The following is a 72,089-nucleotide window of genomic DNA, read 5'->3' on the forward strand; positions in this document are numbered from 1 at the left end:
ATATGGTGCCATGCGTTGGCCATGAAGTATTGAAAGGTTACTTGGGCATGGAGAGAGGCTGAAGTATGGCCAAGAACAACGCATGCAGCGGTCAAATGTTTTGAGAAGTTAGAACAACGCATGTGGCAGCCTCAAGTTGTGCATCCAAGGGCGCTGGACGTTGGATGCGATGGATAGAGGCATCCAGCGATGGAGACAAGCGCGATGGATGCGTTGGACACAACAGTATGCGGTCGATGGTTTGCGGCCGAAGGGTTGCGTTGGTAGCATGCAGCGATTGATGGCATGCAGTGATGGAGGTATGCGTCGATGGTATACGGTAACACGCATTGGTGTCACACGATGATGCTATGCGGCAACGCTATGCGTTGATGACATGTGGCGGTGCTATGCGTTGATGACATGGGACGGTGTTATGCATTGTGCGACCGAAGGTATGCGATGATACGAGGGCATGCGATACAAGGGTATGCGGTGATGCGATCTATGGTATGCGACCGATGGTATGCGCATATGCGGCTGAAGGAATGCGTTGGTAGTATGCGATGGCATGCAGCAATGGATGCTATGGATACAATGTATGCGGAAGTGGCATGCGGTGATGATGCACGATGGATGCGATTGCATGTGGTGATGGATTCGATGGATGCGGCAGCCTTGCTAAGGTATAAGCTATGCGACGTAATGAGCTAAGGTGGACGCATAGTGATTTGTCCTTGCGTTGTTAAGGTTTGCGGTAAAAAGGTTAATAAGGTGGGTTGTGTTGGTCATAAGAGATGTGTTAGCAAGAACCTAGGCGATGGTGAGCTATGCCTTGAGGTGTTGAGTTGAGAACCAACTCGACCCAAAGGTTGCTATGCGTTAGTAATGTGCTATGCGTTGGACATCTGAAGGCACATGGACGCATAGGACAAGCTAGTAGTATGCGTTGAAGGAGTGTTGGTCATTATCCTAGTTGAACGCATATGAAGTTGAATGAACGCATATGAAAGATGAACGCATATGAAGGATGGACGCATTCAAGGACGCCATCCGGACATGTGGCTTGTTGGGAAGAAATCTTAAGCCTTAAGCAAATGAAGTGGATGCATAAAAAGACATGCAAAAATGAGGGCTATGCATTGGTAAAAGGGGATCAAGACACCTTGGGTTGCGCTGATGCAAGATTGCGGTAATAGTGTAAGGAAGAGACACTTGGACATGCGGCCAAGTAGAAGGTGTCAGCCTTAGAGCAATCTTGGACACCTATAAATAGGGCCAAGGACTTTATATGAGAACTCAAATTCTCTTCAAAGAACATAAAGAATAGTGTATTGGGAGGGTAACCTAAATAGGTCTTAAGAAACTTAAATGCGTTGGTCAAGAGGTTCCAAGAGGGGAGATGCTGTCGGATAGAAAGAACAGGAAGTAGCATCAACTTGGGATAAAGAGTTCTCCCAAAATAATCATGTGTTTGGACTAATTCTAAATCCACTTGAAAGCTAGAAGAGTCTAGTTTTCATGGTGGGGCTGCCGGAGAAGAATCTCCAAGGAATCGGGCTGGACAATGAGGAAAATACAGAAGGGTCGAGCTGTCGTGTAAGATGGACCAATCTTGATGTTTTGAAGATTCCGGCCAAAACACGAAGATTTCAAAGCTAATATTTTAGAGTAAGCTTCAAGAGACATTTTAGAACATGTTTTTAGAAGGAAGTATCTTAAAATAAGTTCTGGAACTATGAGTAATCTAAGTTGATAATTGAATCTGGAATTTAGGGTTTAAAAGGGAAACCAAGGAAACATAAGGAACTTCGGAAAGGAAAGTTCCTAACCAACCAAGGTGAGTGGTTATTGTGTTATTGTATTATTGATGAAATTTCTATATATAGGTAAATATATATAGGGGATAATGTTAAATTGGCATGATCAGGGATATATGTTTATCTTGTTACTATGCTTGTTAAGATATTGTTTGTATGTTTGTTTTGGAAATTGAAATTGTACCTGGGATATATAGTTAGCTTGCTTGAAAAGGTATTTGGCGGGAAAATATAATCGGCTTCGATCGACGAAAAATGATAGTCGATGACGACCGATGGGAAATATAGTCAAGTTACCTAAGCATAGCTAGCGGGAAAATAATCGATGTGCACATTGGCGGGATAATAGGGTGCAGGGAAAGTTTCCACAGGAATAGTTGTTACCTTAGTATATGTGTGAAAGTGTTGGGGAAAATGTAGGATCATGCCAGGAATAACCAGTAGTAAAGCTGGGGATGTTTACATTATGTGATAACCAGCGGTCAAGTTGGGGTTGATTGTTTTAACCAGCAATTGAGTTGGGGATAATCTAACGAACTGACTAGAAAAATAATATTGAACTTGTAGCAATGTTCTTGTTGATTATGTATTGATTTCCAAAAAGTATACTATTAAAATAAAACTTATGTTTGTGTAAAGCTTCCACACATTGAGCTTTGTAGCTCACATTTTTCATGTTTTCATGTTTTATATCCCCCCCCCCCCCCCCCCCCCCGGTAGCGAAAGGTGAGGAGTTCCAGGGTGCTGCTAAGGTCAAGGTCTGTCACAAGCCACAGTTACACTTCCGGAGGGTTTTACAGTTGTTGTTGTTGTAAACTTTGTAGTTAAGTCTTGGAGTATAAACATACATTGTTGTAATAAAATGGGCCTACTTAATTACTTGTTGTCTATCTTCTTGACTTAATCAGTTGGTTGTTGAATTTGTTCATTGGTATCGAAGCTATTTCTGCAAGAGTTATTAGGCAGTAAGTGTCAACAAAAGGGTTGATAACTGCTGCAGTCACATCCTTTCCTAGGCTCAGAGAGTAATTTGGGACGGGGTGTGACAAATTTATGTGATATAATTGGTGTGATGTATTAGATACATTAAATGGAGAAATTAATATAAATATGATTTATATCAAGTACCATAAAATAGAAAAAGAACTATGGTTTTTATGTTTCATATGAAAAAATATTAAAACTATAGGTTATAAATATAATATGATAAGGGTTATTATATTTATTTATAATATATTAATTATATGATAATTAATTCTTTTTCTCTAATATATGTTGTCCATTCGTTGGGTTCGTGATCTTGTTGTGTTCGAGATTGTTGTTTGATCGTGTTGTGTTGCGGTCATAGTGTTCGAGCGTTCGTGTGTTGCTGTCTTAAAGACTAAACGAGCGTTCGTGATCGAGGGAGTTTGATGCATCAGTCTTCAAAGGTATGTATTTGTTATCCCTTGATCTTATTGTAAAGCATCCTGTAATTCCGTATTGTGCATGACCTGTAAGATTCTGTTTTGTGACTGTAATTGTTATTGTTCAATTTCGAATGGAATTTGGAACAATCATTCCACTGCTCATGGAAATCCTCATGTTCGATTTCCTTCAGCTTAAACATTCATTATGAAGGCGAGCAATTGAGTATCCAAGGGAAGAACCCCATATCCAATTATAGCGTCGATTGCTTCTTCGACGCCTTCCTCTTTGTTACCTCAATGGGCGCTTTGTCCTTATCTTTTCTTTTCTCATTAGGGCCAGCAGATATCCTGCTTCCCTCACCTCTTTCTTTTGTCAACGCGGTCCCCTCTTTCATCTTTCTGTTTTTAGATTTCTTAGACTGCTTTTTCCTTGCAGCCTACCTCTTTTTTTTCTTTTTTTTTTCTTAATCACCACCCTTTCTGGCGATGTGGCAATCCTCTTTCTTATTGGCTTCTTTGCCGCATCGTTGCTCTCCTCCATCTCTTTTTCAAATTCGATAGTGGTTCTATCTACACTATTCATTTCCTTTGGTTCATGGGGCCTACATCTCGTCGCATCCACAACTTCTTCTAATTTCTCATTGCGTACTTCTCTGTCAAACTTTGTCGTCGCGATGACACCTTGAGCTTCCTTTCTCAGATCCTGAAAGCTTTCCTTTATCTGCTTTGATTTTTCAACTACATGAGTCGTTAACCACTCCATAGAGGATGCGGGGAGTCGTACTTCGTCTTCAATCACCATTTTAGCATATTACGCCTTCATTGTAGCAGTGTTTCCTCTTCGATCTCTTCTTCCTCATCAAGATCTATTCTAGATACAGTCGTCATGCTCATCCTTATTTCATCCTCTCTTTGCCATATCGTCATCTTACCCAGCTGGTTTACAATGCCTTCATTGTCCAAGCTTTCTAATGGCCACATCAAGATTTCGTCAAACACCTCCCTTTCATCTCTTCTCCGCGCCTCAATGTTGTCCATCAGTTCGCTAGTTCAAGACTGATTTGGACGCATCCTCAACTCAGGTCTGTTGGGGTGGACTTTCTTCTCGTGTGGTCTGTTGATAGCCACACTGGTTTTAGTTTTCCTTTCTAATGGAGATGACGATCGTGAAAGTGTTGGGGTCTGAGGGAAGAACATGGTCAGCGGCGCCAGGAGAGTTGGGTCGATAAAATTGGGTCTCCGAGTAGATGAAGGGGCATTTTGGTGGTAGAGATTTGCTTCCGACGGTGTGATTTCCACTAGACGTAATGTGCCTGTTGGTATCATGACTACGATTTTGATGGGACTGATGCGGTAGCGATCTTGGTGGTGGTTTTTCGGCTATCCATGAGTCGGGTTTGTAAGGAAAGGTAAGAAACAAGGAAAACCAGGGTATCGAAATGATCGTCGGAAAATTCACACAAGGAGGGCTTGGTGGATGGGTTTAAAAATGGGAAAATGAAAGAGTGAAGAAGAAGGGTCTATTTATAGGTGTTAGTGGGTAGGCACGGAATTGAGGCATGACACCAACGTCATAATGGCACATTTAATGAAAGGCAGACGTGACATTGCGTCAGGCGGTGTGCGTGACTAGTGTCTTTTCAAATCCTGCCAATGGTTACAATTCCACTTGGTACCCTCGCATGGGTTGAGTGTATTGGATGCATTCAAATATTTTTCGACACATCTTATACTTAACGCAACACTCTTTCGATTTTTCGAGAATCTAAATTTCATACAATCCATATTTCAACCAATCATCACAAAACTTCAAGCAATATCCAAAAAGAGAGGAAAAAAAACAAAAGAATCATAGAATTAAGAAAGCAATAAAGACAAAAAGTTAGGATGTGTCTCTATTGAGATGTCATCATTTCACCGCAGGGACCACCTACATGTTCTTCACTCGGGTTTTCCCAAATCAATGGAAACTTCATTACGATCAACCTTGCCTCCATAATAGGGCTTAATGTGTTGCCCATTTACTTTAAATATATTAGTTCCATCGCCATTGACTAACTCCACAGTACCATGCGGAAATATTTCTTTGATTGTGAATGGGCCAATTCAACACGATTGCAATTTACCTGAAAATAATGCAATCGTGAGTTAAACAGGAGAACCTTTTTACCAAAAAATAAAGTTTTCTTAAAAATGTGTTGGTCATGTCAACGTTTAGTTCTTTCTTTATAAATTTTTGCATTCTCATAGGCCTGAAGCCTCCATTTGTCAAGTTCATTTAATTGTAATTTCCTTATCTCGCCATGGACTTACAAGTCCAAGATTAACTTCTTTGTGGTCCAATGAGCTTTGTGTTCCAACTCTAAGGGTAGATGGCACAAATACCAATGCATATGGAGACATCTCAAGAGGTGTCTTATATGCGGTGTGATAAGCCCATAAAGCTTCATCGAATTTCATCGCCAGTATTTTTTAGTGGTGTTTACCACCTTCTCCAAGATGGACTTGATCTCTCGATTTGAAACTTCAGCTTGCCCATTGGTCTGCGGATGGTACACCATTGCAATCCTATGGTGAACATTATATTTAATTAACAACTTACAAATGATGCGGTTAATAAAATGTGTACCTTCATCATTAATGACCACCCTTGAGGTGCCAAACTACATAAAGATGTGCTCTTGAAGAAATTTGGTTACTGTTGTCATATCATTCTTAGCACAAGAAATAGCCTCAACCCATTTAGATACATAGTCAACAACTACCAAGATATAGTTGTGGCCACATGATGGAGGAAACAGGCCCATGAAATCTATGTCCCAAACATTAAACAATTCAACTTCTAAAATCGTTGTTAGAGGCATCTCATTTCTCCTTGAAATATTACCTGTCTATTGGCAGCTATAGCATCATACTACAAAGCCTCTAGCATCTCTGAACAAGGTGGGCTAATAATACCCACATTGAAAGACTTTGCATGTTGTTCAATCTCTGTAGACACGACTGCCAAAAGGTGACTCATGGCACTTAAAAGTATGTGTTGATATGCGGTTTTAGGGACACATTTTCTGAAGATATGATCAGAATTGATGGGGGTCATCCCGATAGTAGAACTTAATTCGTGCATAAGTTTCTTCTTTTATTGCACATTGTAACCTCTGGGAATTGTTTACATGCCAAAAAAATTGACAATGCCAGCATACCACGGTAGAAAGTCATCAATTTTCAACACGGCTTCATCAGGAAAGCATGCGTTGATGTCAAGTTGCATGTGATTAATTTCTAAATTTTCAATGTGGGATAGGTGGTCGGCCACCTTATTCTCAGTTTCCTTTCTGTCAACAATCTTTGTATCAAATTCTTGTAATAACAAAATCCATCGAATCAATCTAGTTTTTGCATCCTTCTTTGTCATCAAGTATTTAATTGCAGAACGGTTTGTATGGATGATGATTTTCGATCACAATAGATAGGCTCATAATTTTTCTACTACAAAGACCATGGGCAACAATTCCTTTTCAGTAGTTGTATAATTAACTTGTGCTTCATTTAATGTCTTACTAGCATATGTGATTGGATGCAGAATCTTTTCCTTGTGCTAAACTAGTGCAGCGCCCATCGCATAGTCACTGACGTCACACATCAGTTCAAAAGGAAGCAACCAGTTCAGTGCGATCAAAACGGGTACAGTGACTAATGTTTGTTTCAGCTTCTCAAACGCTTGCGAACAATGTTCGTAAAAAATAAAGGGACTATTGACTTCAAGTAGCATACTCAATGGTCGCACGATTTTTGAGAAATCCTTAACGAATCTGTGTTAAAAGCCCACGTGGCCTAGGAAACTTCTTAAGGTTTTAACGTTCGTTGGAGGGGGTAGTCTTTCGATAGCATCAATCTTGGCTTTTATCCACCTCCAAGCCAACTTTGGATACCTTGTATCCTACCACAATTCATTCATTCACCATAAAATGGTAATTTTCCCAGTTTAATACAAGATTGGTATCCTTGCATCTTTGTAGAACTTGCTCAAGGTTGACTAAGCATGAATTGTATGATTTTCCAAACATCTTAGAAATCATCCATGAATATCTCCATAGTCCTCCAATCAATCAAAAACGATTACCATCATAAAACAACGGAAAGTACCCGATGCATTACATAGCCCAAAAGACATGTGCTGAAAAGCGAGTGTCTCATAAGGGCATGTAAATGTGATTTTTTCTTGATCCTCAAGGGCAATCATTATCTGATTGTTTCTTAAGTATCCATCTAAGAAGCAAAAAAAATCATTTCCAGCGATCTGATCAATCAATGGTAATGGTAAATGGTCCTTCTTGGTTGCTGTATTTAACTTCCTATAATCCATACATATTTTCCACCAAGTGATAGGTCGAGTGGGTATCAATTCGTTATTTTGATTTGGGATTACAGTGATACCTCCCTTTTTTGGAACGCACTGGACATGACTTACCAAATTACTATCAGAAATAAGGTAGATTCTGCCCGCACCCAGCCATTTAAGATTTCCTTTTTCACTACTTCTTTCATCGCAGGGTTGAGTCTGCGTTGATGTTCAATTGAACTCTCTTTCCCCTTTTCTAGTTTGATATTATGCATTCAATATGAAGGGTTGATCCCCTTTATGTTTGTAATGGTCCATCCAATGGCTCGGATATATTTCTTCAAGACTTTTAACAGAGATTCCTCATTTTCAAGGATTAAGGTGTCTGAAATAATGACATGTAACGTTTCTCCCTCACCGAGGAAGGTATACTTGAGATATGAGGGTAGCATTTTCATTTCCAACACGGAAGGTTGCTCCAGCGAAGGCTTGACTTTGTTTTCTTGGTCCCCATGTTCAATGGTTCAAAGTTCTTCTTTACAACTTTTGTCGCATAGCATATATGCGGGAGCTGTTGGTCTGTTTTTCCTTCATCATCTTCATCTTCTTGGTCTATGTTGTAAAGCCAATCATTCTCTATGTAAATCGCATGACATACATCTACATCATCGGGGAATTTTAACACCTTGAGGATGTTGAATTTGATTTCTTGCTCGTTCACTCTCATTGTGATTTCCCCTTTACGCACATCTATTTGTGTGTGTCCATTGGATACAAATGGTCTACCCAAAATGATGGTCACATCACAGTCTGCTTCGTAATCAAGAATTATGAATTCTACAGGCAGGATAAATTTACCACTTTTACCAATACATCTTCAATTATCCCTTTTAGTCGCACAAGAGAACGATCAACCATATGAAGCGTTACTGAGGTTGGTCGCACTTCACCAATTCCTGACTTCTTAAAAATGGATAGGGGTATAAGAGTTATGCTAGCCCCCCAATCGCATACAGCTTGCCCTATTTCACACCTCCTATGGAGCAAAGAATGGTGAAACTTTCAAGATCCCTCATCTTTGTTGGGATCTATTCTTGTATTATCGCACTGCATTTCTAAGTGAGTGCTACCATTTCAAACGATTCAAACCTTCTTTTTCTACAAAGTATATCCTTTAAGAACTTTACATTCGCAAGCATCTGTTTTAATGCCTCAACCAAAGGGATATTGATGTGCAATTGTTTTAATACCACCAAGAAGCGTCGGAATTGATTTCCATTATTTCTTCTTCTCAATCTTTGCGGCTACGGCGATAACCGCATCTCCATTGATGCCTATGAAGTCGAAGCCTTCTTGGATAATTCTCCATGTTCGTTCTCGTGCTCTTTTAATGTCTAGTTTGTTGTTGTTGGTTGTTGTGTTTGCTGCAAGGTGGATTGTTGGTCAGAAACGTCTTCATTATCTTCTTTTATTGGTCTGGCAGGTGAGCTCTTTCTTTAGAATTTTCATTCAATGGCTTTCCACTGCGCAATGTCACCACATGACATTGCTCTTTTCCTAAGTTGCCCGCATGACGCGATGCTTTTGTATTACTTGGCAAAGTGCCTTGCGGTCTATTCTTTAATTCTTCTGCAAGTTGTTCCATTTGGTGCTCTAAATCTCTGATCGAAGATGTTTGTTCTTGTAACAAGGCATTGTTCTTATGTATATATTCCTTCAATAGGTTCTCTAGTGGTGATGATGAAGAAGATGGTTGTTGTGACGGACTAGGCACTTGATCATGTCTTTGTTGTCCTTCAAGGAACCCAGGGGGTTCACCTTTATTCATACCATGGTTAGCCATGCTGATTTACATTAGGTTGTTGATTACCTCCCCAAGAAAAATTTGGGTGATTCCCTAAACCAGCATTGTAAGTGTTAGAGAATGGATTATTCTTAATAAAGCATACCGAGTGAGAGTTATGTGGGCACATATAAATGGTATGTGGTCCACCACATGTTACACAACTTAAATATAGTACATGACTCATGGAGCCCATTTGGTTACCATTCTCTCCGCCACCTTTGTTCATAGTCATTACCTGTAGCAGTTTTGACATTACAGTCACTTGCATTTGCAATGTCACAACAGTGTCATTATCTGATTTCGAAATATTTCCTCTTCTAGAACTTCACCGTGATCCGAATCCACTATCCTCTCAATCTTCATGATTTTGAGAGATTTGGTCCAATATAGCTTTAGCTTCAGTATATCTTCTACAGTAGGCCTTCTTTTGTTGCCAAATCAGTCGTAGTTTGTGATGCTTCATTGAGGCCATCATAAAAAAATTTCATTTGCACGTAGTCAGGCAAACCATTATGTGGGAAATTTTTTACCAACTTCTTAAATCTTTTCTAAGCATCACTCAATGTTTCCTGATCCTCCTGTTGAAAATTTTTTATTTCTCGCCGCCTCTTGCATTCTCAGTTGGCAGGAAAAAATTCTTCATAAACTTAGCTACCATTTGCTCCCACGAAGTGATTTCTACTGGTTTCAATTTGCATGCCCATTGCTTAGCTTTATCATTTAATGAGAATAGAAATAAAAACAGTCTAATCTCTTTTGCAGTAATGTTTGAAATCACAAATGTATTGCAAATTCCAAGGAATCTTTTTAGGTGTGCATGTGGATCTTCTCCAATGTACCTTCGAACTGCCTTGTCGTTTGAATCATTTAAAGCATCACCGATTTTATTTCAAACCTAGATCCTTCAGCTAACAGTCGCAAAATTCCTTATGAGAAATCATACAAATTAGGTGATGCATAGTCTCAAATAAGTTTGTTGCAGTGATTTTCTAAAAGTATGAGGTTTGCCATTGTCAATGCGTTGTTGGTTGCGTTCGGTGCTGCTAGATTATTGAGTACATTAGGAACCAAGGGGTTGAGTTTTTCATTCATTGCTTAAGCTCTATTTCTTTAACGCCTTTTTCTATTGTTTCTTATCCGACGATGGTTAAGGGACCCAAATTGAAAGGAACCTTGAGCGGAAGCGGATCGTCCCAAACACCATTCTTTAAAGAAATTAATTTTTATAGAAAAGAAAGAAGAAGATATGCATTTACATAAATTACAGCATGCTAAGTTAAAAGAAAACTTAGGGTATCAGAAACCCTTACCTTTGAAGACTTTCTTCAAGTATCTTTCAATCAAATCCGAACACTACCACGATGACTTCCTCAGTATTCTCAGGCAAAGAACCCTGGAATGGTGGGCTCTGACTATTTTAGAATGAGGCTATAAAATTTTAGTAGAGAGGAGGAAGAGTTGAGATTGTTCACTAACAACCCAAAAACTCACAAAACACCTTCTGTCTTTCTCACAGCCTGCATCTCTCTAAGAATGAGACTCTCTCCTCTCTTTCAAAAACCAAAATACAGCAACCATCTACTTACGTGGTTGGAGAGAAAAGAGGAGGAGGAAGTTGTAACTCCCTCCCTCATTTAAATTAAAATAACAATTAATATATATATATATGATAACTAACTTATCATATAATATATATATTATATGTTATATCAAATATAACATATAATCTATAGTTTTAATATTGTATCATATACAATATAACCTATAGATTCTTCTCTCTCATATAACTTTTAATATAAATCACATTTATATCAAATTTAACAATTATGAATCCAGTTCATATAATTAATATTTGAATCATATTTAAATATTTATTTCTTCTCACTAAACCTATAATGTATCAAATACATTATAATAATTGTAGGATTGTATCGACAGCAGTGAAAGCACAAGGATCATCTAAACATTCAAATTCACTAATTTTAGCAAAATATAAAGCCTACTTTTGAAGAAAAAATGAGTTTCAAGATATACCTCTTGTAGAACTTCTTCAAAGCTCCATTTCCAGCTGCTATCTTCTCCATATCTTGTTGTAGACCACCTCAAGATCTTCCCCACTATTTTCTTGGTACTCTAGATTGAGTTGTGGGACTCAAAACAAGCTTGAATCAAGGGATGAAGGAGAAAAGCTCACTGCAGGAACCTTGTTGAAGAACCATTCTTCAAACCAGTTTTTCTCTTAAAAACTCTATGGATTGCATGCCCGATTTTTACTCCAATCTCTTCATTATATTGCAGATCAACATGAAAAGAGAAGAGCTGCATGAGTTGCAGCTCATGCTTGAAGAAGACAAAGCAAATATATTGCTTCATGTCTGAGCTACTTAGGTGATGGATAATGGAAAAATCCATTTTTTCATTTTGTGTTTTTGTTTTCCAATTTTTCAATTTTATCTAAAAATTAAATTTTGATTTAAAAAAATCTATTTGATTTTAAAAATGAAAAATTAATTAATTTCATAAATTAATTATTAAATAAAACTTAATTAATTTAATATTTTTAACACATATCCATCTTTATATATTTAAATCATATTTAAATATATAAATTCTTCTATTCTATTTAATTCTAAAATTAAACATAATTATATCTCATATAGTTATTAATTCCCTTAATTCTAATTTGAATGTTTCAAATTAACTTATCACGCTATTCTAGAGCTAGTCCATTACGAGCTAGTAGGGGGACCTCGCGGACCTACAGATCATGGGCTCCAACGATCCGAGATTAATTGGCTAAACTCATTAGACCAAATTAATCTCCATTCGTTAACTAATGGGTCATTCTACTAAAGCCCATAGTTTCACTCCTCTCACTGTAGATATATTATGTCCACATGATTTAACCATAATCAGCAAGTTGACCTTTCACAGGTTGTTCGTAATAACGGCTAGGTCAAATATATGTTTTACCCCCGAGATTACGTCTTATTCCTCAATCCCTACTGATCCTCTAATGAACAACTAGTTTGTGATCCAATCACCAAATCAAACTCTCTCAACCTAGTGAGAGGATGGGGCCCCTTGTTCAAGACCTGGATTCAGTACTTGAGAGAACAACTTTTCTCATATCCCTAAATCGGGTAGGTGTGAACTCTGTCTTGCACCCTATGTCCCCAGCTATCTATCCAGTCTTACCCCTGAAATGGGAGTCTTATTGAACCGGCGTTGTTGAGCCAACCCTCAACTATGCAAATCTAAGGGCAATCCTGAATAAACAGAAGTTCATAGTTAGCTCAGGATTAAGATCGAATTACCTAGGTCATCTAGGTGAAATAGTTAGTCTTAAACAGTAAACAACGTTATAAAGTAAGAGTGACTTATTTCTTGGTCCTGATCTTATGCAAACTCATTGCATAGGACGCCCCCACACTTTATGTTACATGTACAAATTAGGATCACATCGTATGTAGAACTTTACAACTCTTTGTAACAACTACAGAGTAGGCCGCATCCAATGATGTTACCAAAATAAGATACCCAACCTCATTCATGTACCATAGATCATTTTGACTATTTACTCGAACCCGATCCACTCTTATGTCTCCACATAAAGTTCAAGTACTCATACAATGGTCATGGGTCTTAGTTTATTGGATTTAGACTTTCATACAATTTATGAGATCAATAACAAGTATATTGATAATAGAAAATGTTTATCATTTTACAAACTGCGAGTTTTTAGGACATAAAACCCAACAATAATTATATCACATATAATTAAAATAACTTAATTATATCATATATAATTAAATCCCTCTATTAATTTGAACAATTCAAATTAATCCAAAAACTTATTCTCATTTAATCCTATTGAGCTACCAAGGGAACCTTATGGACCTGTAGCTTGAAGGTTCAACGGTACATGAACAATTAATCAAACTCTTTAATTAAATTATTCACTATCCATTAACAGTCGGGCAATCCACTAAAGACCGACAGCAGTACTCTTCGCATTACAAATATATTTCTGTATCCATTGGATATAACCAATCAACAGTACGATGACCTATCACAAATTGCTTGTAAGTATAGCTAGGCCAAAATTATCGTTTTTCCCTTATAGTTACATCTAACTCTTTAAGTACCACTGATCCCTCTAATGAACAATAAATCATTGTCCAACTAGGACTAAACTCCTCTCGGGCCAAGAGAGGGTGTGGCGCCACATTGTTCAAGCCCCAAAATTAGCCCTTAAAGGAGCAATTTATCTACTTACCCCGACCTTGGGGAAGGAGTAAATTCCTTCTTGTGTAGTTGTGTTCCCAGCTCCCCAATCAGACGAATCCCCAAAATGGTAGGCTTGCTGAGTCGACGATCTGGTCACTCTCACCCATATAAATCAAAGGACTGTCCTCATAGGCAGGAGTTCATAACTCATTCAGGATTCAGGTCATGTTACCTATGTTGAGATTGGTGTTCTAATTCTCCCGGAGTCTCGTTTCTTGTAATATATACACATTTGTTATGAATAAAATAAGAGTTATTTTATCTGGCATTTACTCATATCCAATAAACAAAGCTCCACGGTTATAGTATGTAAACTTAAGCATGTATATGAGATATATAAGTGGATCATGCCTTAAGTGATAACCTAAGTAGGTCTGTAGTATAAGGATTAAGGAGGGGTACCTGATCCTAGTGACACTACGGATACGGCCCGCTTTGTAGAGGTTTGTAAGTGTTGTGAACTACTACAAATGGTAGATCCTAACCATTCATGTGGAGACATGCAAGCGGGGGTGTCCTATACAAAGAGTTTGTATAAGACCGGACCACGAGATGATTCGTCTCTGTATATAATGTCGTTGATACTGAAGACTTACATCTCACCTAAACGACCATAGGTGACATGACCTCAATCCCGAGTGTTTTGGGAACTCCTGCCTTTAAGGGCGGTCCTTTGATTAGTATGGGTGAGAGTGGCCAGATTTTCAACTCAACATGCCTACCTTTTTGGGGACTTGTCTGATTTGGGAGCTAAGAACTCAGTTACACAAGATGGAATTCACTCCTTCCCCGAAGCAGGGGTAAGTAGATAGATTGCTCCCTTAAGGCTGATTCTAAGGCTTGAACATAGTGGCCACAACTTCTCTTTGGAAGAGATGACTCAGTCATAGTAGGACTATGACTTATGTTTATTAGAGGGATCAGTGGTACTTAAGGAGTTAGATGTAACTATAAGGGCATAACGGTTATTAGTTGTACTTATGAGCGATTTGTGAATGGTTATCGCATTGTTGATTGGTTAAGATGGACACATAATATATTTGTAGTAAGGAGAGTTCAATTGTCGGTCTTTAGTGGAGTGCATGGCAATTAATGGATGGTGGATCTCGTGACCAAAGAATTTAGTCAGTTATTCACGTACTGTTGAAGCTTCGAGCTACATGTTCATAAGGTCCCCTTGGTAGCTCAATGGATTCAAGTTAAGGATCAGTTCTTGGTGTTGATTTGAAATTTTCAAATTGACAAGAGGTAATTCGATTATATTTGATAGGATCGGTATGATGTATGAGATACATCTAGTGGAGGATTAATGTAAATTAAATTTACATTAAGGACCATGAAATAGAAAAAGAGCTATGGTTTATATGTTTCATGAGATGAAATATTAAAACTATAGGTTATAAATATAATATGGTAAGTTAGTTATCATATATATTTATAATAATATTAATTATCGGATAATTATATCTTTTTCTCTAATAACCAATTGAGTGGGAGGTTATTGGTGGTTTCATGGTAACCGTGAGATAAAAAGAAAAATGTTTTCCTAAATTTAGTAGTTGAAAGAGAGTTTCCATTCTCGAAAAAATCTCACGATTGTTGTCAAGTAAATTAGATTTGCTAAACGACAGCATTAGAGAGACTAGACGATCGTGGAGTGTTTCTATACGATAGATCACTCAGCTGGCCGATTAGCTAAACGATCACGGAGCTTTTGTTAAACGATCGTACAGCTTCTTCTAAACGATTGGGCATCGTCTATACGATAGACCTTATCATCTCCCACTTGCTCAATCATTTACATGATTGTTGTTTCTCCCGTCTTATCCTCTAACCAAGTCCACACAGAGCCCACACTTCTGGATTCTCACACTGAGAATACCAAGGTAGCCATTGTAGTGGTGTCATACGCAAGTCGACATTGTCGAGGTTTTTGGAGGTCGTTCGTTGTGTTCATGGTCTTTGAGTTCGTTGTGTTCGTGGTTGCTGTGATCATGCAGTGTAGTGGTCGTAGTGTTCGAGCATTTGTGATTTTCGTCTTTCTATGAATGAGTGTTCTTAATCAAGGGTGTTGAAGATGAGTCTTCAAAGGTATGGTAATTCTATCCCTTGATCTATAGAAAATCATGTTGTAATTTTGTTTTATGCATGACCGCTTTGTTTTCGTTTTGTGATTGTAATTGTTGTTGTTCAAATACGATTGAAATTTGGAACGATCCTTCTGCTGCTCATGGAAATCCTTAGTTTTGATTTCCTTCAACCTATGATCATCCTGGTGAAATGTAAGTCTCTATTATGAACGGCGTTATATAATGAGACTAAACATGAATATCTCTGCTCACATGTCTATACATAAATGATCAAGATCAGATCATTTGTAGCAGTCTTGAACATTTCTGTGTTATGAAAGGCGTTAGTTGCTAACGGTCTTAGCACATAAAGATTATTTTCCAGTTTTGCAGAACAAATATCGACACCATTTTTGGAAATGAACACTTTATTGACAATGAAGTTGATACAGTATGAATGTTCAAGCAAATACTTTACAGAAACAAGATTCCTTTTTAAATCAGGAACTACATAAACATATTTTAAAATAAGAAATTTGTTATGTAAAGTCAACCGGAGACCTCCCATTGCCACAATCGAGACGACGTGCCCAACTCTAATCTAACATTGCCATCTCACCAGCATCTAGTTGCCACCAGGAACTAATTCCCTGAAATGAAGAACAAACGTGGTTAGTGGCCCCAGAGTCTATAATCCAGGCAGAATCATCATTCTCCACTAAGCAGGTTTCCAATATAAGTAAATCATAGTTACCTTACTTGGTTTTCTTCTTTTCTTCCAAGTATTTGGGGCAATTTCTCTTCCAATGCCCATCTTGGTTGCAATGAAAACATATTTTCTTTGCAGCCTTGGTCGGTTTTCTACCCCTTTGAGCAGCAACTATAGGGTTAGCTTTTCCCTTTTCACCCTTCTTCTTCTACTACTTTTTGGTGTCGAAAGAAGAAGGTACAGACTTAGTTTTAGAGGTCGAACCTCCATGGAACTTCTTAGAAGATTAAGCAACACTTACTTCACCCTTCTGTTCCTTGCTTTTCATCAAGGATTGGAAGGTCCGTATCTCATGAGCAGGGTGGTCAGGTTGTAATCAATCCTCTTCAAAATAGCATTACTACGGAAATGAAGGAAACTTTCGGATAAATATTTTAAAATGAAGCTAACCTGACTGGCTTCATCGATGTTTGACACATTCATCTCCGCCACGTTGAAATGGACCATCATGTTAAGAACATGCTCTTGAAAAAATACCCATTCTTGCATACGAGCATTGAAGATGTGTTTTAGAGTGTCATGCCTGAGCTGTGCGGACGGTTGTCCGAACATTCCCCTCAAGGACTCCATGATCTCACGAGCTGTGAGCATGGGCTCATGCTTCTTGGCCAAGACTTTGTTAAGACTTGCCAAGATATATGCTCGAGTCTTATTGTTTGCCCGTGTTCAACGCTCATAAGCTTTCCAAACATTATTCAATCCCCGAAATCAGCTCTTAAAGGAGCAATTTATCTACTTACCCCGATCTCGGGGAAGGAGTGAATTCATTTTTGTGTAGCTGTGTTCCCAGCTCCCCAATCAGACGAATCCTCAAAATGATAGGCTTGTTGAGTCGGTAATTTGGCCACTCTGATCCATACAAATCAAAGGACCACCCTCACAGACAGGAGTTCACAACTCACTCAGGATTCAGGTCATGTTACCCATGGTCATCTTGGTGAAATGTAAGTCTCTATTATGAACTGCATTATATAATAAGACTAAACATTTCGTGGTTTGGTCTTATACAAACTGCTTTGTATAGATCATCCCTGGTCACATGTCTATACATGAATAATCAGGATCGGATCATTTGTAGCATTTTATAACAATTTACAATACCTACAAAGCGGGTCATACTCGTCGTGTTACCAAGATAAGGTATCCAGCCTTATCCATCTACGACAGACCATTTAGGTTATCACTTAAACATGATCCACCCGTATGTCTCTACATACATATTTAAGCTACAAGATAACCTTAGATGTTTGTTTAGTGGTTTGTGGTTAATGCAACAAAAAGTGGAATACAATATTCTTATTTTATTAAATAAATAATGAGTTTGTTCAGATCATTTACAAATTATAGAAACCTACAAGATTTAGGGCATCAACCCCAACAGATGGAATGTCTGCTCAATTTCAAGGTCATATAATAGCTCAGACGATGTGCCTTCGCTCATACAATGTGTTACACTCCTTGGACATGGATGCAATACGCCCCAAATCGAGTTCTTGCAAAAATCAAAAGCAAAAAAATTTAGCACATTTTAAGTTTCTAATGTCCCCGGCAACAGTGTCAAAAACTTGTCATCTAGATTGATGCAATGAAACATCTTATGTCATGCTCTTCTATATGAATATCTCTTAATCTAGATGCAATATTTTCTCTAATTAAATCCAAGTATAAATCTAACTAGAGTATGCTTCGGTATGATCCGAGTATCAAACTTAGGGACATGCGTTTAAAATGTGCGGTAAGGTTTCTGTTCAATCTTGACGCAGTATTTTGATTATAAAGTAGGCGATGGAAACGTATGTATCTAACTATCCTATTTAATCTAGGCGATGGGATGGATGAAATGGATGTGATGATAATTGTAAATCAAAATAAAGCATTGAGCGACGAGAACGGATGAAATAACAATAGATGAATAGGGTTAAGAAAGATTCACCAACATTTTCCTAAGAAACGTGTAGGTTATGCGTTCATGCCAGAAACTTATAATTAACGAACTTCACCTCTCGGTTTTTTATGCCATACTACCCTATCTCTAGGATGTATGCGATTAGTTTTGATTGCGAAAGACTATCTTTACCTCCAAAGTTACTTCTTTTCTTGTTAAATGGTTCTACAATTGCGTCCTTTCTCAAGGCGTTGATTGTTTTGTACTTAGATCAATCTCTCGATTTAATCTTAACAATTAAGCACATGTTAGAACAAGATGAACGTCTATTTATGCATTAGTGAAAATGTTAACTAATCTCCCTCAACCTGTGGATAATTTAGCTACTCATGCTTGTGGAAGAAGACAGAGATGTATGAGATATGGTTCAACCACTGCACTTAATACAAATATAAAGGAACGAAAGATGCAAAAAATAAAAGAGAAGTGAAGAAATCAAGCCTTAGGTGACAATCTTGCTCTCTATAGCTCTTAGTGGTGACTGCTTTATGCCAATTGCAATGATCTGGAGGAACTTCCTCTTCTTTCTCGGTCAATTATTGAGTTCTCACAAGAAAAGCTTGGAGGAACAGTGGCTATGGAGGGTTAGGACGGAGTTTTGATAGAACTTCCCTTCTCTCGATGGATGAAGTTGTTTTCAACTTCTTGGATCGACTATTTGTAGGCGTCAAAAATTGAGGTCATCGTCTCTTCCTAATAATGGTCTGACGCCTCGCATTAAATTTCATGCCCTATTATGCCGCTTACTACGCATCAGATATCCACTGGCTATGCAATGAACCTATCACATCGGTCACCAACTTGCTCTGTTGACTTGGCTTCCACAGCCCATGCATTTGTCGTGTTTTGCTTCATCACGTAGTATTATGCGTTGCAATGAACTGATGCATTTTCAGCTGCAGCTTGTTTCGCTTTCTTTTTCATTCATCCTATGTCCAAAAGTGACATATTTCTTACTTTTTTCAATGATTGTTAGTTTTGTAATCTCATGATCCCAAAGTATAATTATTTGTGTGGATTCTTGGTCAAGCTGACGCATTTTCCTTTGATTTTTCTTAATTGTTCTCAATAAAAAAAAAAAAAAAAGCAGAGAACTTATATTTCTACAAGTTATCAATTAGCTTGGGATGCAACAAAGCCAATTGTTAAAATATGTGTAGTAAACCACTCAAACCAAGCACGACGTGCTTGTTTCAAGCCATATAATGACTAGGAAAATCTTTACTAACAAACCCCTAAGACTGCTGCATATACACTTCTTCTTGCAACTCTCTATGTTAAAATGAATTTTTAACAAGATCTTACCGAAATATAGCAACTAAAGAAAGAACAATCTGAATAGTTGCTTTCTTTACAACAGGGTTAAACATTTCAAAATAATCAACACTTTCTTCTTAGCTACAAGCCTAGTCTTATATTGAGGAACACTCCCATTCAGATTTCTCCTAATACGATATACCCACTTACAACCAATTGCATATTTATTTGGAGGCAAAGGAGTAAGAGACCATGTACCATAGCTTGCTGCCACTCATAAACTTTAGAAGCCTGTGTGAAACTAGTAGGTTCCTCAGAGACATCAACTGAAGAAGACTTCTTAGCAACAAATACTTTCTTTTTAACAATCCCAGATTTTGCCCTATTCTGCATAGGGTGAAGATTAGTCACAATGGAAGAATTTGACACATCTAAAGTCACCTCAGGTTGTGAAATATGTTGAGAAATAGGCTGAGAAATAGGTTCTGAAGAAGCAATAGGAGAAGTAGAGTTAGGTAAAGATGAGGAAGAAGATAGAGAAGGTTGAATTTGAATTTGAATGAAGGGAAAACTGTGAGTAATCAAAAGGATAGAGAGATGTTATGAGAAGAAAAGAAGCAGAACTTAGGTTCAATGAAGTCAAAGGTAAGTATTGAGAGGAAGATTGAGAAAAAGAAGTAGCTGTTCATAAAAAACAGCATGACGAGATACATGGAATTTATCATGAGTAGGATCATAGCACAAGTAACCCTTATAACCAAGTGCTTAGCCAAGAAACACAGAGTAGTATGAGGTTGAAGTTTAATAGAATTATAGATCTAAGTAATGGGTAACAAGCACACCCGAAAGTGTACGAAGAAAGTAATAATCGGGTTTGGAAGAGAAAAGAATCTCGAAAGGAGATTTATGACCAAAGTAACTTTATGAAAATTAAAGGACTATTTCAATTATTTACGGAGAAAATTTAGATTTGAAATTCTAATTTTATTTCACAAAAATAATTTAGATAGATATATTCTTTTAAATTTTTTTCTTTTTATTTAACCTGAACTAAATATTAGTTATAGATAAAATATGACTTTAAAAAAATCATTTATTTAACATGAAGTAGATATTAGTTCGAGATAAAATGTGATTTTAAAAAAAAAAAATCATTCACCTTATTTAACGTGAAATAGATGTTAGTTAGAGATAAAATGAGATTTTTTAAAGAATGTATACATTTTTTATTTTATTTAACATGAAGTAGATATTAGTTAGAGATAAAATGTGATATATATATATAGATTTATTTATTTATTTATTTATTGTGACTTTTTAAAAAATATTTTTCTCTTTATTTAATGTGAAATAGTTATTAGTTCAAGATAAAATGTGATCTATTTTTTTATCTGTGATGCTAAAAAATAGAGATAAAATATGATCTCTTTTTTTTTTTTAATGTGAATTAGAGATAAAATGTGATTTCCTTTTAAAAATAAAAAAAATTTTAATTTGAGTTAGAGATAAATTTTGATTTTCTTTTATTTTTTTCTTTTTACGTGTGATGCTAAAAAAAAACATGGATAAAATGTTATCTCTTTTAACATGTGAAGGCCAAAACTAGGGGAAAATTTTATTTTTCAAAAATATTTTTTCTTTTACATATCATGTTGAAAACGGGGACAAGGTTTATTTAATGATTTAAATATCAAATTAACCTATGGTCATAATCTAGAAGGGGCAAAAGGGAAAATAAAAACTTTCTCTCTCATAGCCCCTTTTAGATAGATTCACACAAATATATACGGAGATTAGTAATTCAAATGTGAAAAGGATCGTCGTTGAAGGGGCGAAATATATTGAAAATTCATATGTAATCTAAATTATTCTCTCTAATAATAAATTGTTCCCTCTGCCTGTGGACATAGCTAACTCATTGTTAATAAACCACGTAAATCTCTGTGTCGATTCTTATTACTTTACATTTTTTGTTCATCTTTGATTGTCAATTTCTTAACTATTTGACACTCAACAAGTCCTACAACTTGCCATAAAAAAATATTGTGTAACACAATACTATCAAATTTTTGTAGTGGTATCAAATCAAAATATTTGGTATGTAAAATACAAATAGTTGAATGTGAGCTACAATTGGACGTTTTGTGCTTGTTGGTGTAAAACTAATGAATTGTTTGAGATTATAAGACTTGAATCGGAACATTCGTGTTTGTACTTAGAATTGACACATGGATCATTTACAACTTGATTCAAACTCTACAAGTAGTAAAAATCAAAATATTATTCAAGTTGATCATTGTGTTTATGTAGCTTTACTACAAAAACAACTAAAAAGAAATGTGGGTTTTGAGCCAACTATAGGTGTGTGTGGCAAGCGAATAGAAGGGAGAAATTGTATTGGTTGAGTGTTATTGTTTACTACAATCCTATTACACGAGTTGTATGGGACTTGACTACGTCTAATGTGCTAGGCAGTCCTACTTTTGATCGAGTTTTCTGATTATTTGGTCTTTCAATAAAAGGTTTCAAATATTCTTGACTTCAAATAGATGGAACTCATCTTTATGGTAAGTATAAAGAAGAATTGTTGATAATTACATCCATTGACTCAAATACTAATATATTTTTCCTTGCTTTTGCTATTATTGAGGAAGAAAGTACTTCTAGTTGGTAGTGGCTTTCATGTGGCTTGTGGGTATGTGTTACCCAACGAGATGGCATATGCTTAATTTCAGATAGGCATGGAAGCATTCTAGTTGTTGTGAACAATGAGAAAACTAGTTTGAGTGAAATCAATACCAAAATCACAAGTATCTCAAATGCATGAAATAATTAAAGTGAACAAACCCTGAGTTTCTTGAATTTTTCTGTAATATAAATTTTAAAAAAAAATGGACACGTCACATGGCAGTGGGTATTATTATAGGTGGATGACAGTCAACACTGCTAAATGTAGTAATCGATTTTTTAAAGGAGCTAGAATGCTACTAACCACATCTTTGGTTGGGTTAACTATGCATGATTCTATATTTTGAGTTGCGTAGAGAAGAATGTAAACCGTTTGATCATGCTCACATATAAACTTAATATGCTTTGAAGATGATTAAAAGATTAAAAAGAAAAAAAAAAAACTTGCTTCACATACTAAAGTAGACTCAAAATTTCAAAGTCGAATCAAGAATAAGTATGGTTTCTCCTTACAAATGTCAACAAAATAAGTGATTGTGAGCTTGAAAAATGGTGGATGTACTTGGAACAAGTGGCAGTGCTTTAAAATTTTGTATTGTCATATAATTGTAGTTTGTAACTACATGCTTATGACATATATTTACCTTATGTTGAGGAATCTTGGCAAATGTCCAAGTGCCAACGATGCTACGAATCTCCTTTTCATCCTATACAACATAAAGACTATTGGCCAAAGGTAACCTTTGAGGTACTTCATCCAAACGAGAATTTACTAAAGGAACATAGATGGCCAAAAAGGTTTGTGAATTCATAATGAGATTGATTGGTGTGAAACTGGTACAAAAATTTACTGTGGATTATGTAAAAGAGAATGACATAACAAGTATACATGTCCAACTCATTCGTTAGGTGCTTCATCTTTAAGTCATGGATAAATTAGGTCTATTTTTATTCTTACATTTTGACATATATGTCGATTTAATTTGTAAATACTTAAGAATATTCATGGGTATGGTGTTCCTTCGAGCAAATCGTGCACTAACCTTGAAATAGTGAGTCCATTAATACTATTTCAAGTACGGGCTCTTGATTATTTTCTTACTATAATCACATGAGTTAAAAACTCCCAATCATTATATTAGATGTCCATTTAGTGCTCGATATTTTTTTCTTTACATATTTATTTTAAAACGTCATAAATTTTAATGTTTTAATTATATTATATGCATGTGTAGATGGAGCGGTATGTTAGCCTCACCTGAACGATTAACAAATATGTTAATCGAATATCGAATATCATTTGATCAACTTATACATAATCAGGTAAGGGCAAATATCTTTCATATAAAAATAAACAGTATTATTCATTTCATATAGAAACAAATATTATTGTTAACTTTTAGGGTTTCAATTATCTATTTACAAAATTTCAGATCAATTGACACCTAATATTATAACATTGATACCTAATTATTGTCATAATGATCACAAAAAAATTGGTTGAATGTGCTCTTATATGCTTTCAAACCGTAGAGTACCAATACCATCAATTAGATTGGGTGTTAAAGACAATTCCACATGTGATAAACAATGTCATCATTATGCAATACAAACATGCAACTACACTAGATTCACTTGAGAGGTAAAGATGATTAAGACTAGAGACAACATCATGCAAATTACATACCACTGTTGCATACACATCGTGATCATTGTTCGTAAGGCAATATAGTATATGGGTCAATTGTGTTAGATGACTTATTTATTTTCATATGACTCAATCACAAGAAGGTATATCACCCTAATGGCGCTTACTACTAAGAACTTTCTAATATAATTTTTTTTCTATTATATACATCTATACTACATTATATTATGTAAATTTTCTCCTTCATGCAGAATAACTTTGTTCAAGATGTGCAACAATACTCAATGTAACACAACTTACCTAATTTAGATTCTATGTGTGACAATGTGTGGTAAATGTAATGGATATCTTTCAACTAACTAAAAGACTTAATGTTGTTGACATGAAAAGAAGACGTACTCATTGTAAACACCAACGGCAACAAGTCGAAGATATTTCAAAGTCACATTTTGACCAAGAACCACTTATTAGTTAATGATCTTATTCCAACTTTTTCTAAGCACTCAATAATAATTTAAACAGAAATATCATCAAGTTATAGTCATCAACAAGAGTATTATGCACATGAAAAATTCCCATCCATTGTAACTGAATAAGATATTGATAATACAATTCACCATCTACAATACTTTAAAGTATATGTACATCATCATGGACAATGTTAGAGAAGACGACCATTGTGTGGCACATGAATTTTGCTAATAGATTTTATGTTCGTCTACCTTTATTTTAACACTATTCAGTTAAACATTTTTCATATTATATGTCCATAATTTTATTATTACGAAAAATGTTACATGTTTTATTGTTATAAAAGCAACATAAACAAGAAAAAGCAATCTAAGAAATACGATAAAAAAAAACATATATATAATAGGATAGAGAGAGATCAGTCAAAGTAATGTACATTGTACACAAATTCTAACACGAGCCATAAAGACGTAGAAGTCATCTATACGTTAATGTGGAGGATTGAACTCATATACCATGTACATGAGTTCTTTCTACTTATGTCATCACTATGTAAAATTACTACTTTAACCCAAATGCATCCTTCTTTCTTCTTTGTTTCATAGTTTTTTTCTGTTTATTCTTCTTCCCTTTTTTGGTATTTCCTTTTCCATAGGTTTCTTCGTTTCTTCTTCTGACTTTTCTCTTTCTTTTTTTTCCTTTCCTTTTTCCGAGCACAGAGCATAAAGTATCCAGTAAACTTCTAAATCGAGCATAAAACATCGATTAGCAAACATTGAGCATAAAACGTATAGCACATCAAACCTCAAGTGGACTTCTATCTATAAATCACAGAATGTGAATAGTTCTCAAGATCAAATTGGTAAACTCATAACGTGCTAAAGCAAGCGAGCAGAATGCCATTTTTCCTTTTTCATTTGGGCAGAGGTCATCCACACATACCACCCCTATTAAAATTAGTTTTTTCCCATATATTTATCGTTGGTTTTTAAGAGTACATTATTGTTAAACTTCGTTCTGAATTGTTCAAATAGTTGATCCTAAAAAGATGAAAGCACATTTTTAACCCACATTACATTTTACTTCATTACAAATACTTGAATTTACCATATTTGCAACAGTTTTTTTTCCATGTTCTGAGGTCCAAATTTCCAAGCAGTTCAATATAAAAATTCTATTAAAGATAAATCCGTGTTGAAGTAAATTCGTCAGTAATAAAGTCAAACGTGAATCCCTCTAAAAATGTAGCTTCGATTCAAAAGACCCATTTTAAGTCGAATTTCCACAAATTTGATATTTTCTGCAGCGAATACAATAAGATCAAGAAGCTTGTGTATTCAACAAAAACTAAAGCAAGGGAAGAATAAAACAAGCACTCCATATGAAATTGTTTATCACACGATAGAAGGAAACTATAGCCCAGAAATTCCATTAAAAGAAGTTTGATATAGCAAAAAGGAATTGAATTCAAAAATAAAAATTGAAGAAAAGCAAAGCACAAGAGCAAGGGCATTGAAAGAAATATTATACCTATAAAAGAGGCCATCCACAATTGAATACAAGAAAGATGTAAACCCAGTAGAGAGAATCTGTATCGATGAAAATATAAGACTTTCCCTAAAAGAACATTGTAAAAGCAAAAGTTACCCTCAACCAAACGAACAAAAGGCAAAAGGGAATAATTTCTGCACAACCCGCGCCAAGGCCTAATCGTATACGTTACACCTATAGGATGAATCATCATTAGATAGAAAATGGTTCGTCCCTCAAACTGTTTTGCAATCTAACAGTGCAATACAATATCAATCTGGCTCGTGGATCCTGCGACTAAATCGCGCACCTCCCTATGATGTGTTCTAACCTAAAATCAGCCAACTAAATAGTAAATACTTACTCCACATTCAATCTATAGGAATTTCCCATCATCAGCAGTCAAACTACCACCGTGCCATGAGCGTCTTTTTTCTAGAAAATCACTTCCATCTGTGGGGGGAAAAATTCTGCAGAACTGGAAAAACTAATTAGCAAAAAATATCCGTATTGGCTCACATGCACAGATTTGGGGGACTGCAAATCATATGCCCACTTCAACCTCATCAAAGTCCATGAGCTTTTGCTTCTGCACAGAAACTAGACACATTTACGAGTCCACCATCTCATCTTGAATCTCATTCGGAGCAATAAGCCCTGGAATAGAAAGCATCCGTTGCCGATCTCTTTCCCTCTGAGCAGCTGCCTCTTCAGCATAAAGATCTTTGTTGTCCTGCAAACAGAATCGAATACCTAATTAAGCATCATATTCGCTTCTTACTTTCCACAAGCTGGATCTGATACCACCTTTTGATAGAACTCCCTATTGGAAAAGATTTAACGGATAGGGCTTAAGGAGATCACAGAGACCCTTGTATCTCCCCACCTATTGACTACTTTAGAACCAAAAGCATGATATGTGACTCTCAAGTGTTCCTATGAACTTCCTTTAATTCCTGCCCAAGTCACTAAACAGAATCAATGCTTCCTCCCCACATATGTTAGCTCTGATGAGTTCGATTCCTATTATATATACATATATGGTTCTTCCTCCCTCATAATAAGCCAAGTTGATAGGGACTGTACAACACTTGGGTTGGCAGTTGGCACACTCATGGTTTTTTGATAACTAAGAACACTCATCATAAATGATAACAATTCATTTACAGCAACAATGAAGGACATGGTACAGCGTTAAAAGGCTAACCTGTGCTGAAAATTCTTTGGATTGCACCAGAAAGTCTCGAATGTGATTCTTAAACACGGAGAGGTCATTTCTCGAGTCAAACAGTCCATTCACAAATTGAGTGACCTGAAAACAACCATTAAAATTGATTTGAATAGAATGTGCAGAAAACTTAAAACAATGAAGACAAGAGAAGGGACCAAAAATGAATGGGCAAAAGCTCATACTTCTGCTGCAGTCATGTTGGGGAATGAAGAACTCAGCAGCTTGATGGTGTACTCCCGAACAAAGGCCACGTTATTTGGATATGGATAAGTTACAGTTGCAGCATCCCATAAAGGTTCTGTTAATACACCAGACTCCGCCTGACATAAAAAAAATGTTAACCCCATATTTTTCCCACAAAAGACAACCATGAACATATACTTCATAAAAAAAAAAAAAAAAATTGATAAGAATATTTTATACAAAATTAATGAATAAATAAAGGAATAAAACAACAACCGTGTAATGTAACCTAATAAATGGACAACGTAGATATTTTAGTTAAAAGATACCATTAACCGAATGATTTCATCATATAAGCTGGGGCATAAACGAACAACATTACCAAGCAAAACAAGTGTTGGAGGACCAAGACATGCAACTTAAATCCCGGCTTATGAAATGTGTCCGTCAAGACTGCAAATATTTCTTGCTCTATGGTCAAGAAATATGTTCGATAAAATTGATTGCAAAACTCGGAAGCCTGCAATACCAAGAGGGAAAAGAAAAAAAGAAAGGAGAACATCAGACAATATTTATCAGGATATGTAAAAATGGAATCCATCAAAACACCCCACCTGAAAATTTTTTAGCATCTCTAACAGTAGATTGAGCCCAGTTTCAGCAATATTCCTCTCTGTATGCCGAAATGCCCATATAATTGAATCCATAACAAGCTTTAATTGCTGATGAGAAGACCCCACGTCCCAAAATAATAGTGAATTGCATCCAACGAAAGAGGAGTAAGAAAATGTAATAACTGAAAATGTAAACAAAATCAATAAAAGGGAAAATGTTTGTCTAAAACCTGACTTGACAGCCGAATCAGGGCAGGAAAACAATATGTAGCAATGGCACGTAGTAGTGAAAAGAACTTGAGGCGATGCTCTGGATAATCTTCAAAATTTTTAGTAATCATCTGCGAAGGCACACAATCAGAGGACGCTTCTCAAAAACAAATAATGGATCACGTAAAAAATATAACACACAAAGCCAAATTTTAAGCATAGAGGAGAAAATAAAAAGGAGAAGCCCATTGGACTGAACCACTGAAGCAAAAGTAAAGAAGTCAGTAGGCCTTGCAAACATGCAACGATCTCTTTATACAAATCCTCACCTCCAACGTGCATTGGAAGACTGCTTCAAATATACGAGGCACATCCTCAATCATTGTATTCTTATACCTTTAGGAAAAAAGTTGCAAAAACAAATTATGAAAATTGCAAATTGGTATAACTATAATTTAATAAAGCAACACTAAAATCAAAAGTATACTCTAATTCAATTAGTAAATAATATCAATAAATAATGAAGCAAAAAGCATTTATTCCTCGCATAGATTTGATGTTAAATATAGTGGAAAATACATTGACTATTGCAGAAGATCAACATACTTATTTATAATTGTAGCAAAAAGAGACAAGACTTCTGATTCACGAGCATCTGGGAGATTCCTAGCGTAATCAAGAAGAACGGGTTCCATCATTGGGGGCACAAACTGCTTGCCAATTTGAGGTTGATCTTCAGCCTTGTCCAAAAATGTTTCGATAAGCTTTAGAGTTTCCCTCTTCACTGATCTGTTTCATCAGTTGTTTCTCTTTCATCACAAGATTTAAGTATTAAAGTACCAAAGCAGAATATTTAACAAGAAGCGCCATCATAAAATTTTACCGTAGAAGTTTAACATAGGACGTTTTAGATGCATAGGGCCCTCCTTCAGCAATGCTACTTGATATAAGCTCACTATACATTCTGTAGGCACATTCCATAACCACAGAAACCACTTATGATAAGGAAGACAGATATGTGCATTTAAGTATCTTGCAATTTCAAGAGGACACTATGGGATGTGTAGAAAATATCAATACCTGTACACATTGAGCATATCCAAAAAGATCAAAGATATCTGAGGTAAGAAATACGTTCCAAGAGAACTGGCAACGCTTGTATTTGTCTGCATGTAAGAATATCAATAAACCAATTTATTGAGCACCAAGTAGTATAACAAGAATTGCATCAAGAGCCACAGCTTCTACTCACTCAATTAACTTTGATAAGTTTAGATAGGAAATGTATATAATTAGGTAAGGAATGAAGGATTTAAGAAGAAATACAAACATCAAACGTATGGATGTATGTCCACAGTACTATACAGTTTAGGAGGGGGAATGGCCGACAGCCAATCTTTAGAAAAACAAATAGATTTGAAAAGGCACTATAGACACTTAGTGCATTAAAGATCTAAATTCTTGTTACGGCTCAAATGAAATTCAAAAGTTCAATCATACCTGTAGTATATTGAGCACTGTTCTTATTATATCTTGATCTTTTAGGAAATCCACACTTTGGCGTGCCTGACCAATAATTTCAGCCCATTTCTGTATGGCGAGTAGCCACATAAAGCATGCAAACAAATTATCACCAATAATGGTCAAGACAAATTCACTACAAAAAGAATCTGGTTTGTTGAAAGAAAAAACAAAAACAACAAAGAAAAAAGAAACCTGGTTTGGGAGCTCCATCAACCTCTGAAGGTATTCGTCTCTCTTCTGTGGATCAGGTTCGGCTTGAATCATATTACCAACCTGGATAAGCAGTGAGTGATCACATTATAAAATGTCTAGTTCAACCAGATCTTAAACAGGGATATTCTATAGACACATACAGATTCATAAAAGGTATGAATTTGATGAGGCTCAAGATCAGCTACTGTTGTCGGAAGACTGGTAAGAAGTTCAGAGACGAATGGCTCACTTTCTCCAACCTGAAAATTAGAAGAAAAACATATAACAATAAACAAATAAAAAGGCATAAATCAAATAATCTTTTCTTTTTAAACACGTGAGTTGGTGGCACAAAATGAGAGTGAAATACCTGTACAATAACAAACTTTCGCTTGCACTTTTGAACAATTTTCAAGAATGTGTCACAAGCCATATCCTGAAATATATGTAAAATTAGAATTAGAGAAGAAGCTTATTAAATTAATTTAGTAATAAATACTTAAAAAACAGATCATAAAAGTAATGTGCTAAGAAAACAGCCTCAAAAGATCTCCATGTGCATGTTTGCAATTATTACTTTCACTAGTTGTAATACTTGTTCACGACCATAATTATGTCCTCAAATACTATAAGAAAAGCAACAATAACCTGCACTCCTGGATGTGTTTCGTGCATGAACTCGAACAACTTGTTCACAACAGTTTTCAAGAACTTCCAGTGAGCCCTTAAAAATCTTGGATACTGACCAACTACATACCTGCCAGGGGAACATTTTATGTGAATAGGTAGTCTCTAAAGACATTTGAAGTTTGGAAATGGACAGATTAATCCTTAGCCTTTGCAGTACCTTTTTTTTTAGCATACTCATCATAATATCACAATATTCCCATAAAATCAAAACTATTGCCAAAAAGTCGAGTGTGAAACATACAATTAAAAATAAAAATAAAATAAAATTATGTGCATTCCCGTTTGAAACATGTGAGCCAAGTACAGCCCAGAAAAGGAGTAGCTCCATCGAGTTACGGGATAATCCTTACATGATGTTACTTGCAATAACAGCTTTATTATCCTTTCCTTTGGTGATTTCACATAAATTCAGTAAATCACGTATGACCATCACCAAGAATCTGTTTTCCTGAAAAAGTCCAAAAATGAAAAGAGTCAGAATACCAGAAATTCAGAGTCGACATTAAAAGAACCTAAGACCAAATTCACCAAAGTAATGCAGAAAAAAGACCTGATCTTCCATCATGGAACCAGAGATAGACCCAATTGCCCAGCATAGTGTGTTTAAGTTGTTCCATGACCAATCTTCACCACTTAGTTGTCTACTTAATTTCTTTAGCATCTGTCTCAAAACAATATATTTTAATATACTTTAATTAATGTAGACAGAGAGAGGAAGAGTCTAGTCATTAGAATGCAGTATCTTACAAGTTACAAGTTATAACTTAAAGTTAAAAAGCAGTAACAAAACTCTGCAAAAAGGAGCTCCCATAACATTTTAATATAAATCAACACAACGTTGGAAGAAAGGAAACAACATAAAGCCAGACTCAAAATTCAAAAAATAAAAAATAAATTGCATCCATTTTCATATAAGGGGAAAATCAGGCATGGACTAGGAATGTTTCTATGTCAACAGGTAAAGGCTTGTATACAAGAAAATAAACTGTGCATTTAGCAAAAAAGTAATATCGTTACCTGCTTTTCGGTGTCATCATGATCAAGGTGCGACAAATATATTAATGTCTCTCGCATGCTCTGCAACATTAACCCAATTAACCAAAGACATGGAAAAGAAATGCATATACTGCTTGTCTTAAAACAGCACAACCAATCTATAAAATGCATAACACCACATAAAAATGAAAATCGTATATTGAAAAACATTACTACTACAAATCATAAGCTCAAGGAGACAAATATTTCATTAGCCAGAGTAGCAATGGAATTTTATTAAGATCTACTACTACAAATCTATAACTCGACAGCCTTAGGGAAAGTGAACATTCATAAGGGAACCATCAACAGAGAACCACATTCTAGTACCAAATCCTGAAGTACAATGTTAAACAAAAGCTGCCAAATTGAAGAACAGCAACCCAGAAGAACAGGGCAATGAGCAACTCACTAAGAAGCCAAAAATGAGTTCAAAACCTTCATCAAGAAAGGGTTATCCACAGTTGTAAGTGATTAAGGTTCATTCTTGCCCATACCTCAGTGGATCACTGACTAAAACTTCACTCAGCCCCGCCCCACCATCTCTCTCTCTCCCCCCCCTCCACCACCACAAAATGAAAAATAGCAAATAACTAGTTCAGATTGACAACCTTATACTGAACAAGGACGTCATTGTCCTTCATGGTTTCTCGAACAATGTTACCGTTCTCATCCTCAACAATGAGAACCTCTTCAGGTTTAGCCATGCGGCATATCATAAGCATCCTCAACTTTGACATAGGACCAGCGTAAAGCTGCCTCCTCTGCATGAGTTGTGAACCAAGGCCATCAACCACACCAGAAAGCAAAGGCACCTGATCATCATATTGGATGGAGGGAGTCAGAGAACCCAAATGTAAGAAACACTGAGACATATTTCTGCAAATATACCATCGACGAAATCATTGTTGAACTTGAAATTCACAAAGCTGGAAACGGTACAAAAATGTTCCCATATAACATGAATGCACAAATTTTTCAAAAAAGAAAAGGACAGACATGAAAATCATTTCTATTGGAAAGAAATAAAACTATATGTAAAAACTATAAAGACATCAAGTACAAAAATGCAATACGTATATCTGCATGGTTTGATAATAAAATTTATCATTCCAGGTATATTCAATATTTTTCCAGCCAGACTTATTTTATATCCAAAAATCCACCTTCTTAAATCCTAACTGAGGTAGATTACCAATTGAACGAAGAAACTTATATGGCACAAATCTCAAGGACACAAATATACCCTCAACCAGAGTAGCAACTGTCAACCATTAGACAAACAGCATGACAACCATACCTGTAATCCCATCATGTTGGCAGACACAGCAGGATTGTCCATGTTATGGTGTGCCTCAAACAGTTCTAGGACCAAGGAGTTCCAATAGTCCAAGCATACCTGTTTATTCACACAACAAGAGCAGGGTATCCACAAGTGAGGAAATTAGTATATTATGTTTGCATAACCAGCATACATGATTATTTTCATGAATGCGGGGTTATTAAGATTAAAAATATATATATATATATATATATATATATATATATTAATAATAAACAACTCACCTTAAAAACCTCATTGTCGTCAACATACGATATGTTAATAAGATATTCAAGACCCATTAGCAATGCAGCTATACTCTCCTGAGTGGATTCCAGAACTCGAATATGCGACTACACAAATAAAAAGAAATATGATCATAATAAAATGGTGAAAAGCATAAGTTCCCACAAACTTTAATATAATAAGTACAAATGACAAAAAAAGGAGTTGAACTCCTATCCTAATAATATAAGATTATCAATCAGGAATGCAACATTAGTTAATAACACTCTGATGTACAGATCCCATACCACCCTAACAGTACAATACTTTTTTTTCAAGGCAGGATAAATCTGTGCTTTGTGACACACTTCAAATTAAGTTTTCCTATAGTAAACTTTTAGTGATTTAAAATTTCCTCCTTCATTTTCCAGGAACTAGTCATTTTTATATTTATCTATTTCAGTAGCCCTACTTGGTTGATATGTCCTTGTTTTTGTACAGTCCATCCTCTTTGTTCTTTCATCCAACTTACCAATTTCTAAATATGAAAAGACAATATACAAATTGGCAAGAACATCCTGTGTTAATCACAACCAAGTTCTTGCGTTCACTTTCTCAAATCATTTCATCAAGAGAAAGGGAATTTACCTTGTAAAATGAAGTGAAAAATAGTGCCAAGTTCTGAATAAAAGCCTGGTCAAATAACATAGAAGCCAAATTTAGTTGCCTTCGTCAAAAAAAAAAAGTATTAATCAATCTATTCAAGAAACTACTAATGACACCTGTTCCTCGCTTGATCCATGAGCATAGGCCTCTGGGATGTTTGTACTAGGTGGGAGAATAGTCTGATTTAAAGAAGCATCAGCCAGACGTTGAAAAATAAAAGAAATAAAAAGACAAAAGGACGAATTACTAAAAAAAAAATTATCAATGAACCAATCTTTCATTGAGAAGACCAAAGAGACACAACTACAGTTGCTCATTACATAGAAGATCCAAGAGACAAATCTTAACAAACCTGTAATCGCCCCATGAATACAGTATACATCTCAATGTACTGCCTATTGTAGTAGTCCCCAAAATTAAGAGCTGCCACCTAAAAGTTGCCCATGCGCACCCATGCACACAGAAAGAACAAAGGATGAGAATTCTCAAGAGTTTAAGATAGCACATTTCTTTTAGTATATTGAACAATGTACCTCCGTTAGACATTGGAGAGTCAGATTACGATATGATGGGACCGGGAAAAACTTCAGTAATGTTTCAAGCTGCAACAACAAAAAATGCAAGGTGGATAATTGTTTAAAGTGGATCTCCATCCAAAACTCGTCACGTGATTGGGTCAATACTTACCAATGGGGATTCAAATATATATCCCAATGGAATCCATGAAAGGAAAGCATGTAATGTTGATAGCGTTGCTCGGATGAGCTCAGTCCTTTGAGATACTGATAGCACAAATAAGCATAACTCATGGATGAGTTGAAACTCGCTGTTGGTATACAGAAAAGAGATTAAATTAAAACTTATGTTAACATCGTAAAATCACAATTTAAGTGCATTTCAAAATTTCATAAACAGTCATAATAACTTAAGCCAAGAATTGAAGCCCACACCATTGGAACAAAGCTCATGATTAAACAACAAAATACTTTTGGCATACCCACTTAACAAGTTTCATTCATTAAGTAATAATAATAATAAAATGTACAATACATGAAGATACATAACAAATTTTACAAACTAAAGTGAACAGCAAAGCAACACTTGACAAGCGGTTCAACATATTAAGAAAATACAAACAGTTTACCTGTTCAAAGATTGTTTAAGCTCCTTGATTTTTTGTTGCGTCATCTCTCCTCTAGAGAAATCAAAGACCTCTTCACTCAAGAGCTGAAAAATTATAAAAGTAAAAGGAAAAAGACTGTCATCCATGTAAAATGCAACAACATATAGTTAAATAAACAAAAGTTCAGAGATCTACTTTTAAAATTGCCATGCAATTCTCACAAATTGTTTCGCTAGTTCTAGCTGCTGAAACAAGATCTGGAATGAAGCTTCTCCATTTAGCTGGCCATTCATGCTTTAATATCTGATGTCAAATAAAAATATCGTTGCATGGGGAAAGCTCAGGTAAGAATTAGGTATATTGAATCCAAATATAATCTCAAAAAGTGCACCAAAAACAGTGTTCAAACTCATCATTCATCAACCCCTACACACAAGGGCCATGTCACAGAAGCATGCCACAAATTTCCTTTTTTAAAATGAAACAAACTTGCCATCATCAAGGAAGTATAAAGGAGGAGAGAACACTAAAATCCAAAGATACACAGAAAAACTACTTTAATTGCCATAAATACAAAAGGAACAATAGCTTCAAAAAAATATATAAATAAATAAAGCAGGCATCAACAGGACTTCACTAATTTGATGATCACCCAATGATCGTCCTGTCCCACTATCTACTTTTATCCTCAAAAGTTTTTCTCTGGTTTCTTTGAGCAGGATTTCATATGGTAACTAATAGAGATGGTTGTACAAGGCACAAGAGCAGAAAATTCTAAGCCTTTCTTTGAAGAAGCATCCATAAGAAGGTAGGTCCACATCCACACAATCATGATTATAGTCGTGGAATTGGTAAGGTATACCAAAAGTATTAGAGTTTAGCAATCTACTACAGGTATGAGATAAAATGAAGAAAAATACCCTATAGGTACATAATAAAAAATGAAGAAAAGGTATTCACTGCCTTGTAGGAAACAGCTGTAAATAATATACCTAGGGAAGAGAAGAAGAGCAATGGATGTGGATTAATGGAATCAAGCCAACAGTTTGACAGCCATTAAGACCACCAGAGAGAAATAATTTAAAAAAATAAATAAATGAAACACCCTAAATTATTCCTCTACAGAAAACTTGATTCGGGAACAGTGAGGGGGAAAGACTTCAAGCATGCAAAAAGAGAAAATATTTTACACATATAAAGGAATGCATCCAAAGATCCTTAAAGAGAGAAAAAGAAACCTTTAAAGCTTTCTAAGATAAAACTAGGAAATACCTGAACCAAGATGATGTTAAGCTTGTTGACATACAGTCTTTCCATTCGAAAGGAAGCTTCATTGCTTGAAAGCTATACAGGATCAATTGAATTGTAGAACAAAACAATATTCCTCAGCATGAATTGACAAGAAATATAAAATATTCAATAACAAACAACCAAAAAGAGAGAGGACTACATAGTTCACACCTGTACAATCACATCAGATATGTAATTCTTCATTCCATCTCTTTGCTCAACCGGTAATGCATTCCATCTATATTTGATTACACCTTCTAGAACCTGCGACATGGGAACTGAGCTTATTATTTCATATCATCAATGAAATTATTTCTTATCCACAAAAATATAATTGAGCAAATTATAAAAGAATGTAAACATCCTAGTTTTCTGTTGAGAATAGTTGAATTAACAATCCCATCTTTGGCAAATGATGAATACTTTAAAGGAAAAAAAAATTAACAGTCCCATCTTTGAAGGGAGGTGGGAAAGATAAGAGACCATTAATAGGTGACAGATTAAAAGGTGCAAGAGAAGGGGTTAAGAAAAGGTGCAAGAGGAGGGGTTAAGACATCAGAGAAATTAACTGATAATTATAGCAAAACACCAAAGCAATAAACTTGAACCCGTGCAATTACTTTTCAGATAATGAATCGCCACAAAGGTGTTTCCAAACTCTTTACATTAGAAACTGAATTTTATTCCACAAAGAGAGATACAAAAAGAAGCAAGAAGAAGCCATCCCCTCAAAACCAACAGACCAAGGATAAGCACTCCAATTGCCATAAGCAGACTTTGTTATTCTATTCGAAAATCAATGTCTGGCATGAGAACAGCAACTTTGTAAACTTCGTAATTTTCTATATTACTTCGTCAGACTAAATATTTATACGAGCAACATACCTGCAAGGCAAAGAACTTCGTGTTTAAGTTCTTTGTATTTTGCAAAATGTGCACAACCTGCAGCCACATGTCTGCATTATTTTGTAGGTCCCTTAAAATTTGATCTGCAGCACTTCTCTGAACCGACATAACGTTAACGAGAAAAATTAGAAGGTAGATATTTTAAACAAAAAAGGTAAACTATCAGTAAGTACATTAAATGACATGACACAGTTCAGTGATATTGCCAAACAGTGTAAGTTGCACACTCTGAATAGATAGTCTTTACCAGGCGGGCTCCCATTAAGAGAGTGCATTGCATGGTTAATAAGTAAACGCAGATAATCATCAACTAACCAGAACGCATGCATTTTCCAACTCCAAAGTACAATGCAACAATTAAGGCAAAAACCAGGACCATGACATGTAATCTGGTTATGAAACGTACAACACAAAACGGAAATTTCAACGGCCAGGCATAAGCAACAAACGAGCATTTTCGCAGCTTGAGCCCGAAGGGGAAAGGAGTAAGGCAAAGGATGTGTCACTCTTATAAACTCTCAGTCATCTAGTACATACAACGACTAAAACCCTAAATTGCTACCCTAAAACCACAGACACTAAAACCCTAAATTCCCGAAACTTCTTCACCAATATTCCAATAGAAATTTCAAAATAATGCCCTCAAACACCACCACATTCAAATAACACGAACGAACGAACGAACAAACAAACAAACAAAAAAAACCCAACTCCCCATTCTATGGTGCAGTCGAACTAGGCTAGAAATAAAATGCCCTACCTTCAGCAAGTGAAGGAGAGAGAGAGAGAGGGGGGGAAATAAAGAAACAAGGGTAACTCACCTCTTCCTTAGATCCAGTACCATAGAAGGCCGCAACAGTTGCATCAAGCAAAGGAACATCAATCGGTTGGCTCAAATCCCTGAGCTTCTCTGCTGCCATGGTTAAAGATCAAGCTCGGAAGCTCGAAACAGAGAGGAAGTCGGACCAAAGGGCTCCGAGCGGGTACTGTACGGAGTTGGGAAACCCTAGAGAGAGAGAGAATGGGAGTGAAAGAAAGCTATGGAGAAAGGAAAGGGAGGGGAAAATAAGGGAATAGAGAGAGGAGAGAGAAAGGAGGAAGAAGAGGATTATACGTAGAGAAGACTGAGGAGATATATGAAATGAAATCTTTCTTTAGAGGGAGAGGGAAAACGAAGGACTGCTTAAAAACGAAGCAGAGTGTGTGAAAGGGTTTATCGATTCATACACCTCACTTCCAAACTCTCGTTTTTTTTTTTTTTTTCTCCCTTTTTTTCTTTCTTTTTTCTTTTTTCTTTCTTCTTTCTTCTTTTTTTTTTTTTTAGGAATTATATTTTTTTTATGTCATCATTTGTGAGGTGTGTTTGGAATGCTTCTTCGGGTATTTAATTTAAAAAATAAGTCATTTTAAAAAAATTGAAGTATTTAACAACTACTCAAAATAGTATTTTAAACGATTTTGTCATAAGTGTTATAAAAATTTTAAAAAAACTTTTTCTCGAGTCATTCCAAACAAACCTTTAATTTACATATTTTCAATGAAACCTTAAATTTAGTTCATATTGCTAACGAATCATTTTTTGTCAAGGGCTTTTTATTATCTATTAAGGACTTGTTTTGATTGGCTCGATAAGGAAGTGTTTTTAAAAAAAAAAACTCATTTTTATTTTAAAACTTTTGATCAAAAATGTTTAAAATACACTTCAAAAATTATTTTGAGTAGTTGTCAGCCACTCTAATTATTTTTTAAACTAAACACTTTTAAATTTATTTCAAATTTACCATAATGTTTTTACATTAAATTTTAGAAATAAATTTGCTTATTATATGTATTTTTCATGAAACTTATGATCAATACTTAACTGCTTCAACAAAAACACAATGACATCGAGAAATAAATATAAATTTAAGGATTATTGAAAATGTATAGACTAAAATTGAACATATTTAAAATACAATGACCAAAATTGATTTTGACAAATAAAATACTTGTTTTCTCATTGAACTATGAATTTAATCTCTAAATTTTGAGTTTTTTTCTTTTTATTATTTGGTCTTGAAACCTTTTAGGTGCCTAAGAAGTCCCAACAATTTTAAAAATATTTACTAAGTTATTGACTTTCAATTTTGTGTCTAATAAATTATGAATCTTTGATATTGGATCTAATTTCACATCCTTTAAATTTTACAGGTACAAAATTGAAATGTAGGAGTACTTAAAATTCATGTTTTTAATTACGTGAATTGAAATATTGTAAATGGCTTTAAGAACTTAAAATTGTTAGGTTGGTTTGAATGGAAAATGTTTCTTATTGGTATTATTTTAATTAGATTCGAGTCTTAATAGGGTTCAAATGATCTGATGAACCAAATAATTTGGACTATCCAATTTAAATTATAAGTATCTAGTTGAGTTAGTTTTAATTTTTTGTTAGGTTAGGTTGAATTTTTTATTTTTTTGGGGGGTTGGGTTCAGATATCACTTTTAAAAATTCGAGTTAATTTATGTTGAACCAACCAAATTCGAATTTTTAATATTACTAATATATATATATATGCAATAACTTATAAATATTATAATTCATATATATTTTTATAATATTTGCAAAGTTTGCAATAGATATTTTGGATTTTTATATTTAACATATGAATTTTATGTTGTAAACAAATTTAAGTATTATAAGTTAATAAAAATATATATATATTAAAAATAAGAAATAAATAAATAACCTGACAACTCTATCCAACTAAACCTGAATTTTAAAATGTTGGGTCGGGTTGGGGTGAAGATCCAATTCGGATCATTAAGGTAACCAACCCGAATAGAATCTCCCTAACCCAACCCATGTACACCCCTAGGTCTCAATGTTGGTTGAAAATGAGAGCAACAAATTATTTGAAATGGCATTTGGTTTCAAATTATTCGTTTTTAATACATGAGTTCAGTAATCTATATCATTTATATCTATACTACATTAGAGGGAGGGGGCTAGAAGGGGGTAATTTTTAACTTTCCTCTTTGTCCTTAACTCTTTTAATAATGACTATTAAACCCTCACACTCACACCCCTCCACGTAATGACTCTTAAACCCTTGCTTTGGTTTTGTTCTATACATGGAAGATAATGTATGTCTATGTGGTTGGGTTTTGCTTGCTTCTTTATTATTATCTAATCGGTTGATATGGTTTGTTGAATTCCTCGAGCACTTAAGTTGTGTTTGAATACTTTGAATGTTTGTTCATTTTGTTGTGTGTGCTCATTGCCATGAAAGTTTAACGATACATTCTCATTTGACTTTGTTTGCATGAGATTGCGTTGGAATAAAATATTCGTGATTTATTTACCCTTTTATTAATAGACAAAACATAAAAATAATTCTATCTCACATGCATAAAATCCACATGCTATAATTATATTTTTATGCCTATATTTTTGTTGTCGCCTCAAAAAGCCTTGGTGATAGATGTTGGGTCGCCTAAAATTCATTTTAGTGATATATGCATGGAGACTTTGCCAGTTGACCCCTCGTTCATTAGTAGTAATAGTAGTAATAGTAGTAGTAGTAGTAGTAGAAGAAGAAGAAGAAGAAGAGCACTTATGAGAGTATTACTCCTCTTTCTTAGGAATGTTAGTAGCCAGGGCAACCATGACACTCATAGTTTCTCTTATGCCAAAGTGACCCTGAATAATAAGTATGCCCAAATCTTGTTAAGCTATACGGCTCGTAGTCGAATGTCTTCCATATTATCCACGCGTGCAAACCAAAACGAAAGCAGTATGTCTAGACAAGGCTTATTCTCTAAATGACTATACAAAAAATAAATATAAAAGAAGGTGGGGAAATGGGTGAGGTTGGTTGCTTTTTAAGCATGCTATTGCCTCTTTGAGATTAGGAACTCTAGTTCTTGATATATTGAGTCATGGCAGGAGGAAAACAATTTGGGAGTTTTGTAAGACCATTGTAGGGTTGCTAGATTTAAAGTAGACAAGTTTTACACTCACTCGTGTATGAAGCTCGAAAAGTATTTTTAAACTTGTCTCAGTTGATTTGATTGTTTTTGGACGACATAAATTTATTGCAAACATGGTCTTAGAGATTGTAGAGTAACGAGTCTTGTAATTAAGCAAACTTCATTTTTTGTGATTGTGTGTTTCTATCTTGCTCGATGACAATCAAAAATCAAGTTGGGGTGATTTGATAATTCCTAAAAAGTGTTGTCCTTCTCCGTTTAATTTAAACTCGTTTTATGGTTTTACATGAAGATCGAGAGGGTAGAATTAACCATTGAATGGAATCCAGACCAAGACGAAGCTTTAAATCATCAACCAAGGAAAAGAGGCATAAATGACCAAGATACTCTTTGGACAGCGTCACAACGATGAGGTGGGTGCCAAAGGAAAAATATTATGAAGGGAGAAAGGTACGACGCTAAAGACGGAAGGTCGAAAAATTTGAAGCAACGCCTACGAAAATTGACAAAAGGCACAAGCATCGCACCTTGTGCGTAGTACCGCGAAATGCTGTTATAAGGGGTTTAAGAGCGTCGCACGCTATGCTATTTTGATAAATATGTGCACAAATTCATAGGTCACATGAGCCTGAAATTTCCAACATCCACACAGTTTTTATGCACTGTTTCATACGAGATTTCAATAGAAATTTATTTTGTAGAACTGAAACTTTGTATTTGTATTAATTTCGTGGAAAGTGAGTATAATCTCCAATACGTAATATTTTGATGCTTTCATAATAAACTATAATATTTAAGTTGGTTGATTTTATTGAACGATCGGTCTTTGGGCTTATTGATTTTCTTAGGTGATCGGCTTTTGGGCTTGTTGATCTTCTTGGTTGATCGACCTGTGAGCTTGTTGATCTTTTTGGAGGATTAGTGTTCGCACGAGATTTCCAGAGAAACTTGTTTCGTGGAGTTGAACTTGAGTTGGTGTTGATGTTGAGATTGATTTGATGCGATGTGGTTCAATCTCTAGTACTTGATCATCTGATTCTTTCTCGGTTGGGTGGATGTGCTTGACTTGAAGAAGAAAGCACTAAACGTTCTCGAAGTAGAGTCTTGGAAGTCTTCTGCTTGTTGATGAATTCTCTCTGGGCTCTCTGAATATAGAAAATGTTGACCCTTGCAAATGAGGGAGCTTCTCTGTTTATAGAGCTCCCTGATGGGCTTCATGGGCTTGGGCCTGGTCTTGATTAGCCAATGGGTTGGCTTTTAGGCCTGGCCTTTGGGCCTAATTTAATTGGGCTTGAGTATGGTCTTTAGGCCCAATTAACTAGACTTAGGCCTATTTTGGCGTTTTAGGCCCACCTTAAGGCCATATTTAGGTGTAACTCGGCCAACGCCCAAATTATAGCATCAATTTGGTCGAAATTAATTTTACCAATCGACGTCTGCGACGAAAACACATAATTTATCCTCAATTTCAATTCGAGACACATGTCAACTCTCAATTGGTCACAAATTTGACGATTTCGGAATTTTGTCATTAATTTAGCAGATGACGTGGCGGTCTGTGGTTGGTTCGAAATTTCTCCTCCAACACTCATATTGAATATTGGAATATTTATCTTGATCATTCTAACATTACGAGAGTCTAAGATAATTATTTCAATTGGAGGATAGGATTTTGATTGTATTCCTTTCGATGATTTGTTCTTATTTTCTTGGAATTGTCTGCTGTAAACATTCTCTTGAATCTTTGTTTCATCTCAATGTATCTACATGATTGAATTGACTCTTCCGATGGGGTGTTATTTGTTTGCCATGTTTGTTTTAGCATTATCCCACCTAGTGGCATGAGTAGAAGGTGAGTATTAAATTGGTAGGCTTCTTCTCTATTTCAATATTCACAAACTAATTAAGATAAATAGTAAAACACGTGTTAGACTTAGGCCAACCAAGTTTTTCATTCGTCACAATAAATTACCCATTTCTCTTGATGCAAACTCGAAGGATTTCAATAGACGCTATCTTACCCAAGAAATTTGAAGGATCTAGTTTAATTAATAGTTTTTATTGATTAAAAATTTGGGACACTTGTAGATTAATTTATAGGTGATCGTGTGTTTGCATGTTGAATGTCTTCATCGTTAGTTTCCTATGATAAAGAAATAGCAGCCTAATTAATTAATATCCCTCAGTTGATTTTCTTTGATTGACTCCCCAAAAACAACGTTTAATTTATCACAATCTACTTTTGTGCAATTTATTTTCCTAGCATTGTTTGATCACCAACCATATTTGAATCAGGCCTCAACAATTCAGTTCAATATAAACATCAATATCAAACGGTAGAAATATGTTTGAACGGATAATCACATCTTTTACCTTTAAAAAGTTCACAAGTTATTATTTTTGTCTTTTCTTTCAAAGTAGTTAAAACTATACGGATAAAACAATGTAAAAAATTATTTGATATATTAATTATAATCTTTTTAAACTTTGTTCTCTATATACTAAAATAAACTATAAATTTTACATGATTCACATATGTTTTGGACTCGTTTAAATCATGTGACAAAATTGTGTGAATTATTCATTTTGATAATGTTTTTATACCATGATCAAAAGTTTGTGAGACATCGTCTCATACCATAACGGTCTAAGTTAATATACAATAACATAACCCATTATTCTCTTAAATTTTTGCAATGACTTTATTATTATTATCTAGTAAAAGTGTTGAACTTATTTTAAAAAAAAGTTTAACAACTATTTCCTTTTTATTTCCAAGATTTGATTTGGATTTTTAAAAACATCCGTAGAAGATAGATAACAAATAATAAATTTAGACATCGAAATAGTGTTTTCAAACTTAATTTTCAAAAACTAAAATTTTCTAAAAAAATCAATACTTAGAGACTAAAAACTAAGTAGTTATCAAACAGAATCTTAATTTTGTAGATCTATAGAAGGGTCTTAAAGCATATCTCAACTATAAATTATAAGGTACAAATTTAAAATATACGATTGAATCTAAAAAATAAGAGCGTTTTAATTACAACAACATCAAAACAATTTAGCAACTCTTATAAGAAGAAAACAAACAATTTAGCAACTCTTATAAGAAAAAAACAAACAATTTAGCACGATACATCTATTGAAAATCAGGGATTGGATCAAGATTTTCAATAATTTTTTAAAAGTTGGATAGGTTTCAAACTGTGGGCTGAATTATAAATTTTACTGATGTAATTAATTTAATAATTTATATAAATTTCCTTCCCTGAATTTTAGGTTGTCCCCTGAACTAAGAGTCTGTGTAGATAGATTGGGGAAAAAATATTTTTTAAAAAAAAGAATTTTTTTATTTAAACACATTTGACAAAAGAATTTGACAAAAGACGTTGAAAATATACTTCAAAAGTAGTTATCAAATACTTTAGTTTTTTCCCCCCTAAAATGATTTTTTTTTTTAATTAAATACTTGAAAATGTATTTTAGACACAACCTAATAATTATATCAATTTAAACTCCAAACATTCATAAGTATATTAATTTACACCATCCATTGTGTTATGTTTTGACAAATATCACGTGTGACTTATAACTTTATCAATTAAACCCCAAGACTTTCATAAGTGAACTAATTTACATTCTCAAATGAGACCTCATTTACTAATCCGTAATCAAATTTGGTGTAATTGCAAATGTAATTGTATTGCTTTTGATCACATTTACTCAAGGTTGCTAACGCAATATGATTACAATTGAGGTTGTTTACTTTGCATGTTTTCTTACCGTTACCTTTACCTTTACCATTTAAGGTCAATCGATAAATGTAAATGTAAAGGTAACAATAATAGTGACATATTCATAATTTTATACTGTAATATTCACCACACCTGTAATGGTAAAAGTAGTAGATCTCACAGTATTTGTTCCACAATTAGATTGAACATTGTTTCTCGTTGTGATTATAGAATACAGGTAGACAACAATAAACGTCATTAAGTGGGGTCCACTTTTCAAATTACTATTGATGGATTACATTTCACCTTGGATAAACGTGGCCTAATATTCTTCTTGAAATTGTCCACATATCAAATTTAATCGTCAATTTTATTTATATGACTCTGAAGACGTCTACACATGTGTAACATCTGAATGTATGTATGATTTTCAGATGTAATCTTTATAAAGTGTTTAAATTGATTTGCTTATGATAATTTTGAAATTTAATTTGAAATAATTATATGTTTCGCACAATATCTTTCAAACCAAGTCTGAATGAGAGTGCTAGTTGATAAACTTACAAATTTTAAAGTTTAAATTGGTATAACCCAAAATTCAGAGGTGCAAAATGATATTTTCAAACTAAGTTTGAAGGGTGTTTGTGATACAATTATTAGTTCAAAGTTTAAATTTGTACAACAAAAAAGTTAGGGGTGTAAATTGATATTTTTCTTAATTTAAGTAATCAAAACTACACTATAAGTGGTTTCTTGTTGAACTTAAGGTGTGTGTGACTTAACTTTTCAAGTGTTTAAATTTGAAAACAAGTCACTTTGCAAAAAAAATTGAGTAAAACAATTATAAGGTGGGGAATTGAACCTCCGACCTCTTCGGAATGCATACCAATCTTACCAAACTAAGCTTACTTTGACATTTTGGAAAAAAAAAATGGAGTGTTTAGCAACAACTCAAAATATATTTTGAAACACTTTTAAAATGTATTTTAAACAACATTCATCAAAAGAGTTTAAATAAAAATGATATTTTTGAAAAACATTTTTTTATCTAATCAATCTGAATAGATCCTTAAGTAGTTATAGCAAATATATATATATATATATATATATATATATATATATATATATATATATAATGGTCAGTTTTTTAGTACATAATGGTTGATTTGGTACCTTAATCAAAATTAGCTACGTGCAAAACTTGTTTTCATTAAAGTGTCTTTTTTTTCCACTTAGAATTCTACATTATCTGTTTATTAACATTTATAGGTAAATTAACAAAAATAAAATAAAATGGTAAAGTGAAAATTGGATGGGAGGGCAATATTTAAATTAGTGCTAAAGAATAGAAATTAAATTTTGTCCATTAAGTTGATAGATTAGAAAGAATGACATATAATTATAGATAAAATTGGACCTAAAGACCAGACTCAAGTCCAATTAATTAGATTCAAAGATCAGATCCAAATCCACTTAAATTATACCCAAAGGTCAGACTCAAGTCTAATTAAATTAGGTCTAAAAGCCAAACCTAAGCCCATAAAACTCATCAATGAGCTCTATAAATAGAGAAACTCCCCTCAGGATCAACACATTCTAAAAAAGTTTTCATCCCATAGAAGACCCCCTTGAAGACATAAAGTTAACTCCACGAAACACGTTAGCAACTCTTATAAGAAAAACAATTTAGTTCAATTCCACGAAACACGTTAGCAACTCTTATAAGAAAAAAAAAAAAACAATTTAACATGTTACATCTATTGAAAATCAGGGGCTGATTTTCAATAATTTTTTAAAGTTGGGTTGGTTTCAAACTATGGGCTGAATTATAAATTTTATTGATGTACTTAATTTAACAATTTATTTAAATTGTCTTCTCTAAATTTTAGGTTGTACCAATTTAAACCATAAATTAAGAGTCTGTTTGGATTGATTGAGATTTTTTTAAAAAAAAACTTTTTTTTTTATTTAAACACGTTGACAAAAATCGTTGAAAATATACTTCAAAAGTAGTTGCCAAATACTTCAGATTTTTTTCTTCCTAAAATGGATTTTTTTCTTTTCTTTTTTTAATTAAACACTTGAAAATGCATTTTAGATATAACCTAATAATTATATCAATTTAAACTCTAAACATTCATAAGTATATTAATTTACACCATTCATTGTGTTATATTTTGATAAATATTATGTGTGACTTATAATTTTATCAATTAAACCCCAAAACTTTCATAAGTGAAGTAATTTATACTCTCAAATGAGACATCGTTTACTAATCTGTAATCAAATTTGGTGTAATTGCAAACGTAATTGGATTGCTTTTGATCACATTTACTAAAGCATTTTGCTAACGCAATATGATTGCAATTGAGGTCGTTTACTTTGCATGTTTTCTTACCATGACCTTTACCTTTACCATTTAAGGTCAATCAATAAATGTAAAAGTAAATGTAACAATAATAGTGACATATTCATAATTCTTATATTGTAATAGTCACCACAGTAATGGTAAAAGTAGTAGATCCCACGTAATTTTCAAACACAATCAGACTGAGCAGTATTCATTTCACAATTAGATCGAACACCTTCTGTTCCTCATTGTGATTATGGAATACAGGTGAACAACAACAAACGTCATTAAGTGGGGTCAACTTTTCAAATTACTATTGATGGATTACACTTTGGATAAACATGGCCTAATATTCTTCTTGAAATTGTCCACATATCAAATATAATTGTCAATTTTATTTATATGACTTTGAAGACGTCTACACATGTGTAACAACTGAATGTATATATGATTTTCAGATGTAATCTTTATAAAGGGTTTAAATTGATTTGTTTATGATAATTTAGAAATTTATTTTGAAATAATTATATGTTTCACATGATATGATTCAAACTAAGTCTAATGAGAGTGCTAATTGATAAACTTACAAAATTTCAAAATTTAAATTAGTATAACCCAAAATTTAGAGGTGCAAAATGATATTTTCAAACTAAGTTTGAATGTTGCTAGCTGATATAATTATTAGTTCAAGGTTTAAATTGGTATAACAAAAAAGTTAGGGGTGTAAATTGATATTTTTTCTTAATTTAAATAATCAAAACTGCATTATAAATAGTTTCTTGTTGAACTTAAGGTGTGTTTGACTTAATTATTCAAGTGTTTAAATTTGAAAACAAATCACTTTGCAAAAAAAATTGAGTAAAACAATTATGGGGTGGGGAATTGAACCTCCGACCTCTTTGGAATGTATACCAATATCACCAAACTAAGCTTACTTTGACATTTTGGAAAAAAAATGGAATATTTAGCAACCACTCAAAATATATTTTGAAACATTTTAAAAATATATTTTAAACAACTTTTATCAAAAAAAGTTTAAATAAAAACAATGTTTTTAAAAAACATTTTTTTTATCTAATCAATCCAACATACCCTTAGGTAGTTATAACGAAAAAAAAAAAAACATTTAATGATCAGTTTTTTTAGTACATAATGATTGATTTGGTACATTAATCAAACTTAGTTACGTGCAAAACTTGTTTTTCATTAAAGTGTCTTTTTTTTCCTCCTAGAATTTTACATTATCTGTTTATTAACAATTATAGGTAAATTAACAAAAATAAAATAAAATGGTAAAGTGAAAATTGGATGGGAGGGCAATATTTAAATTGGTGCTACTTTGAAATTAAATTTTGTCCATTAAGTTTATAGATTAGAAAGAAATGACATACAATTTGCTTTACATCATTATATATATATATATCTGTTAAAATGATTACACAAACAATATTGTATGAACATAACTACCTTAATATGATCGAATTTAAGTTGCAGAAAATGTCACATGTATTTTCCAACTATCAATTTTCATCCTTCAAGGATGTCACATATACTTTCTAACTCTCTTTTTAATATTCATCCATTATTTTAGCAAAAAAATTGTAAAGCATGTCGCATATAATTTCCAACTCCCCTGTCAAATTTCGTTGCAAAATGTACGAGCAGTGGGAACGGGAAGCCCATCCAAAAGATGTACAAATGAAATAACAAGAAGCCAAAATAAACATAGTTCAATTAACATTATACTTATATTATCAACATTGAAATCATATGTTTGATTCCGCATCCACGTATTGTAAATAAAGAGAGAGAGAGAGAGAAGGGGGAAGAGTAAGAAATAATCTTCAAACAATATAATAAGACAATATTTGCCATTTGAACTAGAATTCTATACACAAGGTAAACAGATTCGCAGCATTGTTTAACTCATTCTGTAATGATCTGTAGTTTAATCAACCCTCCACAATCCAACACATCTAAAATCTATACTTCTACAAGAAGGATGAGGAATAGGAAGAGGAACATTATATGACTAATCAGATACAGTAAAAAGAAAAGTTAAAGAACATCAGAAGCAAAGAATTAGCTCTAAGCCAGCCAACGACTTAAATCAGTTCCAAGCTAAATGAATTTGATTGCATGAAGTTTGATGCAGTGAACTACCATTCTATATGATCCAGCAATAATGAAGAAGGCCACAGCAGTAAGAACATGCAGAATATACAATCATGCAGAGATTAATGCACATAGACTCAAGCTCGGTCTAACCAATCGTTAATGTTCGTGCTTGACGCGAGCTTTTATGATTCCAGGAAGTGGTGGGGAGGTTGGAGTTCTAACCGGCGTGTTAGACATTGAAGGAAGAGGGATCTGAGGTGGTTGATACATGCCTGACATGCTAGAACCCTCCCCACCATCAGGAGTAAAATTTTGTGCCGTATTATCGCACTGTGGTCTGTCGCAAAACTTCATTGCCTTCAGAACATAGTTGTCGTCATGGAGCTCAAAAGGAGTACTGCAAGAACAGCATGACACAATGAAAATCAAACTACTTTCAGAATTCCAACTTTCAACATATGGTTGTCCGAAGCTGGAAGTCATTGTTAAACCCAAACTTGGTTAGTTTCTGACATTAGTTGAATATATACACACATACACACATATGTATGTATGTGTTTTATATAAGAATAAAGGGAATTGGGAATTACTCCAAATTACATTCCTACAACCAAAATATCGATCTACCTGTTGAAGTCAAAATGCACCAGCTGCATATCTTCTGAAATTTCTATCTCAACAGTTGCATGAGGCCGTGTCTACAAATTCAAAATTTATCAGGAAAATAAACTAACAGAATGACACATGGAAAGAACAAAAATATTATTTGGGCTTAAAATGCCAGATTCTTCATGCTGTTACTAGATGACAGCACTCCGGTGGAGTGAAATCTAGTTCGAATCACTTTCAAATGGTCTGAAAGACCCCAAAAGTTGTCAATATTTTTCTAGATGAGAAACAATCTCATGAATTTTTGTTAATACGTTAAGAGGTGAAAGGAATCAAAGGCTGCTGCATATCTACATCCCTATTGGCAACAGTAAAACCGGATAAAAGTTTGAAGCACATTCCTCAATGAACTCAATGAACTGATGCTAAAAAGGGCACCAGAAGAAGAGACGGTTGATTAGATCCTCTTCTTTTTTACACATCCATCCAACTTTGAAAAAGCCAAGAGTTGTCAAATTATTTTACTAAATTACATCTTCAGTTCAGTATTCAGGTCTCCCCAACAGAAGAGAACAAATAAACATCATTATCTTTTCAGGATATAAATGCTTCCTAATTGTGTCATGGGATCTCCTCTACCTAAGAGCTCCAAAAGCACAGCATATTTGGACATGGACATGAACATGATACGGCGCAACCATGGTGGCACATAATTTTTTTAAAAAGATTCTAGGACAAGAACATGGCAAGGGCACGCTCATTAAAGTATACATATTTTAAAATATATATCGTTTTTATACCAAAAGAAATTCAAAGTCAATAGGTTAATACATTTATACGCTTAAAAAATGGCATTTCACTCTCGAAATTTATTCAAAGTCAAGTTTTTGATACATGTTTACCAAATATTGAACCTACATAACTTTTGTACAGCTAGTGTTTAACACATTCATTGTGCTAACAAGTGTCTGATACGCGTCGAACAAGTGTTAGAGTGTCCAAGTGTCTGACATGGGCAAAACTGAAGTGTTTGTATTTCTTTAGCCTATCATTACCCCAAGCAACACCTAATCTTATGACAGGTAGGGCTAAGATATTTGATAGCTAAAGCACAGGATTTCAACATGTGACTTCAAAGGAATACAAGTTTATAGCTTGTCCTTTTTAACTGTTAAATTGACCCTTGGTGGCTCATCTGTATAAAGCTCAATATAGGAGCAAGTAAACGTTCATCCATTCGAAAACTAAGGAGATAAATGGAAATTCTACAAAGATACAAGCGTCAGAGTTCCTCTAATCCAGGGAAAACACACACACACAAGCATGGATCAGACACACTGTACAAGAGTGCACAAGCTTCAGATGCATCCATAGTTCAAAAGTGTAGAATGATTAAAAATTAGCACCCATGATAATATTTTGGAATTTGAGACTGAAAATTTTAGATTATCGCTTGTTTGATCAACAAAACATCACGCTTACTTCTCTCGAAAGGGAAAAAAATCACACTTGTCGAAAGGTTTTGAAGGAAATATAGGATGATAATATGATAAATACGTATAAAAAAATGGGGAAAAACTACCTGCACCAGGATGAAAGGCAAAGACACACCACCACTGGGAGCATTCTCAGAACTGAATAACTGTTCATTTCGCTGTATTAGATTCTGAAGACCTACATACTGATAGCCAGAGACCGTTAGCTGCAATCTATCACTTGAATGCAATGATTAATTTAAGTACAAAGAAGGCATGCAAAATAATGGCATTTCCATATCAATAACTTTACTTTTTTATTTTTAAGATAACACAATTAGCTGAAGAAAAAAGTATACTTTTTTTGAATTAGAAACATTTTATTGATGAATGAAATAAAAGCAGCACAAGAAGCTATCTTGATTTGGTTCCTTTGTACTCTTGGATATCTTTGGATATTGCATTTATCAATGAAATTGTCACTTATCCCAAAAGAAAAAAGAAAACTCAAGAAAAAAAGCATAGAAGTGAAGTCTAGATAGCCACCCAGTTGACATGTGGATAAAGAAGAAGGCCTTTCCAGTCGGTAGAGTGAGATGGAATTGTTACAAGATCTATTAGAAGTAATTGGTAAGAAGAAGTATGAAAGCAAACAATATCTTATAACTTCTGCAATTCAGAAACGTGATACTAGAGTGCAAAATGATAACAACATGCTGCTAATCATGAAAAACAAACAGAAAGCATATAATGACAGCTATTCACACCTGTTCCTCCAACTCTTGCAAGTATGCTGCTTTCTTTTCAATCCTATTTCTAAGTCCAAGACGCTCTGACTGCATCGTTGAATAACAAGATATAAGCAACCAAAAAAAAAATTAAATTAAATTAAATGCTTGATGCATGAGATAAGAAATGCAGACTGCAGCAGAACCTTTAGTTCTTCAATATCATTCACGCTGGTACGTGGCAGACCCTTCCATTGTATCTCTTTCTTATCCTTTGATATAATATCCATTGCCATGAGGACATTCAGGGCATCATATACCCTTCGCCTGATATTTTTTTCATCGTACTGTTGCTGCTAGATTGAGTTTAAAAGGAGTAAAAGATATAACGACATCTGTCCTCTCATGCACAAAAACAACTAGCAAAAATATGAAGAATAGGAAACCTGATCTGGCGATGCAACACTGTTGCCAGGATCAGCAAATTCTGCAACGAGTTCATCTGCAACCTGAAAAGTACACATTTCTCGAATTGAGAATGGTGTAAGAGAGAAAACAAGACTGAAAATTGGAACCAAAAATCTCAATGCACCATGCTTTGTTTAAGTAGCTTTCTAGTTACAACTTGAGACAATCATAAAGAGTGCTCTAGCTTCTTCTTCTTCTTTTCTTTCTCCTCTTTTCCTTTTTAATAAGGAATTTTGCAGCACCTTTGACTGATAATGATCCAGCGATAAGCAGTTACAAGCAATTAAGTTTCCAGAAGTATGGCATAGTTCAGTAGAAGATACCTAAAATCTTAATATATTGACTAATTTTAGAATTAACTAGGAGTTGATGAGTGAGTTTAGCTAGGCAATGGTAGCCTCAAAGGTAGGCAAGAAGCATCACACTGGGAGAAAAAAATAGAAGGGAAGGGAAGGTATAGATGATTACATTGAACAATGAGATGGCGCCCAACAAACATCCACAAAAATTATCCAAAATAAATAATAAAAAGGAATAATGGTCAGCACTTTAGGAAATAGTGAAAAACAAGACTTAATTAACCAAACCAATAAAAAGAAAAGAAAAGGCAACATCATAGTTACTGAAGCTTTCATATGAACACGATCACAAATCAACAAAGCCAAGAAACGATCTAACCTCGTTATAGGTCGTTCTTCCCTTACTCTCCACTTTCTCGCAAACTGCAAGCAATGGGAATAAGTCAAACAATCAGAGAATAAGAAATTTCTATTACACATCACGATCCACCAGTTCAATGCATGTCCAGCCACAGGCGGAGTCGCATCAAACCCAATGAAGGCAGAATTAACAAAAATAGCTCGAGTCAAACACCTTTCATGCTGAATTGGCGAAGGCCCCTTCCACTCTTGTCCCCTCCAACAGCACGCTGACCCCTCTTTTTCTTCACGTTACTATCCCAAAACAACAAGCCATTTACGAAATCAAATCAAACCCACAATTCAATTCGAATAACCAAAGCTAAAACTACACAATTCACAGTCCCCTTCATTCAGCATGACTCAAATAAAAAATCACTCAACATTCCTCAAACATACACACAACACCAAGGCAAAATCCCAGCAGAATCATCACAGGAAAACAAAATAAAAGAAAACTCACGCAGTGGGTCCTTGCGACCCTGCCTCGTCGCCATGGATGTCGAGGTTGTTCAATCGAAGAAAAGTGTTGTCGCTGGCAGGCGTTGCCATGGTTTGCTCGCTGCGACTAGAAGGAGAACCCACACTGCCACTCATTGAAACAGACTGACCGGAAATTGTGGTGGCGCCAGGGCCACTTGGGAGGTCGTCGTCGTCGTCTTCTCGGCATGGTTGCTGTGTTCTTGTACCCATGTGCCTTCGAACTACAAGCTCGCGATTCACAGAAGCGAATCCTGAATTGGGTTCTGGATGAAGATGAAGAAACTGAATTTGGGGGTTTGAGGGTTTGGAGGAAAGGAGGGAAAGAGGGTTTTCTTAAACAAAGGAAGAACTGTCTTTGAACTCTTCCAATGCCTAAACAGCTACAAACTTTTGTGTTTTTTCTTTGTCTATTGTGTAAGTTCCACATTTTAAGCCAAGAGAACATAACACACACGTTATTTTTTTTACACACTTTGTCGATTTTCAAAATCATTGAATATAATAAATTCAATATTAGTTTGGTATTTTACTTTTGGTGTTTCATTGGGTCGTTTTCATCTTGAGTATATCGATTTGATTGTCAACGGTAATTGACATATACTATTTTTTTTATGTCGTAGGTTGAAATCTACATACCCTTAGTTGATGTACTAAAAAAAAAAAAAGGAATCGAGATTGTTCGTTAAGATATGTCTTAAAAGATTGTAATAGAAATAAACCGTGTTAATGTCAAAGCACGACATATAAATGTGTTAGAGATTAGAAGAAGTGTTCTAATTCCCTATCCTTCTTGTAATAAAAATGAGGATAACAAATTAAAATATTTGATAAAAGTAATAAATGTGGATGCATTTGGTGAGTTGGGTTGAGCTGATAATAATTGTGACAATAAAAATGAAACATGGAAGTTGAAGCCAATAAAATAAAGCGACATATATATATACATACATATTTTCGTTGATTCTTTGAATGAGCATTGTATGTAATAAATTGAAAATTAGTTTTGTATTTAACTTTTTGGTGGGTTCATTGAGTCGTTTTGATCTTAGTTAATTATAATCAATAGCTCGGTTTTATTGTCAACCTACCTTCTTGACGTCGGAGGTTGAAATCCACATACTCTCATTTGTTATACTAAAATAAGTTCGAGTTTGTTTGTTAAATTTTGTCTTAAAAAAACTATTGTAGTAATGAAGCATGAAAATTGAAACCATCGATAAAGACAATAAATGTGCGATATACAAAAACATTACTTAAATTATCTTCTGTTCAACTCTACATCGATATTGAATTTTCTTACAATAATAGTGGTGTTGGAGATTTAAACATAAATAATGAGTATACGTCAACAATGCGGTGTTATGCTCATGTTGATAACAAACATTAGATTTGTTTCTAATATTATTACTGTGTTATAAATAAGATCATTTGCTATTTTGCCTTCAATACATTTATTTTTCTTTATTTTAGATTGTTGTACTAGGTACGGACGTGATGAAATTGGCCAAATAGACAAGAGATCAACTAAGTCAATGATCAACTTATCATTGGGCTAATTCATTAGGAAAATTGCTAATGAATCATATGTCAGTTCCTCTATAAACACATAAGTACAATACCATGTGAGGTAACTTAAACTTCTGTTTTTTTTTTTTTTTTCCCGTCAAACAATTCATCTCTTACAGGTTACCTAAAAAAGTTACATAAAAACCACTCGTATTAATAAAATATGCTACTATCAATTTGACTTTATAACTTATCTATAGTGTGGCATTGATTTTTACCTATACATGCGTGAAAATATACATGTTATGAGACAAAATCATTGCAAATGGTCTAAATTGTTTTACGCATACTATACAATTATAGACTATTATTTGAAAAAATTATTAGTTTGAAATTTGAAGAGTACATTCTCAAATTTGGTAAATTGTCAGAAATAGCACCTTCAACTTTCTATCATTCAAAATTAGCACGTTTTTTTTTAAAAGTCGTTAAACTAGTTTTTATCGGTGGATCTCGGATGAGATCAAATGGGGAGGCTTAATTAAAAATTTTACTTTTTTTTAACTTATTGATTGTCTTGGCCCTTTTGGATCTCTCTCGGCATTAAATGTTGAGATTAGTAATATTTCTAAATATTAGATAATCTATCCAAAATCTGTACAAAATCTTATATATTATTAAATTTTCTTCAAATTCGGTTATCTTTACTGAATATTATATTTAATCCTTATGTAATTTTAAGCTAATTCATGTTTCAATGATTATATGAATTTCTAAATTTTCAAATTAATTTATCAGTTTGATTTTTTTTCTTCAGATGGATGATTGCATTTTGATTTTTAAATTATGAGAAATATTTAATTTTACAAAAAAAAAAAAAAACAATAGGCAAGATATGAAAAATATATAAAATATTGCTATTAATCTGTCCGAGAATTCACCAATCTGTGTGCTAATCTGCCCGATATTCATACCGAGATTTTATATATTTTCCATATTTTGTTTTTTTTTTAAAAAAAAATTAATCTTTCCAAAAAATTAAAAATCAAAATCAATCACCTGAGACCCATCTAAAAAATTCATTTGAATAATTGGTAAATTGATTTGGAAATTAGACATTTGGCTAAAGATTTTAAAAAAACTAACATTTTGATATAATATTTGGTAAATATAATCGAATTTAGATAAAATTTGAAAATATATAATATTTAGGAATATCACATAATATTTTGGAAAAAATTACTAGAATCTCGCTGTAGTCTCAACCGATAAAGGTCAAAAGAGCCAGAACAATCGATAAGTTAGAAAAAAAAAAAACTATTTTTTAAAACTAAATCTCGGTGGTCGCTCGAGATGAACCGAGAAAAGCTATTTGAACGAGTTTTTTTATTTTTTTATTTTTAAGAATGCTAGTTTTGTAAGGTAAAAACTTAAAGGTGTTATTTCTGTCAATTTTCCTTTCAAATTTTAAGTTATAAATTGAGATGGTGTTTAGGAGTTGTATGGATTCTAATCTCATGTGTGGTTAGTTGAGTTTAGAGTTAGTTTGTAATTATAACCCACATTCATTACAACCCAACCATCCCACTATAAACCATATTTGTCTATTATCTTCAACTCATCTATTCTTGTTCTCTCTCATCTATCCTAATTATTATTTTTGGGTAAAGTACAAATACCATCCGTGAAGTATGGTAGTAGTTGCAATTACATTTTCAAACTTTCAACCATAGAAATTAAACAAGTGTCAAAACTGAATTATCAAATTTAAGATAGTTGTAGAAATTGGACCCGCAGATGATAAAAATTGAACCCTCAAGCAAGTTTTTATCATTTAGATGGTTCAATTTCTACTGCAATAAAAAGTTCGAGGGTCCAACTTTAGCACTTGTAAAAATTTAAGGGCTCAATTTTCATAATCGAAAGTTTGAGGGTATTATTGTAACTACCACCATATTTTATGTTGGTTTTAGCAATTTACCTTTTTTTTAATATTAATTTTTCTTCTAATATTCAATTATACTTTTCAATTCTCAATTTTCTTTATTTATTACATCTCTCTCATCTCTCTTATTTCTTCTTCATTTTTATTATTTTACTTTCATTAACGAATTTTTAGTATTTTTTACATTTTTAAATTTCCACTATTTCTCATCAGTTATGATATAAATAAATAAAACAATAAAATATTCATTTTAACCATTAATTTTAAAAGAACAAAAATTCATCCGTCTCTTTTTTTATTTAAATTTTATGTATGCGTGTGTTTTGCTACGTTCATTTCTAAAAGGAAAATATTAAATGAATGCAAATATGCTCGATTTTCTTTCCTAAATATTTAGTTATACGTCGACACACAAATATATGAATCATGTTGTGCAATTAATTATTCATCGTTAAAATTTAATTACAAAGTTTGATGGACAATTTACAAATCAGTTTAATTTGGACTAATTTTTTGTATACAACAACTGCGAAGTGGAAAGTTAAATTTTCGACCTCTTAAGATAGAGCACGCACCAATATCACTTAGTCAAATTCACTTTTGACTAATTTGGACTAACTCAAGAAAATCAACATCATTTAACATGAGTTGATTGAAAAAATAGATGACATTACATATCAAAATTGAACAACAAATTAATGATAACATTTATTATAACTATTCATCTTTCTTTGGGTTTGAAATGATGTATTTAATATTATTAACTCTTTAAATGTTTTTATATTTGTTTTAATCCATATCATATATATTGTTATATTATGTGTAATAAATGTCATTGAGCCCTAAGTAATGAATTTATAGAATAAAAGTTTAGGATGGTTGGCGCTCAGATCTTGTTCGTGTTTGTTGTCATTAGTGGTCCCTCGTGGGTTAACCTTCGGCTCGCTTCTCCCAACCTGATCTCAATATTCAAGCTTACTTGCATAAGAGAACCCTTGCATCTATGGTCCTAAACCTACCACACTATGATGTCCAGATTAGTAAAAGGAGTGTTTTAGCAAAACACGCAAAAAGTAAGGTCATAGCTTTTTTTTGGAGATTACTTACTATTCCCCGTTTGGAAACGTCAAATGTTATAGGCCTTTCATTTAACATTCGCCTCTAATTTTGTAATGTCGATGATATCAGAGTTGTTTTTGGTACTTGAGATTGCAGGGTGTCAGACGAAGAACAACTCAATTATTTTCTGATTGGTATATCTTTACCGACTTTTCTAGTTTACCCAAACCCTGAGGGATTGATTTTTCCCTTTTGGGACAAACATTCTCCAATGCATCCTCTCAATACTATATGGGCTTGTGTTCGCCCATGGATTTTGGACCTTGACTTGGACAACTCTTGACAAGGGTGATAAAGATACTTAAATCAAGATTGCAAAAAACATTTCAACTTTAGATAAAAGTTAGGACTGGAAATTAAAATCAAGATATGATAAATGTTATTAAACCAATACAAAATAGTCCCTAGATTACATGTTATATATTGTAAGTTACTAGAATAAAAGTTAGAATTAAATATGAAGATTTTATAATTTAAAAACTCAGTGTGAGCAATGAAATGGAAAGTTATATAATATAACAAACTCAGGTAACAAGACGATAGAAAAACTTAAAACATCTAAAAAAAAAAAAAAAAAAAAAACCACCGAAAGAAAGAAGATCAACCAAATCCAATCTAAGCACATATATAAAAAAACTAAGCAAGACAACAAATCTCAATGGAATCAGTTTCTCGATAATCTTGATTCCAAAATAGCGGTCCAAACGTCCCCTAAATTTTCCTCTAAAGAGTAACAATATCGTGGAGCAAAATTGAACTCACAAGAAAAACAGAACTTTGTGTTTACAATTTCAAACAAGTATCAAATTCATTCACAAAGTATATAGGGTAGATGAAAAATGGATCGAAAAGGTAGAAAGTTAGACAAATTTATAAAGTGAACTAATATAAGCAATAATTTATTACGTCGGTTTGAGTCATGAACAAATACATGCGATCGTACGTCGAAGTCTATAGTTTACATGAAAGAAATGTGTGTACATTTTGCTACCGTAAAATTATATGTATATTCAAATACAAACAATTTTTCTTTTTGATTAAAAATAAAAAAAAATAAAGGAAAATATTTACACAAATAGTAAAATTTAATTATTTTAATTATAATTGTGATAGACATTGTTATCAGTGTTTATCATAGATAGACATTGATAGAAGTCTATCAACATCTATCAATGATAGAAATCGATAAAAGTTTATCATTGATAGATGCTAATAGAAGTCTATCGGTGTGACGGTGTCTATTAGTGATAGAAACTGATAGAAGTCTATTAATGTCTATCAATTATAGAAACTGAAAGAAGTCTATCAATCTCTATCAATTATAGAAATCGATAGAAGTCTATCATTGATATCATCGATGATAGAAACTGATAAAAGTCTATCATTGATAGAGGTTGATAGACGTCTATCGGTATTTATCAGTGCTTTTTCTTTTGCTATTTCTGCAAATAGTTTGACATTTTTCTTAGAATGGGAAAATTTCTCTCAGAAAAAAAAATTAAATACAAACCTTTCGATCCCAAAAAATTTACAAGTTTTTCAAATAGGTATAATAAATGCCCTAAATTAAGCGAAAATGAGCTTAACTAACTGGCATAAAAAACGTATCATCAACATTAAAGTTAGAGGTTTGATCTCCTCCCCACATTGTAAAAAAATATATATATATATATATAATTCAAGTAAAAAATTATTTCCCTCCCAAGATAGAAATAATATTCATGATCTAATCGAACATGACATCGACCTTGGAGGCCTCAAACAAGTATAGGCATCTCTTAAAAGAACAATGCGTACATTTTTTTTTTTTTTTTTTTTTGTTGAAACAAAGAGCAATGTGTACAATAAAAAAAAAGTTTCCTTTAATATAATACCTAAACCTCCAACTTAAAATAAAGGAGTACATGTCATTCTTTTGATTTACAGCTTAAAACAGTTTGAGGTTTTGAGATAGAAATGACATATCTCTATTTTGGTTGAATTTGTGCAGATAATTTGGAGTTCAGAGGCACTTAGCTTCAATTTCCTCGAGGGTCAGTCCCTTTGTCTCTGGCACAATGAAGAATATAAAGACGAGAGACAAAACAGCTATCACGCCAAATATGAAAAACAGGATCCCAGCTCCAAGCAATTCCTGCAATCAAAAGTGATTTTTGTTTTACTTCAACCATCAAATATCATTTTTTGTCGAAAATAGCTTGTTAAAGTAGGGTTTTTTTTTTGTAATTTCTTATGCACCTAATGTTTTCCATTGTCTATTTATTTGATATGTTCCCTTGTATTCTGTGTATCAGAGCAATAATAAAAAATAAGTCTCTATCGTGATTTTTTCTCCCTATTCTATGGTTTTCCACGTAAATTGTGTGTTCTTTCTCTATTCTCTTTTTCATCATTTTTATTCATTGTCATCAATTAACAGCTCACCACAGGTACCACATTTCGAAGATAACATAAAGTTGTCATCAATATCTTATTTTTTAATTCGAGAAACGAGTCATCATCAGGGTGAGTGGAAAGGACTACAGGATTAAATTCAATACAGGGGGCGACCTGAGTAAAATGGGCTTGAGGAGACAGAGATTGCAGCATTTTGAGGAGCGTGATACTGGAGGTTAAGGCGATTTGTATCAAACAAGGGCAGTGTGCCCAAGTTTACCACATATCTGGCATTGCGGACGGTTAATGAAGGTGTAATAAGAGGGGGTAGATGTATTTGGTAAAGTTTGAGTAACAGTACGCGTTGGTAGAGTCTGAGTAACAGTAGGGATCGAGGTAGGTAGGGTTATCACAGGACGAGTATCATCTTCACCAGAGATACCCGACGTTGATGCCATAATCGAGAAAAAGAAAAAAAAACGAGCCTACAGCCTGATACCATATTATAAAAGAGAAGGAAAGAAATGCGGAAAATGGGATCAAATCTACACAGAGCATCCAATATTGAATTGATATTTAAAGAGAAAATGAAGCCAATAACATAAAGATTCCCAAACACAGAGGAAATAAAGAGAGAATCAGCAAAATAAATCAACGTAAAACATTATCCTAAGAATATTCAAGTATATTCTTTGAATGGTATAACATCATATTCATTATAAGAAACGAACTGAGTATAAGAGGAAAGAAAGAGGAAGAAGCTAAGGCCGGGTAGAGAAAAGAGAACTCTGCCCAAAAAACTGCAAAAGTCCTTCCGATAGATCATAATTATGAGAAAGTTGTAGTTACAGAAGTTTTTATTTTTTGCTTTTTGCTTTTTGTTTTGTTATTATTATATATTCTTTAATTTATGATTTGAGCATCACCAAGAGATTGTATGCCATCATCGTTATCATTTTCTAAAGCAATTGTTCTAGTCATGGGACAACCTCGTGACCTAGCATTTGTTGCAAAGACAATTGTCATTGATGAACGTACATATTGGATAAACTTCAACTCACAACTACTCATCAAATGTAACATGGTAATGGAACATTATAAATACCTTTATGAAATTTTGTTTGCTCAACTCAAAGATTAATTATATCTGGACTATAATAGTTTGCTCCAAACTTATGATTATGAAAATTTTTAAGATTCGATATATTGGCATACCTTTAGTGGAGAAAAGGCAAATGTCACAAGAGCATTTGCTCCAAAATTCACAAGTACTGCTATACTGAGCCCCCGACCTCTCAGCCGCAATGGGAAAACCTCTGAAATCATTAACCAACCAATGGGACCAAAAGATAACTGCAAAACAAAGTTAACTTAGTTCAACTCAAACTCTGTAAATGGAAAACTTACTAAACGACAGTTCATTCAGGTATCCCTGCAATAAAACATTTCTCTGCAGTTTGAATAACCTCGTTTGAGAAGCATTCATGCAAAGAATAGAACATTTGCTTATGTTTTGGTCCTCATCTAAGAAATGTAAACTATTTTGGGAGTGCTATTGAAACGAATACTGAATATAGCAATACTTCCACATCCTTTTTTTTATTTAAAAAATAATAATTATAAAATTTTAAGAGTGACTCTGACTCATGTGATAGTGAAAAGATGGTTCCAGAATCAAACTTGGAAATATATACATTACAGAACTAAGAAATAAATAAAAGCACAAGAAAAAGAAAAGATAGGAAGTAGATGAGTTCACTCGATGAAACTGATGGAGTGGTGAGGCAGCTGTACACTAGTAAGTAAACATTTTTTGGAGTTAGTTTTTCTACTTCAGTTATTAATATTGATTGTACACCTTTTATAAAATCCCCACTTTGTCTCTTTGGAAGGAGTTGCTTTATCTCCATGCCTCTTCTTGTATCACCCTGTTTTATCTTATCAAAAGAAATTATTGGGTCTTTTATTAAAGAACTAAGGGAAAATTATTGTTAGGAGTCGAGTTTTCATTTGGTCATTTGGTCATTTCATTAGGTTTCAAAAGTGGTACCTTTACCCCGGAATTTTGATTTTAATTTCCATTTAGTTTCTAGCTTTCACAATATTACACTTTTACTTTTACCCTTGAGTCTTGAGTTTTGCTTTTTCCTTCTGATCCTTAGGTCTCAAGATTTACACTTTTACCTTGATTTTTTTTACTATATACTTTTTTTTGGTAATTAGTGTTAATGCCCTGTAAATTGATTTAGAAGAATTCCATTATTAAAAATACTTGAGAAACTTTACATATAATTATTTGAAATTGATTGGCGAAAAATCGACGTCAAAAACTAAAAGTGGGCACTAGTGAAAATTAGAGGTAAAAGTGAAAAATATTCAAACCTAGGGACTAAAGAAAATATTTCAGGAAAAGTGCTTCAAGCCATATACATGCGAAAACAAAAGGAAAATCCAAAATACCTGGTAACTACCAACATATAGCAAAAGCGCAACTACAGCAACAGCAGGCACATGACCCAGGAAAAGGTAATACGAACCCAGGAGGAACAAAGAAACCACCTGTCACATGAATACATTGTATAAATAATAGACAGGGTAATGAACTTTTGAAATCAGATGCATTTTTTTTTTTTAAAAAAAAAGAACAGTTAAATATTTGTACTTTCAAACAATTGATATGCCATGACAGTAGTATTGACGTAGGAAACACAAAGGTAAAGAACTAAATAATAGAACTAAAATTGGTAATAGTTTGCGTACAGGGTGATGATGCCCCATGCATCTTATGTTCAAGAGTTTAAAAGAAAAGAAAAGCAAGGATTTTAGAAAATGGACTTACAATCCCAGATACACCTCCAAGGAGTAAAGGCCTCCTCCCAAGTCTATCAACAACAAGAACAGCTACGCCAGTCATAAATAGCTGCAGTATCAGAAGATTTAGTTCAAAACTTCATGAAATGATCACGTGGAATTGTGGATTCCAGCATTAGGTAGAAGAAACTAAGAAGAACAGAAGCATTTGTTCAGCTTACCATTACATCTAAATTAGAAAACACATGCCAACTAGCATTAGATTTACAAGCTAATTATCATTTCACAGAACTTGTAGGAGTTTGTATTTAAGACAGATTATGGGCGTATCTATGTAACAATTACCTTCAACAAACCAAGTAAAATTGATACTCGTGTTGCATCTGAAGCTGCAGAGAATCCTGCACTCTATCGTATTATGTGACATTAGGACAAAGGCATGTTTCGTTAGCATAAAGGAGTAAAACATCTGTAAGCTTCCAGATAATATTTGCTTCTTTGTACTCTTGATGGTCTAGTTTTTTGTATCATTCCTTTTCTAATAGATGAAATCTCATTCCCTCTTATAAGATTCACAAAATACATTTTGTTGCTTTAACATATAAATAATAAAAAATATATTTAAAATAAAGTAAAGAGGAAAGATACACATCTTTGCCAAGTACAGCATTAGAAATCTAGAACTCGCTTGCTAAATAAAGATACCTGAAAGATTGAGGGAGCATAATATAGCACGCTTGGCTGACCAGTTATCTGCCACCAATTGATGTCATTTCCAAATATAAGCAAACGATAAACAAATTCTATGCTTGAAGATATTGTTCACATATATCAAATACCTGTTGAAATAATACTAATCCTGCACCAATTATTAGGGCCTTCAAGCACTTTCCCTGAAATATTTCCCCTATTGTGGCCTCCTCTGATTCACCGAGAAAAGAGAGCTCATCCAAAATTTCATCCACTTCTTCAGAAGCTTTCTCACCAATAACTGCACCCCGCAGCCGGTACAAGCAGCTTATAGCACGCTCTTTCAATTCTGCCATATTTCCTTTTCTCTGTATGGCATATAAAAGTAGCCACCTGGGAGATGATGGCAGCCACCACATTCCCACTCCCATGACAAATGCAATTGGGGTATTGGCTGCATATATGTAGCGCCAACCAGCAACCACTTCAACTAAAAGACTACCAATGCTGTAACCCACCTGCGGAGCATCATTCCATGCACACTTTAAAATGATATACTGAAAATTTGAAGTATCGGTAGACAAGATAGAGAAGGCGGGAAATCCAATACAGATATTTTGACCTGCTATGAGGCCCCCAATAGTCAGCCCTTAAGTTTGGAAGGCTAGAGATGGGCTAGTTGGTTAGCGAGCTCATTTCTATTAGAATGATAGTTGGTCTGTTAGTTTTGTTAGTGAGCCATGGCATTGTGTTTAGTTAAGAAAAGGGGTCTCCTCCGTATGGGCATGTGATATTTTTGTGGTAAACTTTGGTAAGGGAGAGTGCAGTCCTCTTGATTTGACTGAAATCATTGTATGCTCTATTGAAACAGACCTGCTTTCTAAGGAAGATACCTTACATCTTCATTTGATGGATTCAACAGATTAACAAAGAAAGTAGATAGAGAGAAACTTATAATAAAGTAATTAAAAAAACAGGATAAGATAGAAGCACTTACAACCATTCCAAGTACTATAAAAAACTCTTTAAGAGAGATTAGTTGCCCACGTATTTTGCTGGGGGAAGTTTCAGCAATGTACATTGGCGCTGCATGCATTGCCTAGAAGACAAAATACTGGAATTAACGCCCAAAGTACAAACTTGATGATCTTACAATAAAATTTATTAGAACTTCATAAGGTCAATCGTTAGTTCCAAATTATGGGATTAAAGAAATAAATGCCAGATAAATCTCATTAGTTCCTGGACATCAAAGAAGCAATGTACATATAATTCTTTTATCCTTGGGACTTATCCTCTTAATCAACATATCTTTGGGGGTGTGCATATTTTCGTATGGACATAATCATGACTTGAAATATTGACAAAAGTGAAACATCAATAGTAAAGAAACGAACATAAAGTGTGTTACCAGTCCAATTCCTGTTCCAGACATGAAGCGGCCAATAATCAAAATAGCAAAGTTAGGAGCAAGTCCTGTTACGGTAGCTCCAACGAGATACATCAAAGCCGAGAGAATCAGCTCCCTTCTTCTCCCTTTCATGCGAATTCAGCATTAAATTAATCAGAGAATGAAACAAAGATACCCATTACCATTTTCTGCTTCACAATTTAAGATAACCAACCTAGAAAATCAGCAACGTTAAAAGCCAAGACAGAGCCAATCAAGGCTCCATATAAGGAACTGCTAGTCTGCAAAATTTGGCCCCAAAACTTTAATAAACCAACCATACTATTATTTTATCCATGAATATAAGCTCGTAATTTCATTTGTAGACTCACTACAAGACCAACTTCCACAGAAGATAAGTTGTACCATGAAATTCCACTAGATGATGCTGACTGCAAGGAGAGAAAACAGAAATGAACCATAATAAGCATGAGTAGAAACTGAAGCAAAATTTACAAAGACCGACAGTTGCATAACTCTGCAGGTCAAAATCAGGAAGAATAAATGATCTCACCAAGTCTTGATTGTTCTTCAATCACAATTTTTGTTTGAAAATAATGTTTTTCTAAGAATAGTAGCCAGTAATCTGTAAAAATTTTCTCCATTATTTTAGGCACCAGCTAATTCCTCTCTACCAATTTAAATTACTTTCAATTTAGCCGAGTACAATTTCAACAAAGATTCATCTCATTAACTTCTTGAAATTGATACCTTCTTACTCTATAACTCAGTAACCACGTTTATTTGCATTGCAAGCCACATTAAACAAGAGAGTCGAAGAATTAGAAAACTTAAAACATATTCTTTCAACCCTACACATTATAAGAAAGATAATAGAGCATAACACAATCCGGAATCTCCAAAATAAACCTAATTAATAACAATTTAGCTTTCTATCGACCATCAATTTTAGAAGAAAAGCACAAATGTCTTTTTGCAATAAGTTTTACAGCAATCATAAAATTGCCATTGTAGCACAACAAATAGGATGTTGTCTACAACATAACAAAAATTATACCTGTAAAGAAATGGTGGCACAGGATGTTGCACCAATATCGTAGCCATAAAGTAATCCACCAAGAGCTGGAAATAGAAATCTGAAATTATAGATAGGAAAACCCTCATAAAGTGTAATTTTTTAATCATTTTATTTTACTTGTGATGACACCCATGGTTCTTTTTTTTTTTTCTTTTTTTTTTTTTGAGACAGTGATGACACCATAGTTCATTGCACATCTTTTGGATGGGAAACAATAATTTCATTAAGAATGAGAAAGTACAAAGTATCCAGGCAAAAGAAAGTACAAATTTTAACTGACGTAGAGCTAGTGGCAAATGAAGAAAGGATTTTATTTCACATGCAAGGAGAAAATTTGAGCAAGATACTACTACATGAATATAGAGCAACATTTCTAGAGATTTAAGAAGACAATCGGAAGAAAGAGAAGATATGCGCAGCAAAGAGAAGTTGTAAACCATATGGACCCCTCTCAAATACATAAAGCATGATCATTTGTGAAACAGTGACGACGATGAACTCATGATCAATTGCAATGCCACGAAACTTCATTTCAAGAGAGATAATATTATAATTAAACCTATCTAAAACTAAGACTGTTGAGTATCGAGTACTGAAATCAAAACAATTCCATGAAAGAAGAGGGTAAGTGCAAAGAAGTGGTGCTGAAATTACTGTCAATGGAAGTCATCAAGAACTTTCTTCCATTCATTCTAAGGAACCATGTTCCTATTCCTATATCCAATACACATCTATAATGGCAGAGATTGTGCAAGTAAACTGTTAAAGGCTATGGTTGAAATTTACGGTGGACATGGAGATGGTTAAGATTCATGAACATGAGCTTGTCGTTCACTAGCTTCTTTTAAGGCTATGCTGCAAGTCATAAGAAGGAAGTAGAGTTTGTCGGGGGTGATCATTCAAAATATCTAGGATATAGAAACCTAATCCAAAAGTTATGAATAGCCTATGTAACCAGTATGAAGGGTGTTTCTAATGCCAGCAATGCTGAGAAACTAGTGAGTGATGAAGATATGGTGGTGGCTCAGATCATAAAAGTATAGGTCTTTCTTGATCCCAATTTTATTTGTTGAAAGAAAAATATTGAACCTAGAGATTTCATATTGACTAATACGCTTGACAACTGTGGATCAATAATTCCCTGATTTTCACTTTAGTGACAGGCCCAAACTTTGGCTACAAATAATTGATATACACATTCGACCAAATGCCAACTACATATGCTAAGTAGAAAGGTAGTATTTCAGCATACAACAGATAGTTCAATTGACAGTCTGTCGACAATAAGCTGTAGAGTTCGAAATGGATACGCAGAAAGGTGCTCCAGTAGCCTCATGTATTGTGATTTGATTATTTCAAATCACCTAGTAAATAATTGAGACTTGTGAATTCCATTTTCATAATCAGCTAGCCAATGTAATAAGTACGTGGTGGAACAGAAGGTTAATATTCGGGAAATTAGTGATGGCAACTCCAACAGCAAATATACAAACAAAGTGAAGGAGGAAAAACAATTCACTCAAGAAACTTACGGTAATATTGCAGCTCTGGCAGAAAAATTCTCTGAGTTTTTAAATTCGACGGAAACTAATGGTTCCTCAACATCGTCAATCTCACCAGATGAATGTCCTACCTGGAAGAAGGAAGCAGTGGTATTTACTAACACCGTGGTAATTCACTGAGAAATAAAAATGTAAATACTTGGAACCAAAGACATAAAAGTTTGTATCATTGCTGCTCATTAATTCTATATTTCAACACCTCACTGAATCTTAACCCGGTGTACTTGAGAATTTGACTCGATAGTGGGAAGGAACGCAAAGTTAGGAAAGATTACATAGTACAACACAACAGAAGATTCTTAATTATTGCCTCGTTTGTAGGACATGATAAGAAATATAATTAGTACATTGACAGAGTTTCTTTTAGAACAAGTATTTCAATTAGAAAGAAGTCTCGTGTTCTGCTGAGCTATTCGCATACATCCAATCTGATAAAACTCCGAAGTCACTTTACATTCTTCATCAATTGATCCTCCCATTCCAAATGGAAGAAAGGCAAGCAAAAAGCAAAAAAAACCCCATTTATGTTCAAACACTTAGCACTTTATATAAGCATCCATCTGATCCGTGGAAGAAAACGATGAAAAGGACGAAAATTTGTTCGCGATCTTCCCCTGATTAACCTATTACCTTCCCCCGGTTCAAAAATCCAAAATTCTACCTCCAACTTCTTCCTCCAGCAAAGTACTTATGCTGAATTTCATACTTTCCAAGCAAAGAGATGGCGATTACATTGAGCATAATTCGACCAAAAAAAAAGTCAAAGAAGTATGAAACTCAGCTGAAGTAAGAGAAAAAAAACCTTTCCGAGAGAAGATAGAACTGGCTGCTGATGATCAGATGCCATTGCTCCACTTCAGCTACTGAACAGAGGAACCACTCCTCTCAAGTCACATCCAACAAAGAGATTTTCTGAATTCCAGAACAATTTCGGAAAGGAAATGGAGACAATCAATAACAGGAACTTGCGAACACTAGAAGAACACACCAGCAAATGTGATGTAGCTCTCTGGCAATAAATAATAATATATAGCTCTGCCTTGTGGTTAGGTGCCACGATAATGCAGTTTTCGGAAGAAAAAAAAAAAGACAAATTGGAGGTAGTTCGATTTTCTTAAAATAATAATAATAATAATAATAATAATAATAATAATAATAATAATAATGTGAATAAAAAACAAATTTCAAATATGTAGTAGAGAGAACATATTGAGAGAGATGTGGTAATATCGATTTGCATAAAACTAAGGTTTAAAATGTCAATACCAACTCTCGCTCGTAGTTGTGACAAAGTTTTAATAAATTGGATAGGAAAAGAAAAAAAATATTAGTGATGACATGTGTTCTTCTGAAAAAAGACAATGCAATGAGTTATTTATGTCCCTCAGTTATGCAATCGGTGGAGCCTATGGAGCAGGTCCACCGAGACCAATGAAAATAATGAGTTGGAATGACGAGGGTAGGGAAACTTCATGCATTTAGAACACTAAAGGAGTTAGTCCAAACACCATCATCCTCAGATTATTTTTCTCATGGAAACAAAAGCTCGTCAGTTTAAAATGAAGGAGTTAACTACCATATTCACTTTCCCAATAGTCTTGTTGTGGACAGTATCGTAACATTTGGCGCTTTGATGGACAAACGATATCATTGTAGACTTATTTTATTTTATCTAAATCACACATTGATGTTAAAATTGTAGACAATAATGGTACTTTTCAGCTCATTGGGTTTTATGGTGATCCAAAACATATAGAAAAAATATCATTTGTGGATTAATCATAATTATACGTTGAACAAAATTGAGGAATTCTTCCAAAACTACTACAATTATGATATTCTTTCCTCATCGAAAGATATATCTAGTTACCTTGCAATGCAGTTGCATCATAAGTTGAAATTCTGAATTTTTTTGCCAATTTTGTTTAATAAACTCGAGAGTTATACGAAAATGCTCCAAAGATCAAAGATCAAGAGTATTTGATGAGCTCACACGAAATATTTATATTTCCATATGATTCTTTCCCAGTTTAAGTAAAAAAAATATATTAAAACAATCAAACAACTTAGACTTTTATAGCTAAATAAGTCTCATAAAGGAGACCTATCGATGATGATGGCATCATCGGTATCTCATTGTGTTACAGCAAGTAGTAGTGGGTCTTGGATATGATACTTATGTCGATGACCATATCTTGATGCATTGTTCATTTGAATTCTTGATGAGTACACATTATAAACTAGAATATGAGCATCAACTATATGAAGTTCTTAGTCTTCGTGTGACTTTGAGATATCTTTTGCCTGTTGTCTTTGGCATTTACAAGTACATCTCCGATCAATGTCAACAATATTTAGTCTTAGAATTTGTTTAGTGATATATGATTCATTCACAATGTAAGAGTTAACTACAAGCATGCACAAATAATTAGGATCTCAAGCACTCTAACTACATTAATTTAGGATTAAAGCATACATGTTCATAAAAAGAAAATAGGGTTTCAGAATACAACCTTTGTAAAAACTCCAAATTGATCCAATCCCTTTAACAATTCTGACCACGAACAATTCATGGACCACCGTTAGAGTCTTTCCCACTATTCTCCGGCTTAGAACGGATCGTGGGATACAATTTGTGTTGTAATTGAAGGGAATTTAGAGTTTGAGAAAGCTTGGGTGTTTTTCTCTTTGAGAGGAAAAGTTAAGCTTCAAAAGCAAAATTCTAGGAACACTTCCTCAAATAATTTTTCTTCTATTTATAGAAGAAACTCAAGTAAAATGAATTGCTCTTGAAGTGACACCAATTAAGCACTAATTTGGAGTTGAAATGTGAGGTGTTTATGAAGTGAGAAAAGTGGGAACTTTCCACTAACTCTAAAATTCCAATGATTTTTTTAATTTTCAAAATTCAAAATTTAAAAGAATTTCAATTTTAAACAAAATTAATCTTAAAAAATTCATTTATTTTAAAAAATTTTAAATAAGATTAATTCAAATAATTAATTATATTAATTTAATATCGAACATTAAATTTAATAAAACATCAGAACATGAATCCCTATTTACGTATATAATATTTAAATCATATTTAAATATTTCCAACTCTCCATATTGTTTAATAAACAATCGAACTATATAATTATGTCAATTATATCGCATATAATTAACTCTTATTCCCTAAACCGAATTTGAACATTTCAAATTCTTATCACACTGTTCTAAGGTTCAGTCTGATATGACCTAGCAAGGGATCTAATGGACCTACAGATTATGAGTTCCAACATCCAAGATTAACCAGTTAAACTCTCTAACCTAATTAACCAACATTCATTAACTACCGGGACAATCCACTAAAGCCCAGTAGTTGCACTATCCTCACTGCATATATATTTCTGTCCATTTGATTTAACCATAATTAGTAAGTAGATCATTCACTGGTTGTTCGTAATTACAGTTGGACCAAAATCACCGTTTTACCCCTATAATTACATTTTGTTCCTTAAGTCTCACTGATCCTCTAATGAACAATTGATTTATAGTCGAGCCACTAAACTGAGTCCCTCTTAGGGTGATGAGAGGGCGGGGCCCTTTGTTCGAGCCCAACCTAAGAGAATAACCTATCTACTTTCCCTAGAATCGAGTAGGAGTGGGTTCCATCTTACAAGATTGTGTTCTCAGCT

The 72,089-nt window shown here is 34.0% G+C and overlaps 3 protein-coding genes across 5 annotated transcripts; all 3 read right to left on the reverse strand.

The window, feature by feature from the left end:
- Positions 1–26,041: 26,041 nt before the first annotated feature.
- XPO1A (exportin 1A) lies at positions 26,042–38,517 on the reverse strand. Its single transcript, XM_039048606.2, has 32 exons — positions 38,095–38,517; positions 37,253–37,369; positions 36,539–36,631; positions 36,350–36,421; positions 35,273–35,380; positions 35,099–35,181; positions 34,642–34,780; positions 34,488–34,556; positions 34,307–34,384; positions 34,071–34,133; positions 33,937–33,981; positions 33,309–33,416; positions 33,043–33,141; positions 32,354–32,557; positions 31,725–31,784; positions 31,258–31,368; positions 31,058–31,155; positions 30,666–30,774; positions 30,388–30,453; positions 30,179–30,277; positions 30,018–30,098; positions 29,802–29,891; positions 29,382–29,467; positions 29,185–29,265; positions 28,908–29,090; positions 28,631–28,697; positions 28,322–28,432; positions 28,092–28,199; positions 27,860–27,997; positions 27,477–27,614; positions 27,271–27,375; positions 26,042–26,796 (listed from the first exon to the last, which is right to left on the reverse strand). The coding sequence occupies exons 1-32, from the start codon at positions 38,191–38,193 to the stop codon at positions 26,674–26,676; spliced, it is 3,231 nt and encodes a 1,076-aa protein (XP_038904534.1). The 5' UTR covers positions 38,194–38,517; the 3' UTR covers positions 26,042–26,673.
- Positions 38,518–49,170: 10,653 nt separating this feature from the next.
- Positions 49,171–54,356, reverse strand: DPB (Transcription factor DP). 2 transcript variants are annotated; one of them, XM_039048958.2, is made up of 9 exons: positions 53,892–54,356; positions 53,604–53,683; positions 53,409–53,452; positions 52,709–52,771; positions 52,469–52,615; positions 52,302–52,370; positions 51,642–51,740; positions 50,078–50,148; positions 49,171–49,847 (listed from the first exon to the last, which is right to left on the reverse strand). In XM_039048958.2, the coding sequence occupies exons 1-9, from the start codon at positions 54,119–54,121 to the stop codon at positions 49,607–49,609; spliced, it is 1,044 nt and encodes a 347-aa protein (XP_038904886.1). In that variant the 5' UTR covers positions 54,122–54,356; the 3' UTR covers positions 49,171–49,606. The 2 variants fall into 2 exon arrangements, with proteins under 2 accessions (XP_038904886.1, XP_038904885.1); XM_039048957.2 differs by having other exon boundaries at positions 52,469–52,618.
- Positions 54,357–60,259: 5,903 nt separating this feature from the next.
- Positions 60,260–69,563, reverse strand: LOC120091399 (Major facilitator superfamily protein). 2 transcript variants are annotated; one of them, XM_039049405.2, is made up of 14 exons: positions 69,212–69,563; positions 68,380–68,480; positions 66,827–66,905; positions 66,141–66,200; positions 65,984–66,050; positions 65,770–65,894; positions 65,356–65,457; positions 64,508–64,876; positions 64,374–64,421; positions 64,014–64,076; positions 63,697–63,777; positions 63,318–63,416; positions 62,073–62,210; positions 60,260–60,615 (listed from the first exon to the last, which is right to left on the reverse strand). In XM_039049405.2, the coding sequence occupies exons 1-14, from the start codon at positions 69,254–69,256 to the stop codon at positions 60,484–60,486; spliced, it is 1,509 nt and encodes a 502-aa protein (XP_038905333.1). In that variant the 5' UTR covers positions 69,257–69,563; the 3' UTR covers positions 60,260–60,483. The 2 variants fall into 2 exon arrangements, with proteins under 2 accessions (XP_038905333.1, XP_038905334.1); XM_039049406.2 differs by having other exon boundaries at positions 66,175–66,200; positions 69,212–69,497.
- Between the last annotated feature and the right edge of the window lie 2,526 nt (positions 69,564–72,089).

Source organism: Benincasa hispida, chromosome 11, assembly GCF_027475165.1.
Source record: "Benincasa hispida cultivar pf3 chromosome 11, pf3_genome.v1.1, whole genome shotgun sequence".
NCBI classification, from domain to species: domain Eukaryota; kingdom Viridiplantae; phylum Streptophyta; class Magnoliopsida; order Cucurbitales; family Cucurbitaceae; genus Benincasa; species Benincasa hispida.

Excerpts from the sequence above, each read along its gene's own strand:
- DPB (XM_039048957.2), bottom strand. The coding sequence starts at position 54,121 with ATGGGTACAAGAACACAGCAACCATGCCGAGAAGACGACGACGACGAC. Across the intron at positions 53,453-53,603 it reads TCGCCAATTCAGCATGAAAG|TTTGCGAGAAAGTGGAGAGT; the intron begins GTGTTTGACTCG and ends CATTGCTTGCAG. Across the intron at positions 49,848-50,077 it reads GTGCATTTTGACTTCAACAG|TACTCCTTTTGAGCTCCATG; the intron begins GTAGATCGATAT and ends CTGTTCTTGCAG.
- XPO1A (XM_039048606.2), bottom strand. The coding sequence starts at position 38,193 with ATGGCAGCAGAGAAGCTCAGGGATTTGAGCCAACCGATTGATGTTCCT. Across the intron at positions 34,781-35,098 it reads CTTAAACAATCTTTGAACAG|CGAGTTTCAACTCATCCATG; the intron begins GTAAACTGTTTG and ends GTATACCAACAG. Across the intron at positions 32,558-33,042 it reads CCAACATGATGGGATTACAG|GTGCCTTTGCTTTCTGGTGT; the intron begins GTATGGTTGTCA and ends TATGATGATCAG.
- LOC120091399 (XM_039049405.2), bottom strand. The coding sequence starts at position 69,256 with ATGGCATCTGATCATCAGCAGCCAGTTCTATCTTCTCTCGGAAAG. Across the intron at positions 63,417-63,696 it reads TTGGAGGTGTATCTGGGATT|GTGGTTTCTTTGTTCCTCCT; the intron begins GTAAGTCCATTT and ends TTCATGTGACAG. Across the intron at positions 60,616-62,072 it reads TTGCCTTTTCTCCACTAAAG|GAATTGCTTGGAGCTGGGAT; the intron begins GTATGCCAATAT and ends TTTTGATTGCAG.